The 72,089-nt window shown below is 35.1% G+C and overlaps 3 protein-coding genes across 3 annotated transcripts; 2 read left to right on the top strand and 1 right to left on the bottom strand.

Moving 5' to 3' along the window:
- Positions 1–33,499: 33,499 nt before the first annotated feature.
- Positions 33,500–37,184, top strand: LOC133323602 (uncharacterized). Its single transcript, XM_061532518.1, has 4 exons — positions 33,500–33,565; positions 33,639–33,932; positions 36,927–37,034; positions 37,133–37,184. Exons 1-4 carry the CDS (start codon positions 33,500–33,502, stop codon positions 37,175–37,177), a joined length of 513 nt encoding a protein of 170 aa, XP_061388502.1. The 3' UTR covers positions 37,178–37,184.
- An 11,571-nt stretch (positions 37,185–48,755) lies between these two features.
- On the top strand, positions 48,756–63,121 carry LOC133323601 (zinc carboxypeptidase). Its single transcript, XM_061532517.1, has 6 exons — positions 48,756–48,923; positions 48,994–49,130; positions 60,722–61,100; positions 62,408–62,501; positions 62,564–62,860; positions 62,928–63,121. The coding sequence occupies exons 1-6, from the start codon at positions 48,756–48,758 to the stop codon at positions 63,119–63,121; spliced, it is 1,269 nt and encodes a 422-aa protein (XP_061388501.1).
- Positions 63,122–65,155: 2,034 nt separating this feature from the next.
- LOC133323600 (uncharacterized) lies at positions 65,156–65,902 on the bottom strand. The gene is made up of 4 exons (XM_061532516.1): positions 65,876–65,902; positions 65,433–65,723; positions 65,269–65,376; positions 65,156–65,197 (listed from the first exon to the last, which is right to left on the bottom strand). Exons 1-4 carry the CDS (start codon positions 65,900–65,902, stop codon positions 65,156–65,158), a joined length of 468 nt encoding a protein of 155 aa, XP_061388500.1.
- Positions 65,903–72,089: the final 6,187 nt, after the last annotated feature.

Below are 72,089 nucleotides of genomic sequence, written 5' to 3'. Positions count from 1 at the left end.
CCGAATTGGAGTCATTTGGTATTTTGGAATTTTTTTTATATTGTCCCCCCCAAACGACGTGTTTACTTGTTCTACTTCCGTTGACATTCTTGCTTTCAATTAGCAGAAATCGCGTGTTCCGCCGAAAGTTTAATAACAAATAATTTTTAATTTTGGCACCTATTATAACTCTTCATTTATCAAACTCTCCAAAATTTGACACACATACCAGAAAACCTAAACCTACACCGACAAATTTCTGCACAGATTTTTTGTACTCTTTGTGAACTCTGTCAATTTGATAGTAAAAATGTGTATAATAGATGCAAATGCATTCAATCGGGGTATACGGTTATATGGGGTGCTATCTCAAAACATATACCGAAAACCCCATTTTTCATACCAGTAGTTGTTTTGATATACCTGGATATTTATCCGGTTAGTACTATCTCTACAAAAGAATTTAATAGAACGTTTACCTTGTATCGGATTTATTAAATCCAGTGGATCCAAATTGTTAATTCCATTACATATATGTCAAATAAATCCTCATTGAATAAGTGATCCCGAAAAAATTATAATGTAAATGCCGTTTAGAAATTTGTCTTTGATCCGTGCGAACCCACCATGAGGTGTCATTCAGGCTTTGTCATTGTTAATTGTCAGTGTTTTTATTCCCTGAGAAAAAAAAGTGAAAAAGTGTCAGTCGGAGATTTACGGAATTCTACACAGGTTTTATTATTCGTTATATAAAAGGTCGTTATATAAAAGGTCAGCCTTCAAAATGATATGTTTCCCTTTCACCCTTTTTGGAGAAGGTACCAGAAGGAGAGGACCGACGGGTCGCAACTTCGAACTTGATTAAGGTAAGCTGAACATATAGCGATGAACAAAGTTTCGATTAAAATGAGATTTACAACTTTCCAAAATGGGTGAGGTACTAAAAGGAGTTATCGGTTCACTCCTTCAAAAATGCTGTTGTGTGCCAGAAACGTTTATTGGAAAACATAGGCGTTTATCTCTGTTCATTCTGTTGAGACTGATATATTTTTTGTTCAAATATATTCTGTACAATCGATTTGATAATATTAATCGATATTTCCTGACATATTGCAAAAATATTCCGGTCTTATTGAAAAAAAGGATTTCAAAATCGAATTGTTCCTGTAATACTAGAAAGACTTGAATTTTGTATACACCTATATTGCCTAAAATCGGTAAAAATGACCTCATTCTGAAAGATTTTTTTTGTGTAAAAACATTTTTTTAAACTTATGTTTTTATTACGTTTTACATTATTTGCAATCATACAAAACGTTCTTATTATTAAAAAAATAAGAGCGCGGACAAAATGTCCGAAAAATAGTAAGTGTTTAGTCTAAGAGTGAAATCGACTGGAAATATAAAATTTATTTTTCCCGATTTGTGTGTTCGTTTGTGTTTCTAGGGTAGCAAACGGTTTTCGATGTTGTTGTACTGATCTGGTCATATAAGAAATGCACTTTATGTACAATAATAAAAATAGTTTGATTATTAGATATTTCACAAAAGGTCAAAATGGCCGATTTTAGGCAATATAGGTATAGAACATGTGAATACGGGGAATGAAAAAGGAAGTGAAGCAACTACTATGATTATTAAAAGTAGTTATTTGTGGTACAAAAAGTCACTAAAAAGCTGTGTCATAATATACACAATTGTTTTTGTACTTGAAATTGAAAAAACGGTCAAAATGACCGCCTTCGGCAAACTAGTGTTAAGTCAATGCCCATTTTTTGAGTTTTTATTCCAAATATTTATTCATTTTAAGAATTATTTATTGTTTTTTCTATTTTATTTGTACTAAAAATTTTTGTATGTAAATGATTTTATCGGTGCTTAGTTTGGTTAATTTAACAAATTTAATGAGTTTCTTTAAAAACATATTTTATTTTAAAACCAGTGAAAAAGCGTTAAGTTCGGCCGGGCCGAACTTCGGATACCCTCCACCATAGTTATATTGACATATACATGCAATGAAAATATAGGGAACATACCAAAAAGTGGGCATATACCGATAATTCTACAAACCGATTTATGTAAACCATTATGTACATCAAATACACACTTCAGCAATTTTTATTGGGAATTTTTCCTAGAATCTGTAAGATCCAAAAAGTGGACTGATATTGATAACGCATGGTAGAGTAAAAAATCCTCGAGGCTTTGCCTAAAGGGGGACCAATATTGATTACATAGTGTAGGAAATAGTAAATATTTGGGGATATCATTATATGAGGGCTGTGCCTAATTAATGACCGGTATATGCCAATTTTGAACCCAATATTTTAATTGTTTATCTCAATTCTTTCCTTCAGGAGGTATCACTATATTGAGCAGATGCCTAAATGTCTGCCGATATATTTCATTATCATCATGTTTGAGGTTTCTTTTATCACAATACCTTTAGAAGGCGAAATGTTTGCTACAGATGGCTGCATAGTTTTTGTAAGTAAAAATTGACTATTCCCCGTAACGACTACCCAACCGCAACACACGGAACAAATCATATAACTATTTTAATATAAACCAGTAAGGAAAGTAGTAAAGTCGGCCTGGGCCGACTATATTATACCCTTCACCACTTTGGGTACATATGTATCCGAAAATACGTCGCTTTTTGAAGGAATTTTGACATGAAATTGAACGAACTTAAATATCTGATTTTTATATCTTTCTGGAACGTATGCAGAATTTCATTTCATTTGGGCAAGTTTAGAGTCGTTTGGGCACAGTGGGACAGATTTGTGTAAATCGATTTAAAGCAAACTTGACACACGCTATTCGGTATGCTGCACTGTTTAAAATTTAATCTCAATAAACAAGTCGAAATTATATTTGAAGCAAACTTGCCAGAGATTAATTTATACTAATTTCAATACGTTGTGTCAATCGGCTTAGCTGTGGATCTTTAGTGCACAATTTACTTAAAATCGGACGAAAATATATATAGGAGGTGTACACATCATTCCAGACTTATTTCAATACGCTATGCCAAAATTCGAGCAAATCGAATGATTTTCAGAGAATGATTTTTAGAGACCATTTACCTAAAATCGGACGAAACTATGTATGGAAGCTATATCTAAATCTGAACCGATTTTCAGGAAACTTAGCACACATCATTCTATACCTAAATAGGCTATACCAAATTTCGTGCAAATCGAGTGATATATAGGGTCTTTGGTACCCCATTTACCTTAAATCGGACGAAAATATATATGGGAGCTATATCTAAATCGGAACCGATTTTCACGAAACTTAGCACATATCATTCTAGACCTTATTCAGTAGGCTATATCAAATTTCGTGCAAATCGAAAGATATATAGCGACGTTGGTACCCCATTTACCTTAAATCGGGTAAAACTATATATGGGAGCTATATCTCAATCTGAACCGATTTTCACGAAACTTAGCACACACCATTCTAGACTTAATTTAGTACATTATACCAAAATTCATGCCAATCAAAAGATTAGCAGGGATTTTGGTGCTCCAATTACCTTAAATCGGGCGAAATTATTTATGGAAGCTGTATCTAAATCTGAACCGATTTTCTCGAAACTAAGCACACGTCATTCTAGACGTAATTCAATACGCTATGCCAAAATTCGTGCAAATCAAACGATTTTCAGGGACTTTGGTGCACCATTTACCTAAAATCGGGCGAAACTATATATGGGTGCTATATCTAAATCTGAACCAATTTTCAGGAAACTTAGCACACATCATTCTAGACTTAATTCAGTACATTATACCAAAATTCATGCAAATCGAAAGATATATAGCGACTTTGGTACCCCATTTACCTTAAATCGGGTGAAACTATATATGGGAGCTATATCTAAATCTGAACCGATTTTCACGAAACGTAGCACACGTCATTCTAGACTTAATTTAATACGCTATGCCAAAATTCGTGTAAATCTAACGATTTTCAGGGACTTTGGTGCACCATTTACCTAAAATCGGGCGAAACTATATATGGGAGCTATATCTAAATCTGAGCCGATTTTCACGAAACTTGGCACACATCATTCTAGAGCTAATTCAGTAGGCTGTACCAAATTTCGTGCAAATCGAAAGATATTTAGGGACTTTGGTACCTCTTTTACCTTAAATCGGACGAAAATATATATGGGAGCTATATCTAAATCTGGACCGATTTTTTCCAATTTCAATAGGGTTCGTCCTTGGGCCAAACAAACGAGCTGTGCTAAATTTCATCCAATTCGGATCATAAATGCGACCTGTACTTTATTTACAATTTAACATGGACATACAGACGGACAGACGGACGGACGGACTGACGGACATGCATAAATCGACTCAAAAAGTGATTCTATGCATATTCTCAAAAGGAACCATGGGTCTATCTCGATTATTTTTGCCTGTTACAAACATATGCACAAAGACATAATACCCTGTACCACAGTGTGGTGAAGGGTATAAAAAGGGGGTTATATGGGGACTACCCCTAAAAAGGGGTGAATATTAATAATTTTTGTTACCATATACGACTACAAAATACCAAATTTCAGCGAATTCGGTTAAAAAACGCGCTCAAGAACCACAAAATATCGAAAATTGCAGGTACCCTTATATGAAGACTACCCGAAAAAATTGACCTCTATTTATAATTTTCTGTGGAGAGATTTGCTACCCAATAATAACTAAATTACAGCCAATTCGGTAAAAAAACCGGTCAAAATCCCCCAAAAACTGGATATTGGGAGGTACCCTTATATGGGGGCTACCAGAAAAAGTGGACCTATACTTATAATTTTTAGTGGGGAAATTTGCAATTCCCCAATGTACCAAATTTCAGCGAATTCGGTTGAAAACCGCGCTCAAGAACCCTAAAATACCGAAAATTGGGGGGCACCCTTATATGGGGGCTACCCGAAAAAATTGACCTATATTTATAATTTTTAGTATAGAGATTTGCTACCCAATAAAAACTCAAAGTACCGAATTTCAGCGAATTCAGTTGAAAACCGCGCTCAAGAACCCTAAAATACCACAAAATTGGGGGTACCCTTATATGGGAGCTATGTCTAAACGTGGACCGATAAAGCCCATCTTCGAACTTGACCTGCCTGCAGACAAAGGACGACTCCATGCAAAATTTTAGCGATCTGGCTACATCGTCATAGAATTTTACGCTGATCAAGAATATATATATACTTTATAGGGTCGGAAATGATTATTTCGATGTGTTACAAACGGAAAAACAAAATTAATATACCCTCCATACTATGGTGGAGGGTATAAACATGCAGTAAAGTAAAATCTCACACAATGTTTTAATTATGTGGCCACTTTGAAGTCGATGTTTTTCCATAGAAATTGCATGCAATAATTTTCTATTTTCACACCAAATCTCTTAAGTGTAGTCACCGACGTAGGCAGAGGGGGCTCGCCCCCCCCTGAAATGAGGATTGATTTTTTAATTTTTATACAGTTAATGGATTTTTCGTATCATTATATCATTAAGAAAAAATTACATACATTTTTGCAAAATTACTTATTTGTTTAGTGCAACTGCAATGAAATTTCGAAATATATTTGAGTACTCGACTTTTTGAGAGTATATCTATAATTTTTTATGCATAGATTAAGAATTTTTTTTTTATTATAACCTCCGCCTTACGGCTAATGAGGGCATATATACTTAGCTACTACAAAAATGTGCCTCATCGAAATAATGGTTTTATACTTCATGGTTCTTTGGACCGTTTCAGACAAATTGGACTCATTAACAAATATCCGCCCGTCCGTCTGCGTGTCTGTCAGGCTGGCTGATGTGCAAGATAACTCTCGAAGGGAGTAACCGATTTCCTTCAAACTTTGCACATCGTAAAATTTCTTCCAAATTTAAATCAAGCTACCCCACAAAATGGTCAACATTTTGATGAAAATTAATTTTATAATATAATGCGAACTGACTATCCGATTTCAACTAAACTCTGCAAAAACCAAAATTTTATCGAAGATGGGACTCATTAGTCCACTCCTTCTAGTATCTCCCCTACAAAGGGTCAATATTTTCGAAACTTTTAAATCTCATATGAAGCGAACGCAATAGCCAATTTCATCCAAACTTTGCACAACTCAATATTTTTACTAATCCTATCGGTCCTCTTCTTCTGGTACCTCTCACAAAAAGTGTCAACATATTGAACATTCATGAATCTAATATAAAGCGAATGGAATGTCCGATTTGGTCCAAGCTGTGCACATAGTAATATTTCTTTCAAACTTAAATCTAGTTCGAATATGGGGAATATCGGTTCACTCGTTCTGGTACCTCCCCCACAAAATGGTCTAAATTTTGGTGCAAATTAATTGGGAACAGACTATCGGATTTGAACCAAACTTTGACACCCTAATATTTTAACTAAACCTGTATAATGTTGCAAGATGGGACTTATCGGTCCACTCCTTCTAGCTCCTCGCCTACAAAGGGTGAAAATGTTGGAAGCTTTTAAATCTCATATCCTCATATCGACCAAGAACCGTGTATATGCCTCCCCAATCTATTTTTGATAATTATTCACGTATCGCTATATTTTATGACGCATTTACTCAGGAATATGGCCTATAAATTTTTATATTTATATACAAAATAAAGCGATTATACACGCGGAATTCTCAAATTATGTATTTGCAGATTTTCCTACTTTCAAAGTATTTTTGACCGCAGTTTTATTGGGCGGATTTGAACACGGCAGGTCTCAGTAGATCCGCACGTAAAAAAAACTAAATCAACCGGGGTTCAACCCATTAAATAGGTTTTTTATAAAAATGTTCTTGAGATATACATCAATCGAAGTGAAATCACGAGTCCTTCGATCCTATAATATGTTTAGGGCTCCAACTAGGGAAATTTCGGCTCCAAAATGTCAGCATCCGGCTTAGTTGTCAATATATTGTCAATATGGTGTTCTTCAATTCAGCCGTAGAGCACAAGTCTGTAAATAGTGTATTTTAGTCATAAATTAGCAAAAGATAAAAAAAATTTTGGCTTCAGCTTATTTTTTTACCCATTTTTACACCCTACATCGTTGTATGTTTGTCTTTTCCAAATAATCGTTTCTGACCCCATGAAGTATATATATTCTTGATTGGTGTAAAATTCTAAGACGATCTAGCCATGTCTATCAGTCTGTTGTTATCACTCTAGCGTCGGCAGAAACTGAGCTAGCTGTCCAAAAATGTGCACAGAAGTGCCTGAGCTATATCAGTCGACGTGTAGGCATATCTCCCATATAACGGTACCTCAAAATTTTCTCAATTTTGTACACGTTTTGAACCGAATTGGCTGTTATTTGATATTTTGGGATCTCATTTGGTATTAAATGTCTGTGTCAAAAATTTTCAATATTGAACCACTTTTCAGTGTAGCCCCCAAAAAAAAACGATAGAATTAAAATTTCAGTATGTTGGAAATTATGGACAAGTCTTTTAAGCAATTTTGCTGTAATTTTTTTTTTGGGATTTTAATGGGCGGAGAATCTCCCTACCAAAAATGGTCAATATTGGTCCACTTTTTACGGTAGCTCTCATGTAACGGTACCTCTTATTTTGAGTATTGTTAAAACATTTTTTAACCGAATCGGCTGTACTTTGACGTTTAAGAATTAAATCACTCAATTTTTATTTATTCATCACATTTATTTGCAATGGTTCTTAGCATGAATTTTACAGAAAATTGAATAAAAATACTTCCAAACAATCGAGGGCTGATCCAAAAATATTTACAACAGTTAATGTTTTAATTACGTGACCAAAATAAATATACTTCCAACAATATCCAAAAAGGGAATATCTGTCGTTAACACCGACTGACACTTTTTTAAATGTTCCTGTAGTCATATGGATTTAATTGACTTGTTATGCTAAGATTGCATATTTGTCGGCAAACTCTTCTGATACTTTCTTCCTTTTATCAATTTCAATTCACATAACCTATTAGTTCTTCGAAGGACGAAAATAAATCCTTTCGGCTAACTCTTTCGGTCAATCAAAGTGTTTATTTGGAAATAACAAGTAGCTAGACCACAACAAGACTAATACGAAGGAGATTTTATGCAAACCAAGATCAAAGGGTTAGTAGCGGAAACAAATGGATTCGATGTGGTAAATTGTGGCGGTCTACTTTGTCTTGTTATCCTGCAATGAATAGAATGGCACAATTTTTATTCAAAGAAAGTAGAATGTGTTATTTCTGCCTTTCAGGGATGCCGTGTTTGTGTGTATGTACACCATTCTAAACATCCGTGACTTTTACACAATTCGAACAGCGGGAATATCTATCTACATATCATCCTTTGCAAATGGAGATGCACATCGAACAACAAAACAAAGCAGCATAACGAATTCTCGTCGATATGACAAAGAATTGATTCTGACGTGTAGGTTTGTATTTTATTTTATTTTTGGGTTTGATTTTTGAACCGAACTCAGAACCATATCAATTGGAATTTGAATGTTTTATAAACACAGTTGATTTGTTTTGTTTTGTGCAATCTTCCAAAAATTTATTTCGAACTTCTTTTGCTGCTGTTGCTTTGTTGAAATTACTTACTTACGGTTGTGTGTTTGGGTTTTTTTAGCACATAAGTGTGAAAATTTAACATTCCGAATCAACGAATTACTTTTTTGGGTGACGTTGACTTGACTGACTTTCCATTATCATTAAATGACAACAACAAGAACACAACACGAACAACATCGACACCTTTCATATGACAAATGCATTTTTGTTGCTATTCGTTTCCCCCCTCTAATTCGGTTGAAGTTTTGCACTACAGTCGAAATATTGTTTGTTATTATCTGCGTCCTATAACCGGGTTTTCAGCTGAGGTGTAATAAATTTTCCGTTTACTTTGCCGTTGTCGTACTCTCTATTTTTCTTTCTTATCAAAAATATACGAATGTGCATGGTGTTGTTGTTTTTTAGCAATTGTTTAGATGCACCAAAGTAAATTGAATTTCATTCCGATTTGGGGTCACAAATGTGTGTCAAAACAGCAACGAGACAAAACCAAAAACAACGAAAATATTTTCATTAAAACCACAGGGAATATTGACTGAAGAATCCTTTTAAACAAAATATTTGCGTATACATTAACGTCACGACTGTGGTTGGTTGGTTGTTGTTGTTGCTGTTGGGTTGATTGTATAATTTAAAGACCTCAAATAAACAAGAAAAACCGAATATGTGTATGTACGTATCGTATGTATCGCGGCAATAAAAAATCGATTTACCACTTATAAAACAATTAACCACTCGGACAGTCATTAAGAAGATGATTTCTACCTTATTTGTATTTCACAAAGTTTATCTAGAGAAAATTCCCACGAAAAGGTTTAACAAACGAACAAACATAGCTGACATCAGATTGTTGGTTAAAAAAACTCCAATGTAGTAATTTCACTCTTTGCCAATGTCCCTTAAATGATTTTCATTATTGAATTTAAGTATTTTGTGTTTGGAATTCTATGTTCATAGCCGAAATAGCTCTAATTTTGTATTTATGTTGCAAAGATATGTTTTGAAAAATAAGAATACAGGACAGATTTTTGACTTTTGACTTCTAAATGAAGCCTCGAAGAATGTATGTGTAGTTTTTGTAGGGAATGGAATGCACTATTGGCCAGAGATCCCATTTTTTACCATAATTAGAGTGGTGTGTTCGTAATATAAATAAATATCACATATAGGGATGATCTAAAATGGAAATCAATTTTTTTTAAAAATTGATTTAATGAAATTTTGTAATGTTATGGTCACTGAAATAATTTAAAATAAAAAAAAATGAATCCAAAATGGCGGATCAAATATATAACAAGTGAAAAAAGCGTTAAGTTCGGCCAGGCCGAACTTTGGATACTCTCCACCATAGGAATAGGTACAGTTACGTGAAATGAAAATATGGGGAACACACCAAAAAGTGAACCTATAACGACAATTTTACCAATCGATTGTTGCAAACCGTAATGTAGACCAAATAGTTTATAATATGAAGGGTTTTATAATATGAAGGGTTATGCCTAATTAAGGATCGATGTAGCTCAATTTAGAAGCTAATATTAATACTCTTCTTCACACTGTGGTACAGGGTGCTAAGTCTTTGTGCATATGTTTGATACAGGCAAAAGGACACATGTTTCCTCTTGAGAGTATCCATATAATAACTTTCTGAGTCGATTTTTCCATGTCCGTCCGTCTGTCTGTCCATGCTAAAATGTAACCACAGTACAGGTCGCATTTATGATCCGTATTGGATGATATTTGGCATAAGTCATTTATTTGGCCCAATGACGCACGTTTCAGATTTAGATATAGTTCCCATATATATTTTCATACGATTTAGTCTAAATGGTGCACTAAAGACCCAAATTTAAGCCGATAGGGACTATGCCCAAAAGCGGACCGATATAGTCATTCTCGAACCTGACCTACTAGTTTTTTATCTCGATATCCTCCAAAGTAAGAATGATTACAACAGATGGATAAATCGACTAAATTATCTTACAATTCCATACTAAGTAGGGTACAAAAGGACAATTTCAAGTAAAGCATATCCCCCATACTATAGTGGAATACGGGTATATGAAGGTAACCTCAAAAATCGGAACAAATCAGGTAACTAATTTTTAAAATAAAAAAGGGGTTATATGAGGACTAACCCTAAAAGGGGGCGAATATTAATAATTTTCGGTAAGGAGATGTGTTACCATATACGACATGGGGGCTACCCGAAAAATTGACCCATATATATAATTTTTTGTAGAGAGATTTGGTACTATTAAAAACTCAAAATACAAAATTACAGGTAATTCAGTGAAAAAATCCGGTCAAAACCCCACAAAAACTAAAAATTGGGGGGTACCCTTATATGGGCGTTACCAGAAAAAGTGAACATATATTTATAATTTTTAGTGGGGAAATTTGGTGGAATCCAATGTACCAAATTTTAGCGAATTCGGTTGAAAACGGCGCTCAAGAACCCCAAAATATCGAAAATTTGGGGGTACCCTTTTATGGGGGCTACCCGAAAAAATGGACATATATATAATTTTTAGTGGGGAAATTTAGTACCCAATAGGAACTCAATGTACCAAATTTCAGCGAATTTGGTTAAAAATTGGAGGGTATCATTATATGGGGACTATGCCTAAACGTGGACCGATATAGCCCATCATCGAACTTGATCTGCCTGGAGGCAAAAGACGACTCTGTGCAAAATTTTGGCGATCTATCTCAATTCGTTTAGACGCTAGAGTGATTAAACAGACAGGCGAACATGCTTAAATCGTCTTAGAATTTTACGCTGATCAAGAATATATATACTTTATATGGTCGGAAATGATTATTTCGATGCGTTACAAACAAAACTAATATACCCTCCATACTATGGTGGAGGGTATAAAAACCATTGGGTGTGACATCTTCGTACTAAAAACCATCAATATTGACTAAAGTTTTGGGGTAATTCTAATTTAAACGACCCCTCATTATTCTGTAATTTGGGTATTTTGAGAACGTTTACACCAAATCGCCTATATTTCTCATGGTATGTTGCTCTTAATACAGTTAAAAAAAATAAGTATGGAGGGTATATTAGTTTTGTTTTTCCGTTTGCATAGAGTCGTATTTTGTCTGAAGATGGGTAATATTGGTCCACGTTTAGGCATAGCCCCCATATAGGGGAACCCCCAATTTTCAGTATTTTGAAGTTCTTAAGCGCGTTATTCAACCGAATTCGCTGAAATGGTTCCACTAAAAGTTATAAATATCGGTCCACTTCTTCTTGTAGCCCCCATATAACGGTACGCCCCCCAATTTACGGTATTTTGGCGGGTTTAAGCGCGCATTTTCGGCATTTTGAGGTTCTTGAGCGCGTTTTTCAACCGAATTCGCTGAAACATTGGGTACATTGGGTTATTTTTGGGTTCTATATGTCTCCACTAAAACTTATAAATATCGGTCCCCCGTTATATGGGGGCTACCAGAAGAAGTGGACCGATATTTATAACTTTTAGTGGAACCATTTCAGCGAATTCGGTATTTTGGGGGGTTTAAGCGCGCATTTAAACCGAATTCGCTGAAATTTGGTACAATGGGTTCTTATTGGGTACCAAATTCGGGTAGCCCTCATATAAGACACCCTCAATTTTCGGTATTTTTCAACCGAATTCGCTATAATTTGGTATTTTGTAGTCGCATATAGTAACAAATCTTCCTTCCAACAATTATTAATATTCGCTCCCATTTTGGGGTAGTTCCTATATAACCCCCTTCTTATATTAATACTAGATTGCCGAAGGCGGTAATTTTGACCGCTTTTCAATTTCAAGTACAAAAACAACTGTGCATATAATGATTAGTTCGTGTGTAGGGGTTGCGCCAAAAATATACGCGTATTCTACCATAGTGTAGGGGATAGTCGTTACTCGAAATAGACAGTTGACATATCGACGCCTCCGAACCATAGTATGCTAAGACGACTTATCATGTTTTAAAGTTCTTCACGTTTTTAGTTACTACGGTCCTTAATTTAAATTCTCTGAAATTTTGGTAATCATCGGCCAATCCAAACCAAAGTTATAAGCAAAAGTGTACTTAGCATGGCACGTAAGATTCAAGAAAATTCCATACTTTGAAAGCTTCTACTGAAAAACTCACTTTTCAGGATTGGCCTCTATTCTTCGGAGGGCTATGTCTAATTAATGATCGATATGTCGATCATTAATTAGGCATAGCCCTCATATGATTATAACACCAAATATTCGATAATTACTACACTATGTAATCTAAATTGCAGCAGTTTAAGATTTGGGGTTTTCATTAAAAATTGTTGAAATTTGTATCTGGCTTTCATAATTGTTTACATAAACCGGTTTGTAGAATTATCTGTATAGGTTCACTTTTTGGTATGTTCCCTATATTTTCATTTCATGTATCTGTCAGTATACCTATGGTGGAGTGTATTCAATGGCTGCAAATTTACATTTGATTTCAATATTTCAACTAGGATATTTTCAGAAATGTTCTATGTTGTAACATTTCTCGATCATTTTACATAAACACTGTTACTATCGTTATTAATGTACCATTTTTAACTAACAAAATATTTCAATAAAAATTAGTTTACTTCTAATATTCGCCGTTAAAAAAGTTTTATGAAAAAATATCTTTGAGAATAAAAATCCAAGTCTTAAAAGAAAGATATACCGATAGAAATGATTTATAACGTTCTTTACGAAATTTAGCGGAAAGCCAGTTGGAGCAACCAGATAAGTCTGGCCAATTAAGGCACCACAGCAAAGCATTTTTTACGAGGCAAATAACAGAGATAAAGGATGGAACAACAGCAAAACATAAAAGCAATGAAAGATGAACTAATCACAGAAATGTAGAGTCATGGTCGTCAGTTTTCAACTAACCGACTAGCTAGTTGAACGTTTTGCTGATTGGTAAAATGTTTGATACTATTGTAAAAGAAATATCAATCCATATGGCCAACATTTTTTTATAGGTTCTTGTTTTTTTTTTTTTTTTGTATTTTCACAGTCATAAACAAATAAAATATTTTATAATTTTTTTGCATCGTTTATAACTTGTTATCGAGAGGTCACCAACGTCACTCAGCCAGCCAACTTTTCCTCTTTGAAAAAAGAATGGAGAAAAAAATAATAATTGCCTCGCTGACGAAATATTAAGTTAAACACTAATAAAGACATTCGATATGTCAGAAAATGCCATTAACTAAAATTGCTGTCTTTCAAATCAATAAATAAAAGGGCGCTGCGAGAGAGGGAGAGGTGTTACGAACAAAAGAAACGACTTTTATGAAATTACAAAATTATCAAGTGGCCATTACCAATGAAAATCGAAAAAATACGTTTTTAGTTTACTATGATTCGTTTATATGACTATAAATCGGCGGATTTTTCTTTTGGAGCAGAATGTTGTTCGAACGTTGCTCGAAATACCTTTCGTTATATCGATCCATATTTGCCAAATAAACATAACCCTCACCATAATTTTCGTTTTTTCTTCGATAGACCGATATGTCTTGATAACATGGATCATCTCTCAAAAATTGGCGGCTGTAAAATTTTATCGTAAATGCGTATATTTTCTCATTTAAAAATAAACACAATTTTTAATATTCTCGAAAGGTATGTATGTGATTTTAGGTTAAAAACTTATTTTATATTTGATTTTGGTGGTATAGGGGATGAACGATATCAAGCAACGGCTCTGATTGGCTTTAAAATGGTAAAGCCCAGGCTTATCTTTCACCATCTTTCATCTCAATTGTCACACTGACCTCTCCGTAGCTATTTTCATCACCCGTTGAAATAGTGAGCTGAAATGTACCGCGAGTTCTTCCATAACAACTGTAAAAAATGGGTTGAAGTGTCGGGTTAGTTGTCCACACTCGGAAAACCTCTCCTACTATGAACAAGCTAAGAAAAAGAAACCCAAACCTCCTAATGTTGACGACCCCGCAAACATATAAAGGATCACGATCTGCAAATCTGCACTTGAAATGTGCGCACCTTGTACAGAACAGGCGAAGATTTCACTTTGGCGGATGTACTCAAGAAATACAAAGTCGATATTATTGCCTTACAGGAAATGCGATGGAAAGGGACAGGCGTAAGCAAATCAGACGATTACGCACTGCTTATAGGTGCCGTGAAACGAGACATGAATTTGGCTGCGGATTTATGGTTAAGAGAAGAATAAAATATCTCGTCTCCAGATTCGCTCCAGTAGATAAGCGAATAGCTATAGTCCTCATAAAAACGAAGTTCTCCTACATCCGTCTTATTTGTGCCCATGCTCCGACGGAAGACAAAGATAAGCAGATCAAAGACATTTTTTACGACCGCCTGGAAACAGCATATGACCACTGCCCTGGCCATGCCATTAAAATTCTTCTAAGAGAATTGAATGCAAAAATCGGAAGAGAACATAATTTTTGTCCACCGACGGAAAATTCAGTCTTCATGAAGAAGCATCCGACAACGACATGATTCAAGTATGCCGCATGCACCAGATTCAAGTATCTCGATATACACAAGGCCACCTGAACTTCTCCTGACCAACCAACGAGAAATTAAATGAAATATGCTGTGATAGACAGGAGGCATTCATCCAGTGTTTTAGACGTTCGATCGATTCGAGGAGCGAATATCGATTCGGACCAATTACCTTGTGGCAGCCAAGGTTCGCACCCGTCTTAATGAAGCAGCAAAGGTGTGATCTAATGTAACACGGAAAGTCGAAAAACTGCAAACAAATAGATAGCAGAAGCCTAATCCGCTCAACTTACCCACTTGCTTGACGAAAGCACTCCTTGTTCCGATAATAATATGGCAAAGAATTGCCCAATCCCTAAAACTGAAGCAAAAAGCAACACATGCGTACCAAAAAACCCCATAAAGAAACCCATAGTACGATCAGGAGTGTCGTAAAGCTACTGATGTGAAAAACGCAGCGTATAGGGCAACCCTGCATATAGTAGCAAAACGTAATTTGATGGAGAATTATCGGGAGAAAAGGGGAGAGATGAAAGAACATGAACAACTTGAGTGTGAGCAAATCGAGATGTACAGGAGTCCGGAAATTTTACCAACGGCACATCATCCTGTAGAGATGAAGAAGGAAACCTGTTTACAGATACAGATATCGTGTTGAGGATCTGGAATGAGCAGAACCCAGAACCAATAAGAGATGACGGTATAGTGTGTTTCCCACCTGGTCAAGATGAGGTCAGAATAGCAATCAATCGGCTGAAGAGTAGTAAAGCAGCAGGAGCCGATATGTGACCAGCCGAACTATTCAAGACTGTTGGACAGATGTTAGTCAGGAGCATGCACCAGGGATGGAAAATTCAGTACAATAGTACTTTTTTCAGCACCTTTTTACCCAAAAAAGTACCGTAGTACCCCCGTGACCATTTCAGTACCATTCCAATCCTCCATTAGACCATGATATATATATATATATATATATATGATTAGAATTTGTTATGGATTTGACCCGCAAAAGTATTGCAGATAAATATACTGATACCCAAAATGAATGGGTTTACGACAGATAACTGTTCAGTTATGATTATAATTACACACATTAAATTAATTTATCAGTTGCAATTTTTTTTAACCGGATATGTTTGTCAGATACTCAATTGGGCGTACTCTGTGCTATCTCCTGAGGTAGGCAAATTGATGACATTCATAGTCGTCGTGATTACTTCAATAATTTCAAGAGCACTTTGGAACTCAAATTCGTGTTAGTTTGGGGTATATTGACTTTCGAGAAAGAGGTATGCAAATGCAATCGAAAGAAGCAAGAATTCTCATATTATTACCATCAGAAAGATAGACTAAGTGATGATATTTGAAAATCGATTTTTATGAAACAGAATAATATTTTTTTTTATTTTCTTGAAAAAGGTACTCTTTTATTAAAAAAAGTACTCTTTTGGTACCTTTTCACATTTTTCATTTTCCATCCCTGGCATGCACCAGCTGATTAGTACAATTTGGCTAGAGGAATGAATGCCCACCAAAAAAGGAGACAAGACGATATGTGCCAACTATAGAGGAATTAGTCTCCTTCTCATCGCATATAAAGTGCTATCCAGCGTGCTGTCTGAGCGACTGAAGCTAATGGTCAATGACATTATTGGACCATACCAATGCGGCTTCAGACCTGGCAAATCTACCATTGACCAGATTTTCACTCTACGTCAAATCCTGGAAAAGACCCACGAATAACACGTCGACACACTCCATCTATTCGTGACTATAAGGCCGCATTCGACAGCCCTATCCACTCAGAGGTTTTTAAAGCTATGTATGAGTTCTGCATTCCTGCAAAATTAATACGGCTATGCAGGATAACTTTAACTGGCACATCCTGCTGGAAATGGAGACGCAAAAGTGAACAGAAATGGCACTCTGTACATCAAACAGCACATGTTTCTCGCCTACGCCGACGAAATCGACATAATGGGAACAAATTGAGAAGGAGTCTGACAAATTCGGTCTGTCAGTAAATGGAGAGAAGACCAAGCTGATGGTATCAACGCGCCAGACGTCAGATAGACTTGGACCAACTTAGGAACGTGAGAACTACAGCTTCGAGGTAGTCAAAGATTTTATATACTTTGGTACCGCCATGAACAAATACTACGAAAAAAATTCTTTATGATATAGACAAAATATTAAAATCTGGTGGATTTTAATATTAAAACCTAGTATATTTTGATACAATATATTTCGAAATCAATTTCGATTAATTGAAGATTCTAGCAGGTTCTGAAACGGAGCTAAGGGGATTTTTTGTGATTATATCTTTTTGAGGATTTTTGTGAGAAAAAAGGCAATAATTTTTGTACGGAGAATCAGTGGATTTTATTCGCTTCAAACTCCGAATTCATTTGAAAATGAGCGACTTCGAATAATAAATTAAATTTTGATTTTTTCAATAATAAATAAATAAAATAATAATTCTTTTTACAAGCCCATTAAAAATACAAAAAAACGATACATTTTCCAATGTTTTTATATATTTTCGCAATTTATTTTTTTTATATATTGAATCAGTGAATTCTGGTTTTTCTAATATATTACAATTTTATGGATTTTTTGGTATACTACTCAGTCCTCATATCAATATAATCATTGTAACGTGAGATTGCATATAAAATTGCCCATATACATATATATCACATATAAAAATTAAGGGCTATTTTATATGTATTTATAACCCAAAATGGAAACATGTGGAGAAGGATAATTTAATTTGAAACTTTATCATCTGTCAATTCTATTTTATTTGTATTTCTCACATACATTTCATCCCCAAAAAATGATTTCGTTATCAATATCCTGAAGATCAAAATGGCGCAAAATCCCTAATAAAACAACAACAACTGCATTCCTGGAAGGATAATATTTTATAACACTGATGGCTGATGTCCTATTGTTATAGACATTAACACAAATTTATAACACAATATGGAGGGAAAAAAATAAGACACATCCAATATGACACAAAACATGACGGAAAGGGGAGAGGAAAAACAACTCAAAAGGAACACAACAAAGTGTGAAGAGAAGGCTGGCAGTCGGCCAGGCATGCCATCGAACAACTCTTAATAGAAGATATCATAAAGTTTATGGCACTGAATTAAATTGATACGAATTCGGATGAATCTCTCAAAGCCCCCTCAATATCCAGGCAGATGCATCAATGGCATGGATGGATGGTTGGTTAGATGAATGCAAGGCAAGGCATGACACAACAAACAAAAAGAAATACAATAATGGCAGCTGATGCCATGTCTCTGAATGGCCGAATTCACAAAGTCACGTCAAGTTTGAAAGAAAGAAGACAGACAGACATACACAGAGATCCTCAATTAAGATACCCAGTTAGTTACTCATACCGTGATCATCATCATAAAACGTTGGTTTTTTTTTGTCGAATTTCATAGACACTTGGAGATTATACGAATATGGCTGGGGGATGGTACATGCAATCATCTACCATTTCAAATAACGATTTTTATAAAAAGATTCGACATGTGATATTTCTACAGCGTCCTACGCCACATCTTCCTCTCATAAAACTGAAACTGAAAAACCAAATAACAAGGAATTCATATAAATTATTGTTGCTGTTGTTGTTGTAGCAATTTGTATGAGTTTTGATATAGAAGATCTCCATAAATCATTTGACACGTTAGCATGATATCTCAAATATCATTGTTATTGTTTTTGTTATTTCCATTGGTGTTTTAAAGAATGTCTTTGTTTCAATTTTGTTTTTGAATATCTCTTTGTCCGGATTTACTTAAAATCTTCACTCAAAATTCTCTTAGGCAAAATTTATTACAAAATGGTCACAATCAATGGATACATATTTAGTTGGTAGGTAGATAGATGGTTGAAAGAGTCAGGCAGACAGACGTAAGTGAATGAAAGAATTGACGAATGACAGCAAAGATGTCACACAGTAATATTTACAACACCAGATTAGGAAACCATTTTGAAATGACTAATCCCTCCGATGATGGTGTTAAAATATTACAATGTAAAATGGACAAATGCATCTTAGAATGACAATATAAATGGCTAGAGATTTATTGAATTAGGTATTCGTTTGGATGAATATTAAACATAAAATGTATGTATATAAAAACATAACATTAAATTAGATTTACAACATGGATTTGAAAATTATCAATGAAAAGTGATTTTAGCTCGGCAGAAATACCTATGTGTTATAGTGCTTCGATTTTGTACCCAAACATGCCAATTTATACATTTGATATTACAACATTTTCAATGCAATTGATAGAGTTGGGCAATCTAGTTCACTTAGCGGATCTATCTTTCTCGTTCCTTTTTTAAAAAGGAACTAGTTCCATAATGTAGTTCCTTTTCTCCATATAGTTCCTTTACTCCATGCAGTTCCTTTGCTCCGTATAGTTCCGACTCCTACATAGTTCCTTTGAATCTCTCTCTCTTTCATCGTTTTTTTGTTTTGTTTTTCCTTTTTTCCATATAGTTCCTTTGATCCATATAGTTCCTTTCCTCCATATAATTCCCTTACTCCATACAGTTCCTTTGCTCCATATAGTTCCGACTCCTACATAGTTCTTTTGAATCTCTCTATTTCATCGTTCTTTTTTTCGTTTTTTTAATGTATAGTTCCTTTGCTCCATGTAGTTCCTTTACTCAATACAGTTCATTTGCTCTTTATAATTCCTTTGCTCCATATAGTTCCTTTGCTCTTTATAGTTCCTTTGCTCCATATAGTTCCTTTGATCCATATAGTTCCTTTGCTCCATATAGTTCCTTTGATCCATATAGTTCCTTTGTGCCATATAACTATATGAATCCATATAACTATATGCTTAACCTATGTACCTCATATTTCTTTCTATTTTATATTTTCCTTTGATCCATATAGTTCCTTTGCTCTTTAAAATTCCTTTGATCCATATAGTACCTTTGCTCCATATAGTTCCTTTGCTCTTTATAGTTCCTTTGTTCCATATAGTTCCGACTCCTACATAGTTCCTTTGAATCTCTCTCTTCCATCGTTTTTTTTTTTTTTGCTCAAAAATTGAAAATTGTGCAAAAATGAAAAAAAAAAAATTAAATTAAACTAAAGAATTCAACTACAGGACGATAACACACAAAATACCTTTTTATAAATATATAAAAATATTAAAAAATACAAAAAACGATTGAAGAATATGGGGATAATGCAACGAGATCAGAAAAAAACGAGAAAAAGGAAAAAAGAACGAGATCAGAAAAAGGAACTATATTAATTACAGAGCTGGAACTAGTTTCGATCGTTCCTTTCTCGGAATAGTTCCAATGAACTAGTTCGTTCCGGAATTACCCAACTCTAGAGATTGAATCAAATATAATTTATATGTTTTAATTTAAGTTTAACCGATTTAAATGAATTTCGAGTTGGATCGATTTAAATCAAACTTGACACACATCATTCTACTTCCAAGACGGAATTATATGTAGGGCCCATGATATAATTATGGAAGATAGTCTGTCTCATTTGAGAAATTAATAATGACAATCTTTTTTATACCCCCCACCCTAGTATGTAGGATATATTAGGGTCGTACCTAATTTATTGCGCTCCGTACACCTTTTTAGGGGTTGTTAGACGTCCGTATTAGCCAAATACGCAAGGACTTTATTTGCATCTGTGTCTATTGAAAACGGCGAAAATGGATGAAAATATGTTTTTAATTGATCGAAAAATGTTTACATGTATAGAGAAAAAAATTTTTCAATGACTGAAGTTCTATTTTCATAAAACAAAAAATTCAAAAATGCGCATTGTCAATGTTGAAAATTTTCAACTTATATTTTTATACGCAATGCGTATTTGGGTAACATTCATTGAAATACATGTATTTAACTTCTGAGGTGAATAAATTTGTACGCATACGCATGAATTTAGGTACGACCCTTAAGTTTATTTTTTCGTTTATAACTCATCATTATTTCTGATCAGTGTAAAATTCTATGACGATATAAAAATGTCCGTCTGTCCGGGTGAAAATGTGTTGAAGCCAACAATTTTTTTGTGATCAGTGACTAAGTTAATGAATACTCCAAGGACATTATTGTTGTAATGTACGATTTTTCCATATAATCATTACATCCACCCAGAGCGGATGCTGACATTTTGAATCCGGATTTTAGGTGTTTGGTACTGGGCTAAACTGATTATAGCATTGTAGAACTCGTGATCTCAAGAATGTGCTCACCGTAGCTTCATTGCAATTGGATTCCAAAGACGAAAATTTGGTGCGTACATTTTTACGTACCTTGAATGTAGGAAAAACAGAAAAAAATCGAATTTTCTTCGAATTGTTTTTACATACAGCTGCAGTCAAAATAATAGCAGTGTATGTATTGAAATATTCCCACAGATGAAAACCATTTTCTTATTACCTTTCAGAGTCAAAAAAAAAAAAAAAAAAAATTGTCGGAATAAAAATCTAAAATTTTGTATTTAAATATGATTTTAAGGGAAATAGTTTAGAAAAAATAGCAGTTTCGTCTGTCTTTCAGCTAAAACAATGACATTAATAGTAACGGTACATAGGATAATCGAAAAATCGCCAAGAAAGAGAGTACTTTTAAAAGTCGAATATATTCGACAAAAACACTGAAAGGGTTAAAGTTTTCTGGCCATTGTAATAATAACAAAAAGTTTTGCATTTTGAAAATATTGTGTTTAAATGGGTTTATTCTAGAAATGAGATTGGTCAAAAAAAGAGCAGCTGTAATGAAAACATAACAAAAATTCATTTAAGGTCCTTATATCGACGCCTCCGAACCATAGTATGCTAAGTCTGAAAAGTGAGTATACTATGGTTCGGAGGATTCGTTATGAAAATATAGTAAAATAGTAAAAAGATAAAATACATTATTCTTGTGGAAATTAAAACTTTGTTGCCCCACTTTTGGTGCGTAAATCTGTTTTGCATCGACGTTGCATTAAATCGACTAGTTTTTGCATCTTTCGCCCGGAATTTTTTAGTCAAGCTTCTTAAATTACACTTCATAGCCCATTATTATTCATGGGATTAGCTATGACGACCTCTTTTTGCACAACAAATGTTCAATTGGATTTAGATCCTGTGACTACGAGGGCCCTTCCGTAATATCTATATTGTTGTCCTGAAACAACTGTTTAGCCAATCGACTGCTGGATTTTTGTATAGTAAAGTGCATCGAGCGACTCACTTTAGCCGTTAAATGAAACATCGAAAAATTCATAATAATTGCGGTTATACGAAAACCGCATGCGAAACAACTGATTTCAACGAATACGAATTGCTTTTTAAAAACCGCTACAACTTTTGTGCGCAGCATCCGAATTTGTGAACTCGAACAGATTTCGAATCAGCATATTTGTCTTAACCTATGTACCAAAAACCATAAATGTGCTCGCAAAAATTTTTTCAATTTTTTTTCTTATGGAATTTTAAAAGAATTTTGTAATATCTCATATTTTCTGCAACGAAGGGAACCATAGAGTTTTCCAACTCATTTGTATGAAACAATCCGATCTATTACTTCATAAATCTCGTAAATATATCGAACTCCATAAAAAAACAGCCCAATACCATTATTGAATTTCCTCCATGCTTCCCAGTACCCTTGCAATACAGTGGCTTGAGCCTTTTATTTTTGGAATTTCTCACTGTAATTTTTTCAGCAATCGGATTCCAATTAATATGAGCTTTTGCGGTAGGTAATCTGACTTTCCGATTCATTTCAGAAATAAAAATATCTTTCTTGATATTCCCCGGGCATGTAGGCCTGGTACCATAGCTCGTCCACGTTCGGTTCTAAAGGTTATATCTAACGATAACCGTCTCACAAATGTTATTGAACTCTTAAATGGGTATTTTTTACTGCTATGACAATTTGTTGATTAGTACGAACTGATGTTCTTTTGATATTGTTGAATAAAACCAATTTATAATTCGAGAAATCGCAGATTTATTTCTGAAATATTTCTCCGAAATAATATTCTGTGACATGTTATTTTCACAATCACATATTATTGTATTGTATACTAGCAGGTTTTTTTATGCATGCAATTGAAATACTGAATTACAGACACTCAGGAAGAAATCTGGGACTTTTGTATGGGGATAATTAAAACAAATTAAAAAAAATTGTGGGAAGAAATATTTTTACTAGAAATCTGGAATACCAAATGACAGCTATTTCGGTAGAAACATGTGAATATATTCCGAATATTTTCTATAAAGATTTTTCTCACCCTCTTACAGAAAAGGGTAATGACACTATCGCACTATGGCCCAGGAAAAATCTTTATATATTTCAAATCTGTAGACTTTCCCACCAGTAAATTTGTATATCATTGTGCGTCATCGTTTACAAATAACCAGTAAGGAAAGCAGTCGCTATATGATACCCTTCACCACTATGGGTATATACGACTATTTGATACCCTTCACCACTATGGGTATATTAAACAGGACTATTAACATGAATAAAATAAAATGAAAAAAATAATAACATTGGATAAAATAAAATATGTGATAGTTATCTAAATGTGAATCTACCTAGATCTATCCATAAAGTTGGGCTATGTCTGTACTTCTACAAAACGCGACAACGTAATTCTATGCTCAATATTGTAAGTAGAGCAAAATTTGATGTCAACCTGACTAACATGAGGAGTTTGATGCCCAATTTACTTGAAATCGGGCGAAAATATATATGGAAGCTCTATCCAAATATTAAGCGATTTCAAACAAACTTGTCACAGGTTAGGTTATACTAATTTCAGAACGTTTTGTTCCTATCAGCCTATTGGTTCCTTGGTGCGTCAATTACTTAAAATCAATCTATAATAAAAGGGAGCTATATCTAAATCTGGACCGATATTCACGAAACAAGACAGACATCACTCTAGGCTCAATTCAGTACGTTATGCCAAATTTTGTGCAAATCGACAGATATATAGCGACTTTGGTGCACCACTTACATAAAATCGGACGAAACTATATATGGAAGCTATATAGAAATCTGGACCGATTTTCTCGAATCTTGGCAGACATCACGTTATGCCAGTACGTTATGCCAAATTTCTTGCAAATCGAAGGATATATAGGGACTTTGGTGCACAATTTATATGAAATCGGACGAAACTATATATGGGAGCTATATCTAAATCAGGACCGATTTTCACGAAACTTGGCAGAGATCACTCTAGGCTTAATTCAGTCCGATATGCCAAATTTCGTGCAAATCGAAAGATATATAGGGACTTTGGGGCACCATTTACATGAAATCGGACGAAACTATATATTGGAGGTATATCTAAATCTGAACCGATTTTCTCAAAACTTGGCAGACATCATTCTAGACCTAAAAGATTATGCTGTACCAAATTTCATGCAAATCGAAAGAAATATATATATGGGAGCTATATCTAAATCTGAACCGATTTTTTTAGGGTTTCATCCAATTCGGATCATAAATGCGACCTGTACTTTGTTTACAATTTAACATGGACAGGCGTACAGACGGACAGACGGACATGCATTAATCGACTTAGAAAGTGATTCTATGCATATTCTCAGAAGGAACCATGTGTCTATCTCGTTTCCTTCTGCCTGTTACAAACATATGCACAAATACATAATACCCTGTACCAAATACCTGAAGGGTATAAAAAGGGTTATATATAAATGGTCATATCACCAATCGACGCCTTGATATGCTCTCTGTTATAGACAAACATATGAAAATTTTCGTTGAAAATTGCATGTAAATATTTACTTAAAAAATAAAAATTGACTTTTACTAACAGTATGCTGGTTATAAAAGAAATTAGTCTTAAGAAATTAGTCTCACCTTCAACTAAGTGGTCTGTTATTTGGTATTATTATTATTATTATTTTGTATTATTCTATATTATTAATTTGGGTCCACTTTTTAGGGTAGCCCCCATATAACAGTACCCCCAAAATTTCAATATTTTCGGGATTTTGTGTGCGTTTTCAACCAAATTGACTGTAATTTAGTATTTTGAATTGTCGTTGGGTGTGAAATCTTCGTACCAAAAACTATTAATATTGACTTAAGTTTCGGGGTAGGCCCTATATAAACGGACTACCATTATTCTATATTTTGGAGATTTTGAGAACGTTTTCCAACCAACATTTCAAATGTAATTAAGTTATGTCATAGTTTATGTCCATAATACATAAACCAATTATTTTATGCTATATTAAAATAAAAAATATGCTATATTAAAATAATATCAAAATAAAAACCGCTAAGAAATGTAATATTTAATTTATGCTCACGTCTGGTCCGCCATTTCGGATTCATTTTATTTGATACTAAAAATCTGATTTCACATTTGTTATCAGTGACTATATCTTTATAAAACGTGTTCAAAAATAATGTGATTAATAATTATATTTGGCCTACTCAAAAATCTATACCAATATTGATATTATTATACCCTTCACCACACTGTGGTCTTTGTGCATATGTTTGTAACAGGCAAAAGACGCAGGGATGCAAAAGTTGGAACAATTGTACTAATTTTAGCACTATTTGGAAGTCAAAAATACAATAGCACCCCAATGACATATTTAGCACTATTTCTAAATTATATCAAACTATTCTCAGTTAAAAGTGTCATAAGTGCTTCAACATACAATATGAAATGGATCGCCATCCCCCGCTGTCGTTACGAATGGATGAATTTGCCATAGTTTAAACGTAGTGTCCTATGCCAATTAAGAATTCAGTATTTCCGATCAGAATGATAAATTCAGTAAAGATATTAATTATTATTTTTGTAACAGTTCTATGAGAGAGATGATTTTTCATTGTTTCAGGAATATTTCGGTACAGATATTTCTGTTGTGTTTAATACTCACCAACTCGGTGGCTTTCACGTCAAGAAGTTATTGAAACAATTTTGGCGCAGTGGGAATCACGTCAATAGAATTTTAATAATGATTTCGAATCTGATTCCCAAAAGTTAAGGCTCAATTCTATTATTTCAGAATTTTCAAACCCTTTTTATACCCTTCACCACACTGTGATACAGGGTATTATGTGTATATATTGTGCATATGTTTGTAACAGGCAAAAGGAATCGAAATAGACCCATGGTTCCTTCTGAGAATATGCATAGAATCACTTTCCGTCCGCCCGTCTGTCCACCCGTCAATATATTTTTGTGAACAAAGTACAGGTCGCATTTATTATCTGATTTGAATGAAATTTTGTACAGGTCACTTATTTGGCCCAATTGAAATTGGGCCAACTCGTCCGGTGCACCAAACTCCCAATATTTTTTTGATTTAGACAACATATTGCACGGAGTACTGAATTACGTCTAGACTGATACACGCCAAGTTTTATTGAAATCGGTTCAGAATTAGATATAGCTTCCATATATAGTTCCGTCCGTTTTTATGTGAATGGTGCACCAAAATCCCAATATTTGTCCAATTGAGAAAATAAATTACACAGAGTACTGAATTAGGTCTTGACTGATGTGTGCCAAGTTTTATTGACTTATTTATTGGCAGATTGTATTAAAATGTGTTTTGAGTCATGTGTATTAAAAAACTCTGTTTGGAGAAAAACGCGTTTAAAGTTTGAGAAGCCCTCTTGCCGTCACTTGATGCTAACACAATAAATCTGCTATATCTTAAAAAATTGTTGAGATTTTCACTTGGAAATTTATAGGGAAGTCTTGAATTAGTGTAGGTTCGAATTAAATCAAAATACAAAACTAAATTTTTTGAAACCGTGAATGGGGGGGAGTCCCCTTAAAGTTGTGTATGCAACGGTTTAAAAACAAAAGACACCAAAGAATCTAAGTCCGCCATGCCATTTTTGATATGCAATTTTTCATTGATTTCAGAATGGAATGTGTATGTTTTTTAATATGTACAAATATCTATATTTTAGCATCTCTTGTATGTACCTAAAGTGGCGAAGGGTATCGTCCGACTTTTGAACCTTCCTTACTGGTTACTGTTATTTTTGTTCTTGCAATATGTACAAAAATTATAAATAATATCAAATTAGAAATGCAGTGTGAGGATGCCAGAATGCCTGTAGAAATGTTTAAGTCTTTCAAAAACGACAATATATGCACTTGTTGCTCAATGGTGAATGAAGTCAAAAATTAACGAAAACGAAAATATGTTTCCTTATATATCACAATTTTTTAGAGGGTAATTATATATTCCACATTCATCTACAAATGTGTAAAGGGTATTTTCATATCAAAATATAATTAAAAACCAAAGAAAGGAACAGAATACATGCTTCGACTGCTTCAAATCGTAATTATTTTTTTATGTATGTTTTTATTAATTGTTAATAATAACAAAAATTTTATTAAAAAATATATAACAAGTACAATCGGACTGAAAAAAGTACACTTTTTATTAAAATCCAGTACAATTAGAATAATTTCATTTCGCATCCCTGATTGGGTATGAAATGATATTTGCTGAGTTTCGTGAAAATCAGGTCATAACTAGATATAAATATTTTCGTCCGATTTAACGTAAATAGTGTACCAAAATTCTTATATTGCATATCGAACTGAATTTAGTCTAGAATGATGTGTGTCAAGTTTCGCGAAAATCTTTTAAGATTTAGCTATAGTCCCTTATATATTATCGATCGATTTTATGTAATTGACGCATCAAAGACCCAATATATGGCTGATATGAACAAAACGTACTGAAATGAGAATAAACTATGCTGTGACAAGTTTCGTTGAAATCGGTTCATATTGGGATATAGCTTCCACATATATTTTCGTCCGATTTGAAGTAAATGGTGCATCAAACTCCTCATGTTTGTCAGATTGACATGGTATTTTGCACGATTTGAGCACAGGATGTCCGATTGATATTTGTTTGAAATCGATTTACATAATTTTGCCCCATTGTAACAAATGTCATGTTTATAGATTGATCTAAGTCGATTCACATTTAGATAAAGATCACATATTTTAGTTCATTCAATTTCATGTTAATGGTGCTTCAAAAATGCGACGTCTGTTAGGTCGGTGTTAGGTGTCATATAGTCGGCCCCGTCCGACTTTACTACTTTCCTTAATGGTTTTATTTGTAAGACTTGTACCTAAAGAGAATTCAAAATACAAGTTATATTTAATTTGGCTAAAAAATGTGCCCAAAATTTGCTAAATATTGGGCGTAGCCCTATATATATGGGCTGCACCAAAACGTGGACAGTATGGGCAAAGTAATCCATAGCTGAATAGATATAGAATATTATTCTAATTAAGGGAACCCCCCCATTCACGATTTTTTATTTTTAAGATTTTAAATGGGCTGGTAAATGAATACCAATGCTTGTTAAGGTTTGTAACTTTGCACATATATATTTGAAGATTTAAAAAGGAAGAAAAATAATTTACAAACAATTTTTGTTGTTGTTTTTTGTGATCAAAGAAAAGTCCTTATTTTTGATGGCGGGCATGATAACTCCTCACTGGAATATCGGAATCCGAAAATTCCAACGGTGTTAGAAAGAGTACATGTCGGGCTCTCGTATGAACTAGGATTATTGACCTCGCTCTAAAATTAACAAAATGGTGGACCTTTGAAAAAATATTTTTGGAAAATCGCCGATTTTTGACCAAAAACAAAGTTAGAAAATAAGGAAGATCTTCACCGATTGGCTTTATCCTAGTTCATACGATAGCTATACACTCACAGAGAAACGTGTAAAAAGTTGAAATCGATTGGGTTATTAGTTTTTGAGTTATCGTGCCCGCCATTCGCAAAAAAATGTTTAGAGACAAACGCGTTTAAAGTTTGAGAAGCCCTTTAGCCGTCACTTGATGCTGACACAATAAATCGGCTATATCTTCAAGAGTTCTTGAGATTTTAACTTGAAATTTTGCAGGGACATTCTTGAATTAGTGTAGGTTGGAATTAAATCAAAAAAAATATTGACCCCGAGAATGGGGGGTCCCCCTTAAGAATATTTTTTCCTTTATGGGGTGTCCAAATATAATGCAAATGGATTACTTCAATGGGGCGCCCTCTATTGGTCAATAGTACTATTAATGTTGTTTTTGATGTTGTACAACAGGGTGTTTCGTATGTCTGGGATGATGGATTATGTCTGTACTCTTCCCAGTCAGTAGTTTGCGGCACATAACAAATGATTCTCAATATGTACTTTTAGGCTCTAAAATTTTGAGCGTCATTTAGTTTGCACTCCTTGAAAAATTCTTACAGTCCTCAAATTTTTTTTTATCCGTGTAAAAATCTTTGTCGATTTAGCCATGTCCGTCCTCCTAACGATATCAGAAATATTTGGTATTGCAAACTGGATATATCGGCCTACATTTTGTAAAGGTCTGAATATAGTACAGCCCGTTTTAGGCATGTCGTTTTGAGTGGTCATAATATAAAATGTAATTTGTTTACACACACACAAACAAAAACTGTTTAACTACGTGATTTTATTCATTCAAAACTATCGGATCGTACTAATTGTATGGTGTGCGATAACTGTTGGCAACTATCATTAGCGTTTGATTTAAAATGGATTAAGTTTTGTTGACTACATTAAAAACAATGAACAAAAAGTGATTTTCGTGTAGTATTTTAGTTTTTTATGGAAAACAATAAGTGGTATATGTCATGCCTAATGGCAATTATTTTAAATTTATTTAAAAAAAATTGTTATTATAATTAGATTTACAACTATTCGCAAAAGGGTGTGCAATGTGGAGAATGATGAATTTTTAATTTATTATTGAATATAATTATTATGGTATAAACAATAAGTACATATACAAATTAATAATTTTGTTAAAGAATTATATAAAATTCATTCTTCATTGGAGGACTGCTATTTATATTTCGCACCTGATTTAAAAGTACAGTCATTAGAAAACTGTTTGTCTTATATTTTAGAGTAGATATGATAATGACATAATAACATGGTGGTCATATAAGACTGAGCACCAAATGAGGCATGGAAGTATGTCAGAATGAGATGCACGACTGTACCTAGAAATGTTGGTCTTTCAAATTGGAATAGCGGCACACAAGACCAACGAGCCTGGAAACATTTTTTAAAGTATTCATCGGAATATAACCTAGAAAGGCATCGCAATATTTGCCATTTCCAAGACCTTTGTAAATAATCGGACTAAAATCGAAATTCGAAATTCTTGCCTTTCAGGCGTATATGGTGTCTTCGACAATACTTCTGAAATAAATGTAAGGAATGTTTTTTCTAATACATTAATCCTTACTTGACACTCTGAGGGGGTCTTTTTGTCCACTTTTCCAGAAATGACTAAAAACTCATTTAAACGAGAGTTACAGCAGATCAAAATATTCTACAAAAAAAGTTCGCCATAAAGTTTTGCCATAAGTCTCCGAATAGAAACAATTCATAACATTTGTACAATTTTTTTCATAGAAATTTCCCCGTACTATTTTTCAGCAAATTGAATGATAATAACATACTTACTTAGCTGGCTCGAGACAGAACATTTGTTCCATAATCCGAGCTAAATAAGATTTCCAGCCGCGTCGATCTTGTACGCAGTTTATCCTATTTGAAAGACCATGTTTTGATATGTCATCCTCCACTTGATCTTTTTATCGAATTCGTGGCCTACCCCTTCTGTGCGAACCATCAGTAAACTCGCTTGTATATGCCATTTGACCTGGGGCACTCTCATCCGTTCTCACAAGATAGCCTAGACACCATAGTCGCTGCAGCTCCATACGACTTGGTATTCTCGCCATTTAAACGGCATATACATTAGAAATTTTTTACCGGGTTAACCTACTTTATGAGGATTTATTTGACATATATGCAAAGGAATTGGCAATTGAAACCCACTGGGTTAACGAAAATCGGTTATTTTTCTTGTTTGGATTTAGTTCGGCTCAAGGTTAAATAAAATGCTGTATTATGATTTCTATGCTAGCATAGACGGTGTAACAAACCTGTAGCTTCTCTCAAAACTATTTCCCTGAAGATGACTGTCGAAGACAGTCGAAATATTGGAAAATAAAAATAAAAAATCAGAAATCATAATACAGCATTTTATTTAACCTTGAGCCGAACTAAATCCAAACAAGAAAAATAATACATCACAGGTTAACAAAAACAACAAAACAAAATCGGTTAAATGTAAACGTACTGTTACTAGACCCACATTGTTAGACTCCTTCTCAATTTGTTCAAAGGTGCATGTTACCGCTCGCAATGTTCGACCCATTATGTCGATGTCATCGGTGTATGCGTAAAACATGTGTAGTTTGGTGTACAGAGTGACATTTCTGTTCAACCTTGCCTCTCGTATGACTTTTTCCAGCAGGAATGTTGACAAATGCCACCTTGCCTGAAAAAGCTGAAGTGAATGGTGGATTTGACATTTTGACATGTCAAAATGTCACGCTGGATAGCGCTTTATATGGGAACGGAACACAGAATCATTGGGCATGTATTCCTCTAGCCAAATTGCACTAATCAGTTGGTGCATGTTCCGGATCAGCATCTGACCATTGTTGGGCCGGTGACCCATCCGCACTTCCTGCTTTATTTTTCTTCAGCCGATTAATTGTTATTCTGACCCCACCTTGGCTAGGTTATATACAATATATATATCAACCCAGAACCAATAAGTGATGACTTATTGGTTCTGGGATATCTTCTTCACCTCTACTATTTAATACCGGAAGCTTTTTCAGATCCTCAACACACTATCTGTATCTGTCAGCAGCATTCCTTCTTCATCTCTACAGGTGGATGTGCCCGACCCAAATCTTTCGGTTTGGTGTTTTACTCAATGGTAAAATTTCCAGACTTCATTCTGAGTCTTGTACATCTCGATTTACTCACGTTCACGTTTTTTTGTTCCTTCTTCTTTCTTTTGTTTCCCTATACGCTGCGTTTTTCAACTCAGTAGGATTACTACACTCCTGATCGTACCATTGGTTTCTTGATGGTGGGGCCAAAAATATTTCCCCCACCGATTTTTGCATTAAAATCTCCTAGCAGAATGTTAATGCCATGGCCAGGGCAGCAGTCATATGTTGTTTTTAGGGGCTCGTAAAATATGTCTTTGGTCTGTTCATCTTTGTCTTCGGTCGGAGCATGGGCGCAAGTGAGATTGATGTAGAAGAATTTCCCTTCTGGAGTGAATCACCTACTGGAGTGAATCTGGAGACGAGGTATTTTATTTTCCTGTTAACCATATACCCGCAGAAAAATTCATTTCTCGTTTCATGGCAGGTATAATATGAGATTATTTTTCGGCAAATGGCTGTACTAATAGATTTCTCGTAAAGTAGAGATCAAACAATTTCAGATATATGCTGGAAGTGAACAATGAGAAAATTCCGTACATTTTACAGTTTTTCTTTGACAAAGGAGAAAATGCAAGTGGCTAAAATTGTGAATGCTGTTTATGGTTCCGATATTGTAACAGCCAATTATGTGCAATTTTTGTTTCGTAGATTCCGTTCAGGAATATTTGATGTTAAAAATCCTCGCACATGTAGGCTGGTCGTCGAAAATTTCGATAAAATCTGAGAGATGATCGAAATTGACCGGCATGTTAGCAGTTGTAACATGGCCCAGGAGCTAAAAATCGACCATAACTATTTTAAACCATTTGATCTATCTACGACTGTCCCTTTCCATCGCATTTCCTGTAAGGCAATAATATCGGCTGTGTACATCCGACAAAGCGAAAACTGCGCCTCTTCTATACAAAGGGCGCACATTCCAAGTGCAGATTCACAGATCGTTTGCGGGTTCGTCAACATTAGGGGGGTTTGGTTTTCATTTTCGTTGCATTTTCATCTTGGGCAACGAATCCGACGTCTCCACCCATATTTTTATATAACTGTAATCACAATCACATGATTGAATAACTTCAATCACAATCACACTAAATATCTCACCCTATTTGCTGCAGTTAAAAGTGAATAATATACCTCGTTTGCTAATTCAGAGCATTAATTCATTTCAAACTATAGTTCGGATAAAATCGATTGGAAAGAAAAAAAAATTGAATAAAATATTAACAAAAGAGAAATATCAGGATTTACCGTTAGAACAATGAAAACGCATAGCATTTCAAAAGTTCATCAAATTTTCGGATGGTGTTCATTGCAAAAATAGAAACAAAACAAATTCATTTTGTAAAGAAAATAATATATTTATTTGTCAGCAATTAAATAATTACTACAAAAAACGTTCCTATATAAATTTGTGCGCTTATTAAATGTGAAAAGTAATAAAATTTAATATTTCCAACTAAAAATAAAAAAATTAACGGATAAACGTAAAACATGTCGTTGAAAATAGTTTGGAATTTTGTTATTCTGGTGGCTTTGTTTGAAGATGCTGTTGCTTGTGTAGGTCCAATAATAATTTTACAATTTCAAGTGTAACATCTCTTGAATGAAAGTATTTCTTCTATTCATGTAGAATGGCTATAAAGCCAAAATTTTGAAAGCTGAAAATTGTGCTGGTCCCGATGGTGTTATAACCCTGGATCCTGATTTCTCGGTTAAGCTAAATAAGAAATGTGAAATAGTTCCCAAGGGTTGTGTTACCAACAAAGCATTCAGTACAGCCAATTCGAAATATAAAATTGTCAAGGATGGCATGACTGTGTCCGAGGGCACATTCGACATGTGTGGCATGGCTGATCAGGCACCCGACCAGGCAAGACAATATATGAATATGTTTGGCGTTCCATCATCGTGTCCCGTTGAAGATGTGAGTATGGAAATTTTTAGAAACCCTCTTAGAAATTTCAGTTGGTATTGCTAGGTCCTTGTAGTTGCCTAATTATACCCTACACAACTATGTTGTCAGGGTATTATAGCTTTGTGCAGCCCCAAAAGTTTGTAATGCCGCGAAATATTGGTCCTAGACTCACATTCAAGTATACCAATCGTCATATCTCGACTAGCTGAGTCGATCTAGACATGTGTGTCCGTCCGTCCGTCTGTCCATTATAATTTGTAAACACGATACAGGCCACAGTTATGGACCAATCTTCACGAAATTTTGCATGTAGGATGGGTTCTGCCCAATGAAGACCCCTATTGTTTTTGGTAAAGGCGATGAAATGGACCAAATACTAAATTTTTGTCGGTTTTTCTGGTCGCTCCAGAGGCCGCAAATATGGCCCGAACATCGTGAAGTTTTACATGGAGTAGGGGATCGGGAAAAAGAATGAGCATGCCTGTTTTGATAAATATCAGTCAATATTTAGCGGGTAAAATGGACCCTGTCTTTTGTGTGAAAAATTACAAAATTTGTATTCTATGGCGAATATATTTACTCCCGAAGGACATAGACTCGATAAGTAGATAGTATATCCAAGAGAAGTGGTTGCCCTTTAAATTGATACCAATTATATTGTCGTATGTACTCGGATGTGGGAGTTACACGCAAATATTTACAGGTGCTTACGTACTCAGAATTTTTTTAGTAACCCTTTACCACACTAGAGGGCTGAAATATATCTCTAATCGCTTTGGTATATTCCATGAGGTTCCAGTTATGGTCAAGGACAACGCCTATAATTTTCAGCGATGATCAGATAAAAATTTTGGGATAAATTGGACGGAAAACTTAATTTTTTCTGTTGTTTTTCGAGTCGATTATAGGCCACAATCGAAAGCTGGATATCACAACACAACCCACTGTGAAGGGAATCTGGACAAGTAATTAGAAGGGCTGTACTGAATGTCAGTAATATTCGTTGACCTCTCGTCGGTCAAGAGGGTGCAAATATCGCGAAATATTACCCAAGCTCAGAATATAGAACCACAGAAAGTTAGATTTTCGTAAAATTTGTGTAGGATATCAAATGGTCGGTCCCGTCCGACTATACTGCTCCGCTCACTGGTTTTTAAAAATATATTATTATAGAATCAAATACTATATCTATTTAGTCCTGTCTGTCCGACTGTAGAAACTATGATTGATATTTAATATAGAGCTATGATATTTTGCACAGACATTGCTAGTACTCCTAGGATTTTTGGATGTATTCCAAATGGGATATATCGGTCCACGTTGTGGTGTAGCCCCCATATAACGGTACCCCCAATATTCGGTATAATAGTGATTTTGAACACGTTTTTCCACCGAATTGTATTAATAATATTATCACAAGTTTCAGGATAGTTCCCATATAACGGTACCCTACCCCCAATATTCAGTATTTTGGGAATTTGGATACGTTTTCCAACCTAATTGAGTATTTTAGGTTCTCATTGAATAACACATATCCGTACCAAAAATTGAATAATATTGATCCAAGTTTCAGTGTAGCCCCATACAACAGTACTCCCCAATACTCAGTATTTTGTTTTATTTTGGACACGTTTTCCAACCGTTTTGATATTTTGGGTTCTAATTATGTAGCACATGTCCGTACCAAAAATTATTAATATTGACCCAAGTTTCATGGTATGGGGCATACCTAAAGGTAACCCCCCACTCCACTTTCTGGTTTGCCGCCAAATTTTTCAACCAAATGAACTTTAAATAATTTTTTGATTTGCCACCGGGTGTCAAATTTTCCAGGCGCGTCGGTCTTGGGCGCAGCTTTTCTAATCTGACTTTTCCATCGAATTTGTGGCCTTCCCCTTCTGCGTGAACCAGCAGTTGGCTCGCTTTTATATGCCTTAGGTCATCCTCATGCAATATCACAGCATGACCTAGCCACTGCTATCCGATAATAGAGGCGATATTCACCCTCGACGCAGATAGGCTCGTAAATCTTTCGGAGAATTCTTCTGGCAAACACTCCAGGAGGTACCTCATCTGCTTGCGCAAGTACCCATTCTTCAGATTCATATACCAGAACGGGTAGTTTCAGCGTCTTGTAGAGACTGAGTTCGGTCAAGCATCTGTTGGTCAACCTTTGTTTTATTTATGGTGGTCCGATATGTATATAAAATCGTAGTTCTCAAGTTGCACAGTTGGTCCGAGCCTATTGGACGCCTTGCGCGTTGATACCATCAACTTGGTCTTCTCGTCATTTACTGTCAGTCCCACATTGGTAGACTCTTTCTCAATACGTTCAAATCATACAGACTACGATTTCTGTTCACATTTGCATCTCGAATGCCGTATCACACGATAAACTGTCACCTTGTATAAATCCTCGTTAGGTATTAAAGGGCTCCAAGAGGACCTTTACGACTTTAACTGCTGACATTGTGCCTGTTAAAGTTATACTACATAGCCCAGGGACGTACGCAGGGAATGAATGAATTTTTTTCACAGTAAATCTATGTTTGCAACAGCGATTTTTTTTCATTTTGTACTACCGGCCCCCCCCCCCCCCCCCCCCCCCCCCCCCCCTTTTGCGCTCGACTACGTATCCCTACACCATACCGAAAATTGGTCGAGACCTTACATGGATGGACTGCGACTTAGCAATTATATAACCTATATATCGAACAAATTTCTTCACCATCCAAGATACTAGAAACTAAAGCTAGAAAATGGATTGTAAAAAAAATGTTCGTAATATAGGTTATATAAATACTAAGTCACGGTCCAAATTTAGACCAATTTCGATACCAAGTAAGCGGATACAGATCTTTGATATTTTGGATAACTTATTTTTAAAACCAATATCGATTGACTTCAACAATTTTCAAATGTTATTTATTGAAATTAAAGAGTTCCTTTTTTTCAAACTTAAGTAAAGAACTTTAATCAATTACAACTCCTTTTTATTTTCAGAATAAAATCTGCTCCAATGACAACAAGGTTGATCTCTCACAATATAAATCGATGCTTAGCCTTGCCCGGGGTAATATTGTTATTGATTCGGAAATAGAACACGACACGGTAAGTACTCAGCACTTGTTGCATGTCAGATGAGCGTGTTTTTTCCAAACGATATTCACAATTACCACCTATCCCCCTTTGTTTTGTTTTAATTTCAGGGTAAATCATGTTTCCATGTCGAAATGCAAATCTCCAAATCTTAGAAAACAAAAATCATTTATTGTTGTGCTAATTTGAAAAATGCGCTTAATTGGAAATTATTATGGACAAATTTTTGTTAGTAATCAGATCATTAGTAATTTTGATTTTTATGAGATAATAAAATTAGAAGTGATAATCTGCAAATATATCGAGAGAAAAATGTCATTGTGCTATTCAATTTGTAAGTATAAAGTTCTAAGATGTTTTTTAATCTATACTAAAATCCATATTGAAAATTCCCTATAATGCGGCTTTGAGAACGTCATAGATTCTTCTCGATATGTACTTTGGCCACGTTTAGACTCTAGCTTACATCTTACTATCCAAAATTGACATACTAGATCTATAAGAGCGTAATCCTATAATCTGTTGGACAGCATTGAGAAAAATGGGATTCAAAGCTCTAAAGAAAATCAAAACCAGTAAGGAAAGAGTAATGTCGGACGGAGCTAGTGTTGCCAAAACTTTGTATATAAAAATGCAAGATTTTGTTAAAAAAATCTTCAGGGTAGAAAATCTTCCTACTAAAAGTTGTCAATAATGGTCAACATTTTAGCGTAGTCCACGTTTAACAACCGAATTCCCTGTAATTTGATATGTAAACCCTTCACCACACTGTGGTACAGGGTATTATGTCTTTGTGCATATGTTTGTAACAGGCAAAACGAATCGAGATAGACCCATGGTTCCTTTTGAGAATATGCATAGAATAACTTTCTAAGTCGATTTACCCATGTCCGTCCGTCTGTCCATGTTAAATTGTAAACAATGTACAGGCCGCATTTATTATTCGAATTGGATGAAATTTGGCACAGCACATTCATTTGGCCCAAGGACGAACCCTATTGAAATTGGGATAAGTCGGTTCAGATTTAGATATAGCTCCCATATATATTTTCGTCCGATTTAATGTAAATGATGCACCAAAGTCCCTAAGTAGCTTTCGATTTGCACTAAATTTGGCATAGCGTACTGAATTTAGTCCAGACTGATATGTGCCAAGTTTCGTGAAAATGGGTCTAGATTTAAATATTGCTCCCATATATAGTTTCGTCCGATTTCATGTAAATGGTGCACCAAAGTCCCTATATATCTTTCGATTTGCACCAAATTTGGCATAACGTACTGAATTGAGCCTAGAGTGTTGTCTGCCAAGTTTAGAGAAAATCAGTCCAGATTTAGATATAGCTCCCATATATAGTATCGTCCGATTTCATGTAAATGGAGCACCAAAGTCCCTATATATCTTTCGATTTGCACGAAATTTGGCATAACGTACTGAATTGAGCGTAGAGTGATGTCTGCCGATTTTCGAGAAAATCGGCCCAGATTTAGATATAGCTCCCATATATAGTTTCTTCCGATTTCATGTAAATGGTCCCCTATATATCATTCGGTTTGCACGAAATTTGGCATAACGCACTGAATTGAGCCTATAGTTATGACTGCCAAGTTTCGAGAAAGTCGGTCCAGATTTAGATATAGCTCCCATATATAGTTTCGTCCGATTTCATGTAAATGGTGCACCAAAGTCCTATATATCCTTCGATTTGCACGAAATTTGGCATAGGGTACTGAATTTAGTCCAGACTGATGTGTGCCAAGTTTCGTGAAAATCGGTTGAGATTTATATATAGCTCCGTTATATTATAGATTGATCCAAGGATCCAATATATGGCTGATAGGAACAAAACGTACTGACATTTGTATTACCTAACCTGTGACAATTTTCGGTGAAATCGGTTCATATTACGATATAATTCCCATATATATTTTCGCCTGATTTTAAGTAAATTGGACATCAGACTCCTCATGTTAGTCAGATTGACATCAAATTTTGCACAACTTACAAAATTGCGTTTTCTAGAAGTACAGACCTATTGATGACCTATTGATATTTGTTTGAAGTCGATTTACATACTTTTGTCCCATTGTAACAATCGAATGACATGTTCATGGATAGATCTAAGTCGATTCACATTTAGATAAATATCACATATTTTATTTCATCCAATTTCATTTTAATAGTCCTGTTTAAATTACCCATAGTGGTGAAGGGTATCATCCCAAGTTTGGGAGAAGCCTCGGGGTAGCGCCAATTAAGCGGTACCACACATTATTTGACATTTTGGTATGTCGGGCACATTTTTTAACCAAGTTGACAATAATTCCAAAATTTTTAATTCTATGGGGTGACAAGAAAAAATGAATACATCCGTACCACTCCGTTTTTGGTATTTTGAAGGTTATAACCATAGCTTCCCACAAAAGTAACTGTAATTGCACATTGCGTGGTTTTGGACGCTGGCTATATTCAGATAACTATCAATCAAGGTTTGCACATGGGCTTCATATAAAAATGCCTCCCTATTTTCGGTACTTTGAAGAATTGGGCCGTATTCTCTGGGTTATTTTAGGGTACATATTTATGCGGATAATTTTCTACAAAGTTTTATGTTTGGACATATTCCCCCTACTATTTTTCTGTATTTCCGCAGGAAAATAATTTTTTTCCACAACGTTTCCAATTTAGGTTCAGGAAAACATAGAGAAATTTCAATGCGTCAATGTGAAATTGAAAGACGGCAAATTTATTTGAGATGAAACCAAAAATATCGAAATATCGATTTAAAAAAATCTAGAAAAAGTAAATATGCTAAAAAATATGCTAGAATCTATATATATATATATATATATATATATCGGAGCTATATCAACATAACCTAAACAAGTTTGAAAGGTGCTAAATCTAGCAATAAAAGTGCTAAATTGGCAACACTGGACGGAGCCGACTATATGATAACTTTTACTTCTATGGGTATATATAAATCAATTGTGTAATGAGAGCAGACCAACTTTGGGATCTATATTCAAATCTAAACCGATTACAACGAAACTTAACATACATCATTCTAGACTCAATCCAATATGCTATTAAAAATTTCGAGTAAATCGGACAATCGCAGCATCTTTGGTGCAAAATTTTCTTAAAATCGGCCGAAATATATATATCGGAGCTATATCTAAATCTGAAATGATTTCAACATAACATTCTAGGCTCATTCTTAGGAGCTATATCTGTTCCGATATCGCACGTAAACTTAACACACACAATTCTACACTCAATTCGAACATTATCCAAAATTTCGTCTCAATCGGACAAACGTAGGGTGTTTGGTGCACCGTTTGCGAACATAGATTATGTTGGAGAAAAAGAAAACCATTAGGCCTGTCGTCAAAAATATCGATAAAATCGGAGAAATGATCGAAGTTGAACGGCATGTTAGCAGTCATAACACCGACTTTTAAACCTTTTACACAAAGCTGAATTCAAAAAGAAGCTCGATGTTTGGTTGCACACCAATTAATAGAAAAACCAGTAAGGAAAGTAGTAAAGTCGGACTGGGCCGACTATATGATACCCTTCACCACTTTGAGTATATTGTACATATGTATACTTACAATTGCATGTTAATGTTCCCTCGAAGGAACATGCCAAAATTTGGTGGACCATTTACATTAATGGGAGCTATAACTAAATCTGGACCGATTTTCAGAAAACTTAACTCACATAATTCTAGACCTAATTCATTACGCTATACCAAACTTCGTGCAAATCGGAAGATATATATGGACTTTGGTGCACCATTTACATTAAATCGGACGAAATTATATATGGGAGCTATATCTAAATCTAGTCCGATTTCAGGAAACTTAACACACATCATTCTAGACCTAATTCATTGCGATATACCAAATTTCGTGCAAATCGAAACATATATAGGGACTTTGGTGCCCCATTTACCTTAAATCGGACGAAAATATATGGGAGCTATATCTAAATCTGAAACGATTTTTCCCAATTTCAATAGGGTTCGCCCTTAGGCCAAATATGTGAGCTGCGCCAAATTTCATCCAATTCGGATAATAAATGCGACCTGTACTTTGTTTACAAATTTAACATGGACAGACAGACGGACGGACGGACATGCATAAAACGACTTAAAAAGTGATTCTATGCATATTCTCAAAAGGAACCATGTGTCTATCTCGTTTCCTTTTGCCTGTTACAAACATATGCATTAAGACATAATACCCTGTACCACAGTGTGGTGAAGGATTTAAATATAGTATGGATCGAATTTCCATTTGCGAAGCCTTGTCCACACGGAATGAGATAGACCCATTTCGTAAACGGATGGTGACTAGAGATGAGGAATGGATCACATACGATAACCCTGTGCGAAAACGATCGTAGTCAAAAAGCGGTGAAGCACCTAAAACGGTGGCCAAACCAGGACTAACGACCAGGAAGGTTCTGCTATGCATTTTGTGGGACTGGAAGTGGATTATTTATTATTGGTTGCTTTCATATGGCCAAACGCTAAATTCTGATCCCTACTGTCAACAAATGAAGCGTTTGAAGATAGAAATTGACAAGAATTGGCCAACAGGAGAGGGCCGTGCTCCACCAGGACAACGCTAGGCCACACACACACGTCTACGGTGACTCGCCAGAAACTTCGGGAGTTTGGTTGGGAAGTTTTAATGCAAAATCTCTTTAGTGATAAATGAATTGATATTTAGGGAGTATTGTGAAAATGCATTACTAGAATTTTTGTTGCAAATAGAAAGTAGGACTTCTATGAGAGAGGCAATATGAATGGTGCATATTTGGCCCAAATCGGACATTGCGGAGCATGTTAAATAAAGTCTAATAGTTCATATACAAATAATGAATTTATTTTTCCCCAACCTAATATATGGGAGCTATATCTAAATCTTAACCGATTTTTCCAAAATGTAATACACGTTATTGCAAAATATTGGCCTCAATCGGACAATCGAACGAATATATATGGGAGCTATATTTACGTCTGATCTGATTTCAATTAAACTAAACACACTCTATTCTAGACTCAATTCCATACGTAGCGCCACATTTTATCTCAAAATCGACTAAAAACTTAATTTTTGTAATTAACTGTTGTCATCAGATAAAATAAAGTTCTAAAATATATAATATTTGAGCAATTTGGGCATTGAGATAATTAACCAAGTATTTATGAAGAAGATCGTAAGCTGATCTTAAAAGTGCGGTTTCCTCAAAGATCAAAAGTCGACATCGACTTTAAGACTTTTCAATGCAAAAAACCGACTAATAGATTAGAGGAAAGTCGGTTTAATATCTATATCCGGAGCGTATTAGTCAAAGAAATGTTGAAACAATTTGAAACCATCATAAATGAAATTAAGGGGTCGTGAATGGGAAAGACTTCACTAAGAGCAACGAGTTTTGAGAATTATCGGGTGACCAATCTCAAGATTTTCTAATCTGTTTTGTTTTCATTTCTAGACTCTTCTAGAAATACAACACCCATATTGGTAATATTGTCAATGTTATGCCATGTACAGACGAGCGTTGTTCCCTCTCTCATTCGTTGTTTGACCCTTAGGTGTACTCCAATGGCATATTTATACCCTTCACCACACTGTGGTACAGGGTATTATGTCTTTGTGCATATGTTTGTAACAGGAAAAAGGAAACGAGATAGAGAATATGCATAGAATCACATTCTAAGTCGATTTATGCATGTCCGTCCGTCTGTCTGTCCGTCTGTATGTCCATGTTAAATTGTAAACAAAGTAAAGGTCGCATTTATTATCCGAATTGGACGAAAATTGGCATACGCCACTTTTTTGGCCCAAGGACGAACACTATTGAAATTGGGAAAAATCGGTTCAGATTTAGATATAGCTCCCATATATATTTTCGTCCGATTTAAGGCAAATGGTGCACCGAAGTCCCTAAATAAATTTCGATTTGCACGAAATTTGACACAGCGTACTGAATTAAGGCTAAAATAATATGTGCTAAGTTTCATGAAAATCGGTTCAGATTTATATACAGCTCCTACATATATTTTCGTCCGATTTTATGTAAATGGTGCACCAAAGTCCCTAAATATCTTTCGATGTGCACGAAATTTGGCACAGCGTACTGAACTAAGCCTAGAATGATGTTTGCTAAATTTCGTAAAAATCGCTTCAGATTTAGACATAGCTCCCATATATATTTTCATCCGATTTAAAGTAAATGGTGCACCAAACTCCCTAAATATATTTCGATTTGCACGAAATTTGGTATAGCGTACTAAATAAAGTCTAGAATCATGTGTGTTATGTTTCGTTCAGATTTGGTTCAGATTTAGATATAGCTCCCATATATTTTCGTCCGATTTTAGGTAAATGGTGTACCAAAGTCCCTACATTGTACGAAGTTTGGCATAGCGCACTGAATAAAGACTAGAATGTGAATGTGAGTTAATTTTCCTGAAAATCGGTTTAGATTTAGATATAGCTCCCATATATATTTTCCTCCTACCAATATATATCATTCGATTTACACGAAATTTGGCATAGCGTAATGAATTAGGTTTGCAATGATGTGTGTTTCCTGAGAATCGGTCTAGATTTAGATGTAGCTCTCATATATATTTTCGTCCGATTTAATGCACCAAAGTCCATATATATCTTTCTTACTGAACATAGTAGTTCCTATATATAGTTACGTCAAAGTTATATAGTTTATATAACCTAACCTAAATTTTATTGAAGTCGGTTAAAATTTGGATAGAGCTACCATACATACATATTTTCTCCCGATTTTAAGTAAATAATGCACCAAGAACTCAAACTGTGGCCTATATTCTGTGACAAGTTTCGATGAAATCGGCTTAGATTTCCATATAGCTTTTATAAATATTTTCGCCCATTTTGAAGTAAATGGTGCACCAAACTCCTCATGTTTATCAGATATGTATCCAAATAATCCACACCCGTTGATCCTATTGCAAGAAGCAACTCTATATCTGACCAAATGAAAAATTTAGTATAGGTTGCAGGATGGCATGTTTATGGGTTCAATTTCATTTTACTGATCCTTCAAAACTGCGACGTCTGTTAAGATTCATCTGTTCAATATACCAAAATTGGTGAAGGGTATCATATAGTCGGCCCCGTCCGACTTTATTACTTTTCTTACTGGTTTTTCTGGTACCTTTTTACGGTGCCCTGTTCTGCGTTCAGGTCAACTAAATAATTACGGCCCGCCATGGTGCAGGACATGGGCTATGGATATATATTCCCACCGCCCTGGAACCCGGAATGTCAATTTGTTCAAAAAAATGCAAAATTTTTAAAATATCAACAAAGTACGGAACTATATTCATAAATATCTGAAAATATATTCGTTTCCAAATTACAGCTTCTTCGGTAGCAAAATGAAGCCAAAATATTCAAAATACCAAAAATATTGCTATACTCTTATACTGGGGTTATACCACCAATAGCTCGAAATGCCAAATTAGAACCACTTGGGCTGCAAAATGTGAAAAAACCAGTGAGCGGAGCAGTATAGTCGGACGGGGCCGACCATATGATACCCTACACAACTTCCACGAAAAACTAACTTTCTGTGGATTTATATTCTGAGCTTGGGCAATATTTCGCGATATTTTAACCATCTGGACCAACTAGAGGCCGACAATTATTGCCAATGTTCAGTACAGCCCTCTAATTAGTTGTCCAGATTCCCATCGCTTGTGTTGTGATCTTCTAATTCCCATTGGAGCCTATAGATCGACTCGAAAAAACACAAAAAAATTATAAGCGTTATCCTTGACCATAACTGAAACTTCATGGAACATTTTAAAGCGATCAGGGCTATATTTTCGCCCTCTAGTGTGGTAAAGGGTTACTAAATAATATCTGAATACATAAGCACCTGTAAATGTTTAAGTGCAACTCCCACATCTGAGTACATACGACCATATAATTGGTATCAATGTAAAGGCCAACCACTGCCCTTGGATATACCAACAACTTTTTGGGTCTATGTCCCTCAGGTGTGAATCTATACGCTATAAAATGCAAATTTTGTAATTTTTCACACAAAAGTCAGGGCCATTTGACCCGCTAAATATTGAACGATCCTTATCAAAACAGGCATGCTTATTATTTGGCCCGATCCCCTTCTCTAAGTACAAATTCGGGTCATAATTGTAGTCTCTAGAGCGACCAGAAAAAACGATAAAAATTAAGTATTTGGTCCATTTCATCCCTTAGATATTAACCGATCTTTACCGAGAACAATAGGGTTCTTCATTGGGCAGAACCCATCCTACATGCAAAATTTCGTGAAGATAGGTACATAACTGTGGCCTGTATTGTGTACAAAGTATAATGGACAGACGGACGAACGGACACACATGGCTAGATCGACTCAGCTAGTCGAGATATGACGATCGGTATACTTAAAGTCTAGGACCAATATTTCGCGGCGTTACAAACTCTTGGGGCTGCATAAAGCTATAATACCCTGACAACATAGTTGTGTAGGGTATAAAAACTTTCAAAATAACGAAAAGGGGGCGGTAAGTTTATATGGGACGTTATTAAAACTTGCACTATTATATTCCGTATTCAATACCAAATATTTGCAAAATGTCAAAGCTCCATTATAAATATTCTATTTTAAATATGTCATGCAGAAAGAAAATATAAATATTTAAGACCTTCCATTCAAAAAAAAAATCCTCGACCAATCATCTATCATAGATCTACATTTTGTACTCGTAAGTTCAAATTCCAAAATTATCTCAGTCGTTTTGAAGCGAGCGAGCGATCAAGTCGAGAATCTTGTAAAACTTCGCCAATTCATGTCTGATTTCGTTCTAACGTTTCGTCTAACGTGTCACATCTTTCAAACTTAAATATAGTTCGAATATGGGGAATACTGATCCACTCTTTCTGGTAAATCACAAAAAATGGACAAAATTTTGCTAAAAAAATTAATTTTATATAAGTATTCGATTTGAGCAACTTTTTGTATCCAATTATTTTAAACAAGCCTGCGTAATGATTAAGGAAAGGGTTATTGGTTCATATAGGGAAAATTTTACATATCCAATTTTATCCTAACTTTGCACATCGTAATATTTTTTACAAAACCAACATTAAGCCCGAAAATGGGAACCATTTTTGGTAACTTTCCCGCAAAATGTCAACATTTTGAACATTTCTAAACCAAAAGAATCGAACATTCCGATTTCATGCAAACCTAGATCAAGTGCGAAGATGGGACTCATCGAAAGACACCTCCTGGTACCACTCACACAAAGTGTAAAAATTTAGAAAATTTTAAAATTCTATATGGCGGTATACGATTATATTCAATCTATATATCTGTCGGCAACACTGACTGACACTTTCATACTTGTTTTTATTAAAATAATCTATGTGGAAATACGTTACATTGCAAGCGCTCAAAAAAAAAAAAAAACAGTAAGGAAATTAGTAAAGTCGGACGGGGCCGACTATATGATACCCTTCACTATTATGGGTATATTAAAGAGGACAATTATCATGAAATTGGATGAACTAAAATATGTGATATTTATATAAATGTTAAACGACCTAGATCTATCCATAAACACGTCATTCGTTTGTTACAATGGGAAAGTATGTAAATCGACTTCAAACAAATATCAATAGGTCATCCGTTGGGCTTTGTCTGTATTTTTAGAAAACGCAACTACGTTATTCTCTTCTCAATTTTGTGCAAAATTTGATGTCAATCTGACAAACATGAGGGGTTTGACGCACAATCTACTTCAAAATCGGATGAAAATATATATGGAAGCTATATCCAAATATGAACCGATTTCAACGAAAATTGTCACATGTTAGGTTATACTAATTTCAGAACGTTTTGTTCCTATCAGCCATATATAGGTTCCTTGGTGCGTCAATTACTTAAAATCATTCTATAATATAAGAAAGCTCTACCGATTTTCACGAAACTTGGAACACATCATTCTGGATTGAATTCAGTACACTATGCAACATATTTACATTAAATCGGACGAAAATATATATATATCTAGATCTGAACCGATTTTCACGAAACTCAACACACATCATTCCAGCATCAATTCAGTACGCTATGCCAAATTTGAAAATCGAAAGATATATGTGGACTTTGGTGCACCATTTACATGAAATCGGACGAAACTATATATGGGAGCTATATCTAAATCTGGACCGATTTTCACGAAACTTGGCAGACAACACTCTAGGCTCAATTTAGTACGTCATGCCAAATTTCATGCAAATCGAAAGATATATAGGGACTTTGGTGCACCATTTACATGAAATCGGTCGAAACTATATATGGGAGCTATATCTAAATCTGCACCGATTTTCGCGAAACTTGGCAGACAACACTCTAGGCTCAATTCAGTACGTTATGCCAAATTTAGTGCAAATCGAAAGATATATAGGGACTTTAGTGCACCATTTACATGAAATCGGACGAAACTATATATGGGAGCTATATCTAAATCTGATCCGATTTTCACGAAACTCGGCAGACATCATTCTAGGCCTAATTCAGTACGTCATGCCAAATTTCGTGCAAATCGAAAGATATATAGGGACTTTGGTGCACCATTTACATGAAATCGGTCGAAACTATATATGGGATCTATATCTAAATCTGAACCGATTTTTCCCAATTTCAATAGGGTTCGTCCTTGGGCCAAACAAATGAGCTGTGCCAAATTTCAATCAAATCGGATTGTAAATGCGACCAGTACTTTGTTTACAATTTGACACCAACAGACGGATGGACTCAGAAAGTGATTCTATACATATTCTCAAAAGGAACTATGGGTCTATCTCGTTTCCTTTTGCCTGTTACAAACATATGCACAAAGACATAATACCCTGTACCACAGTGTGGTGAAGGGTATAAAAAATATGGAGAAGTCCCAAAACATAGAAACTTATGTTGGCATATTTTATAAAATTTCCCCAATTTTGAAAGCCATGGAAAGCAACATTTCCAGAATATATTCATGTATGGTACTACCTCCATTAGATGTGTTTTGAAAGTTTAACGACCAGCAGAACATAACACATGTTAATGTTATTTCTTTTTTTTTCATAGTCAATGGTGACTGAGTGTCACTTCAGACAGACACTGACATATTTCCGCCTGTTGTTTGCACACACTCGTACAACAATATTATCAACCGAAGAACAACTGGATATCGAACGCCAGTGGAATTTATAATTTTTAACATTTTGTGCAATGAGAGCTGCACAAATGGAACACCCTCTTAGTGGAAATAAATAAATATATTTATCAATGGTAATTCTCACAAACAGAAGAAAAAGAAAAACGACGCTGGTGTACCTTCGATGCGATTGTGAGTACGCTCCGCTTCGTCCGCTTAATCTAAATTGGGTTAATTTCAAGCACTTGATATTTGCCAATAAATCGGGCGGTGGTGGTGTTGTCATAAAAGATTAAATTCTATAGTGGCTACCGTAATCGCGCTTGTATGCAGGTATGTATATATTTTGTTTATTTCTGATTACTAAAAGCTATAACAATTTAGCCTTCCGAAAGGGAGAAAAATCAGTCAGCAGTTGAACGCAGGTGTGTCAAGATCTTCGGGAAAGTACAAATTGGTGTATTAAATAAAATTGGAAAAATATACCTCCTCTTCCACCATGAAAGGTCTCCGGGAGTTAATTATTTTCATTGGTTTAATTCATTTAATTACTGGCGCTTCTGTAGAGCCACAAAAAGTTCGTTATGACAATTATAAAGTTTACGAAGTTACCATTGAAAATGAGCAGCAATATGAACATTTTCAATCGTTAAATGGTTTGTTTGCGGTAATACTATTTGCAGTTATGCAGAAAGGGTTTATTTATTAATGGATTTTTATTAAAAACTCACACACAGCTTGATTTCTGGAAGGATATTCATCAATTCGGCGAAAACTGTGATGTGATGGTCAAGCCCTCTGAACAATCTGCTTTTGAGGAACGTTTAAACCAGTACAACATTAAATATCGAGTAAAAATTGAGAATGTCCAAAGGTAAGTGGAAAAATTTAATCAGTGAATTTTTTGATCAAATCATTGATGGCATGATAAGAAAGGTAATTATTTCGTAGATGTTTAGGGTCGGATTTGTTCGAAATAAATACCTAAATTTTAATTTATAGGGTGTGTCAACAATAAAATCTGAGACATAACCCTGTCGTACATTCAACTAAATGAAAACTAACTTTTTTTTCAATTAGTAGTGGTTGATAAATCGACTTTTTTACATGGAATCAACTGACTATTTTAACATTGTGATGTCCTACGAAGTAGTCAATTGTCCGAATATGCATTACTTTATTTTTTAACCTAACGTGCAGAAGCTAACTTTTCCCTGATAACGATTTGACTTACAAATAGTTATTTAAAAAAATTAAATGAAAGTGTATTTAAACAAGTACATATATAGCTAACTGCTAAGTTACCTATAAGTTAACTGCTGGATAACTGACTATAAAGTTAGCAGTTAACTTATAGGTAACTTAGCAGTTAGCTATATATTTACTTGTTAACATACACTTTCAGTTAATTTTTTTAAATAACTATTTGTAAGTCAAATCGTTATCAGGGAAAAGTTAGCTTCTGCACGTTAGGTTAAAAAATATTTTGAACATATGCGGTTTAATAATAAAAAGGAAATTAATATTAGTTTTTGGTTTTAAAAATCTTAGTACTACCAAAAAATTAGTTCGCACATTTGATGCTTTACACCCATCACCACTCTGTAGTTAAATTTTTTAAATTAATTATTCGTTTTTGCTAATTTTTTTTGGACGCACTTAGAATGGATACAACGCTTCTTGATTATTTTTAAGGCGTTGCGTAGATCAGCATCTATATCCTCAGAGCCAAGGGATCGGCAGGCATCTGTTTAAATGATGAATGTGTATGAAAATGTGTATTTGTATGATTTTGGATTTAAATTATATATATATATATATTTATACCCTTCACCACACTGTGGTACAGGGTATTATGTCTTTGTGCATATGTTTGTAACAGGCAAAAGGAAACGAGATAAACACATGGTTCCTTTTGAGAATATGCATAGAATTACTTTCTGAGTTGATTTACGCATGTCCGTCTGTCTGTCCGTCCATGTATTTTTGTGAACAAAGTACATGTCGCATTTATGATCCGATTTCTATTGAAATTGGGAAAAATCGGTTCAGATTTATATATAGCTCCCATATATATTTTCGTCCGATTTAATGTAAACGGTCCCTATATATATTTCGATTTGTACGAAATTTGATACAGCGTAATGAATTGGGTGTAGAATGATGTGTGTAAAGTTTCCTGAAAATCTATTCAGATTTGGATATAGCTCCTATATATATTTTCGTCCGATTTAATGTAAATGGTGTACCAAAGTCCCTATATATCTTTCGATTTGCACGAAATTTGGCACAGCGTAATGAATTAGGTCTAGAATGATGTGTGTTAAGTTTCCTGAAAATCGGTTCAGATTTGGATATAGCTCCCATATATATTTTCGTCCGATTTAAGGTAAATGATGTACCAAAGTCCCTATATATCTTTCGGTTTGCACGAAATTTGGCACAGCGTAATGAATTAGGTCTAGAATGATGTGTGTTAAGTTTCCAGAAAATCGGTTCAGATTTGATATAGATATATATATTTTCGCTCCCTTTATATATATTTGGCATAGCGTACTGGATTGAGTCTAAATGATGTTGAGTTTCGGGAAAATCGGTTTATTTCGACATCTCTCCCATATATATTTTCGTCCGATTTTATGTAAATGGTGCACCAAGGTCCTTCGATTTGCACAAAATTTGGCATAGCGTACTGAATTAAGTCTAGAAGGATGTGTGTTAATTTTCGCGAAAACCGGTTCAGATTAAATATAGGTGGCACATATAGATTGTATTTTTAACAACGCGGCGTACCGAATAGCGTGTATAAATTTTGCTATAAATCGTTTCCATAAATTTTCCCCATATTAAAATTAGGATAGTTTGGAGAAAGAGGGAACATAGGCATGCAATTGTTAGGATACATATGTACAATATACCCAAAGTGGTGAAGGGTATCATATAGTCGGCCCAGGCCGACTTTACTATTTTCCTTACTGGTTTCAAATGAGGACTTACCTGTTAAAATACCATAAAAATAAGGAAAGTCCTTCAAACGCTTTTTTCCATGAATTCCCTCTAAATTGATGCCCATGTACAAATTATTTGCCATTATCCCTGTTTTTGGCAAACGTTTTCATTGCATTTATCTGTGGAGTAAAAATAAATGATTTTATAAACAAAATCAGAAATGTTATTAGGAAACTTACGTAATCGTTACGATTATTTTCATTTATAGTGTAACTTAGTTCAGTTAATTTATTAATGGAATCCAAGGGGAATGTAGAGGCCAAATTATTTTGAGTTACCTCCTGATATAAAATTCTTTCTGATAACACTTTGTGTTCAGAAAGGGCTTTCATATTTTTTTCATTTTGTTTAAAAATAGTTTCTGTAAATAGAGAATAATAATCATATAAAATATAAACAAAATGAATATATTTGTAATTAGCTACGACTCGTGAAAAAAATACATTTTTAATATCGATTTGAATGGTATTGAAAGTAATTACCTTGAAGATTTTGTATTGAATATAAACAAGGGTAAACACAAAATTTTACATAAATATATTGGCTTTTGGAAATTATTTTTGCTTATTTTTCTTACTGTTAATTTGTTTAAACTGCTATTCAAAATGTTTGGCACAATTTTTCTGATCTTATTCTGATCTGCAATGTAATATATTATTTATTAACAAAAACATGTTGGTGTGATGCTTACTTACAAGTTGCTACGGGTTTTAGGCCAGGAGTTTTTCGATTTATTTGGGGGAGTGACATCTAGATAATTAAATGTTGATATTTTGTAAATTTTAAAATATATTCGTAGATTTTTTATTTTTGAATGTGGTTGTTTGAACATCTTATCATTGGCAGTGATGCAAAAGTGGTACTAAGAGATACTTGTTCTCAAATGCAAATCCTGCAAATTTCAACTCAATGTCTTCAATGTTAAAAAGTGCCCAAAACATCAGCTGAATTAAATGGCTCCTAAAAAAAGCTCTCAATATTTAGAAATCGACGACCCACTACTGACACCGGGGTAGTTAATGAGAAACCAGTAATTTCAAATGGTATAAATGGTTTGATGGCGCAAAAATTGTTAGGGCAAATAGATGAAAAAAATATTCATTTGTTTCAACGCTAACAATGACCCCGTTTTTTGTTTTTCATTTTCACTTCTTTTTTTTGTACTAATATGAATTTGTTGAAAATTTTTGAAGGTTTTTTACAATTTTTTTCAATTTTTGGAGATAATTTTCAAAGGGGTAACAGGAAAAATTTTGAATTGATCCAAATACTTACGCACATTCAGTTATATGCAACATATTATGTACATTGTATGATATGCTGTCTTCCAGTCCAAAGTGAACTTGCGCATTTTCCAAATTTTTTTTCATATGTTCTTGGACAAGGCAGCATTCTGGTAGCACAATGAAGTAGAAGGAATTCATAATACAGGTCTTCGTGAACCCTGTCCTTTAAAACCAGGACACCTGTATAAAATAAAAATTGACGGAACTTGTATAAATAAGAATTGACGGAATTCTCGCGAATGTCTTGAAAATTCTCTTGGAGTATATTGTGTTAAGGATTTTAAGTGATTAGAAATATCGCTTTTAACTTGTTTGGTGATTTTAAAGTTTGTTTTATCCGTATATAATCGAACCAGCATTTTCTTTACAACACCAAGGTCAATCAGATCCATTGGGTCAAGGGGAACTTGTGTTATCATATCAAGCTCAAGCACTTGAAAGGGCGATTGTTTTGATCGAAATTTAATTTGGTGATGATTGTTTTAAAATCATCATCAGTTATAAGTTCACGTGAAGCCGAAGAATATGTAAGCACATTCCCAATTTTGTTCCCGATTTGAGTAAATCTCGAACATCCGTGTGATGAAGTGTGGCCAACTATACCACAAGTGAAAGCTTTAGCTGGAGTATAACAAATCAGGTCCCTTATTCCGAATGTCACAACTTTATTATGTATATATAACCCAGTATCAATTAATTCCGTAACAAGATCACTCAGATAACTTGTTATGTCATGCGGTTTTTGCTTGCCGACATAAATTCCAAGAGGAAAAACAGATTTCGGGACAATTGGCCATAATTGAGTTCTGGAGCTTTTAAACGACAACAGGCCATCAATATTTATATCTAGAAGTATTTTTCCGCAATCATATAAAATGCTTGAGACCCTTAATAACTCAAACACGGAGGCTCTGATCTCAAACACAATTTTTGTCGTTTTTTAATAAAAGCGTTTGCACTAGAGGGCAGATTCAAATTTTCCTCAATCAAAATTTTTAGCAGATTTTGAAAACAATCTCGGGATGGCTTGTGTTTAAAATACCATTCACTCAACCTGACTATAATCTTCACTTGTGCTTGGTAAGTCATCGCTTGGGCTAATTGATTGGAAATCTGCAACATTCCTGGATGTTAGTTTTGCGATGTACAAAATTCTTTCCCTTTTATAAAGCCACCTCAAATGTCGTTTACTCGCACTTCTCATGTTTCTTTTTTTCTTCTGTATTAAAAAAAAACCAGTAAGGAAAGTAGTAAAGTCGGCCTGGGCCGTCTATATGATACCCTTCACCACTTTGGGTGTGTTGTACATATGTATCCTAAAAATTGCATGCCTATGTTCCCTCTTTCTCCAACCTACCCTAACTTTAATATGGGGAAAATTTATGGAAACGATTTATAGCAAAATTTATACACCCTATTCGGTACGCCGCGTTGTTAAAAATACAATCTATATGTGCGAGCTATATTTAATCTGAACCGGTTTTCACGAAAATTAACACACATCCTTCTAGACTTAATTCAGTACGCTATGCCAAATTTTGTGCAAATCGAAGGACCTTGGTGCACCATTTACATAAAATCGGACGAAAATATATATGGGAGAGATGTCGAAATCTAAACCGATTTTCCCGAAACTCACCACTCATCATTCTAGACTCAATCCAGTACGCTATGCCAAATTTCGTGCAAATCGGAGGATATAAAGGGGCTTTGGTACACCATTTACCTAAAATCGGACTAAAATATATATGGGAGCTATATCTAAATCTGAACCGATTTTCACAAAATTTAACACACATCGTTCTAGACTTAATTCAGTACGCTATGCTAAATTTCGTGCAAATCGAAGTATATATAGAGACTTTGGTACACCATTTACCTAAAATCGGACTAAAATATATATGGGAGCTATATCTAAATCTGAACCGATTTTCACAAAATTTAACACACATCGTTCTAGACTTAATTCAGTACGCTATGCTAAATTTCGTGCAAATCGAAGTATATATAGAGACTTTGGTACACCATTTACTTTAAATCGGACGAAAATATATATGGGAGCTATATCCAAATCTGAACCGATTTTCTCGAAACTTAACACACATCATTCTAGACCTAATTTATTACGCTGTGCCAAATTTCGTGCAAATCGAAAGATATATAGGGACTTTGGTACACCATTTACCTTAAATCGGACGAAAATATATATGGGAGCTATATCCAAATCTGAATAGATTTTCAGGAAACTTTACACACATCATTCTAGACCCAATTCATTACGCTGTATCAAATTTCGTACAAATCGAAATATATATAGGGACCGTTTACATTAAATCGGACGAAAATATATGTGGGAGCTATATCTAAATCTGAACCGATTTTTCCCAATTTCTATAGGGTTCATCCTTGGACCAAATAAGTCACCTATGCCAAATTTCATCCAAATCGGATCATAAATGCGACCTATACTTTGTTCACAAAAATACATGGACGGACAGACGGACGGACGGACGGACATGCGTAAATCAACTCAGAAAGTAATTCTATGCATATTCTCAAAAGGAACCATGTGTCTATCTCGTTTCCTTTTGCCTGTTACAAACATATGCACAAAGACATAATACCCTGTACCACAGTGTGGTGAAGGGTATAAAAATTGTGTGTTCAAACAACCACATTACATTTAACCATATTATTTATTACATTTAATTATAAACTCACTGTAAAACTTTAGATAATATCACAACACTTTATAAACAAACGACTTTCAATCGACAAATTAAACGCGGGATTTGGTTACAAAATTACACTTCCAAGGCATAAATTAAAATTGACGCCGTTTAAAATTATACCAGCTAACTTTGAATTGTTTTTTTTTTTTTTTTAGTTAGCTACTCATTTGACGACAGGGAATATATTGAAAAATACAAAAATAAAACCAGTGAGCGGAGCATTATATTCGGACGGGCCGACCATACGATACCCTACACAACTACCACGGAACTCAAATTTTCTGCGGATGTTTATTCCGAGCCTGGGCAATACTTGGTGATATTGGCATCCTCTTGCCCGATTAGAGGTAAACACCACCTCTTCCTCACACTGACATATTTTCCGAATATTACGAGTATTCAGTACAGCTATTGTCCAGATTACCTTCAACGTGGGTTGTGTTGTGATGTTCGGCTTTCATTTGTGGTCTATATATCGACTCGAAAATAACACAAACAATTAAGTTTTCGGTCCACATCAGTCCAAAATTATTATCTGATCATCACCACAAATTATAGGCGTTGTCCTTGACCATAACTGGAACCTTATGGAACATTTCAAAGCGATCAGCGCTATAGTTCCGCGCTCTGGAGTGATAATGGGTTACTAAATAATATACGAATACGGAGATACCTGCAAATATTTAGGTGTAACTCCCACATCCGAGCACATACATCAATATAATTGGTATTAATTTAAAGGTCAACCACTACTCTTGGATATAATATCAACTTCTCGGATCTATGTCATTCAGGGGTAAATATATACGCTATAGAATACAAATTTTGTCATTTTTCACACAAAAGTCAGGGTCCATTTGACCCGCTAAATATTGACCGATCTTTATGAAAGCAGGCATGCTTATCCCCTTCTCCATGCAAAATTTCACGATGTTCGGGCCATTTATTACACTTAATTATAAACCGACAAAAATTTAGATTTGGTATCATCCCCTAAATATTAACCAAAAACATTGGCCAAAACCCATCCTACATGCAAAATTTCGTGAATATTGGTCCATAACTGTGACCTGTATCGTGTTTACAAAAATAACACAGGCATAAATTAAAATTGACGCCGTTTAAAATTATACCAGCTAACTTTAAATTGTTTTTTTTTTTAGTTAGCTACTCATTTGACGACAGGGAATATATTGAAAAATACAAAAAAAAAACCTCCATAATAGGTATACTGTCATTTACATGAAATAAAATTTTTAAGGCAACGTGGAACTACTACTACAGCAATTGATTTTGAGAAGTGTGGTTAAAAATGTGGATATAACGGGCGGGATATTAAAAAATAATTTTATTTCCCACACAACTATGTTGTCAAGGTAATATATCTTTGTGCATACCTAAGAGTTTTATAACGCCGCGAAATATTATTCCTTCTTTACCGATCATATATCATACATCGACTAGCTTAGTCGATCTGGACTGTGCATGAAGATCTGCTAGTATTCTTCTTCCTATAGAAGAGCTGCAAGCATTTTTCTTCCCGTGGAGAGCTGCAAGAATTTTTCTTCCTGTGTAAGAGCTGCAGTTATTCTTCTTCTTCGTATGGAAGAGTTGCAGGTATTTTTCTTCCTATAGGAGAGCTGGAGTTATTCTTCCCTTAGGAGAGCTTCTAGTATTTTTTTTTCCTGTGGAAGAGCTGCAGGTATTCTTCTTCCTATTGAAGAGATTCAGATATTTTTCTTCCTATAGGAGAGCTGGAGGTATTCTTCCTTTAGGAGAGCTGCATATATTTTTCTACCGTCTGTCCAAAGAAGACCCGTATTGTTTTTGGTAATGATCGTTTAATATTTAGGGAATGAAATGGCCCGAAAACTTTATTTTTGTCTGTTTTTCTTGTCGCTGTAAAGGTCACAATTATGACCTGAAACCCACGAAATTTTACCCCAGGATAAGCATGGTTGTTTTGATGAAGATCGGTCAATATTTAGCGGGTCAATTGGAACCCAGATTTTTGTGTGAAAAATGGCAAAATTTGTATATTATGTTCTATCTTCACGGATGTGGAAGTTTTAATTAAATGCTTATGATATTTGTAATTAAGTACATTCTTATATTGCTTGATATTACCATTACTCTACTAAAGAGCGGAAACGTCGCGCTAATTGCTTTGAAATTTTACAAGAAGTTTTGGGTTGTGGTCAAGGACGACGCCTATAATTTTCATGCAATGAACCGAAAACTTTATTTTTGTCCGATTTTCTATACGCTCTAGGGGACATTATTATATGCAGAACATCACATATTTCACACTATGAAGGAGATCTGAGTAAATTGTTAGAAAGGTGGTTCAGTTGATGGTCACTAATATTCCGATGGTCAATTAAACCAAAACCTAAAGTGACCAACTTATTATTTTATGCCGTTAATCGGCCAAAAGAGTGCAAATATCGCGAAATATTTTCCAGGCTCAGAATATAGAACCGTAAACAGTTAGATTTTCTTTGTAGTTGTTTAGGGTATGGGTGCTTACCTTAAAATTTGGCAAATGTTGATCATCTTATCTAGGAAGATTTGCAAAATTAAAGCAAATTCAGTGCTCTCAAAAATTTAGAAAAATAGGTGTACGGTTATGGGTGTTATACGCAAACGTGATCCCATATAACCCATCTTTAAATTTCCCCCCTTTTATAGCATTTTACGCTGATTAAGAATCTGGAACTATTATTTCAACGAGTTACAGAATTTTGAACCTAATAATTATTTAATGTTTCACACACGATTTGAAACTCCGTTTAAATAATAAACAAGTGAAAAAGCGTTAAGTTCGGCCGGGTCGAACTTTGGATGCCCTCCACCATAGATACAGACAGGTACTTGAAATAAATATATAGGAAAGATACCAAAAAGTGGACCTATATCAGCATTTCTAAAAACTGGATTATGTAAACCATAATACAAATTTCAAAAATGTTTAATGGATAATTGTACCCACAGCCTTATGGCTAATGAGGGTGTATACACTTTAACACGGTGAAAATGAGCCTCATCGAAATATTGGTTCTAGACCCCATGTTTCTTTGGACCAAATCCGTTTCAGAAAATTTAGAATTCATCCAAACTTTGCTCATTTTATTATTTCTTCCAAACTTAGTTCAAGTTCGAAGATGGGGAATATCGGTCCACTCCTTCTGGAACCTTTACACAGGGGCTAGGTCGAAATGAGGCCATAGTTTATTATCGAACCTTAAGTTCTAATTTTTTAACTCCCTATCCTCCGCAGGTGAAATGATTACAACAGAGACTTAGAACGAAACTCAAAACCCGGAACAAATCAGATAACTATTTTAATATAAAAAGGGGGTTATATGGGGACTACCCCGAAAAAGGGGCGAGCGATCAAAAAGGTACCTTTATATGGGTGCTACCAGAAAAAGTGGACCTATATTTATCATTTTTAGTTGAGTGGACCTATATCTATCATTTTTAGTACCCCATTGTACCAAATTTGAGCGAATTCGGTTGAAAAATGCGCTCAAGAACCATAAAAATACCGAAAATTGGGGGTACCCTTATATGGAAGCTTTGCCTAAACGTGGACCAAAAAAGCCCATCTTCGAACTTGACCTGCCTGCAGACAAACGACTCTATGCAAAATTTTGGCGATCTATCTCAATTCGTTTAGACGCTAGAGTGATTACAACAGACAGACGGACATGGCTATATCGTCATAGAATTTAACGCTGATCAAGAATCTGTATACTTTATAGGGTCGGAAATGATTATTTCGATGAGTTACAAAAGGAGATGGTATAAAAAATTGTATAATTGAAAACGAAGTTACTTCCAAAAGGTCATGTTTATTTAAAAAACGACTCCGCTTAATTGAAACAAATATTTGCGGTGCGTTTTGGCAAAGTTAATTTTAAGTGGTGACTACTTTTAGGAATATTGGCTGATAAATCCGGATTATTTTTGAGCATATTTTGACTAAATTAAAAGGCAGGAGCTGGACTCCAATATTAAACCTATTGGGAAGAAAATTGTTTTTTATACCCTACACAACTATGTTGTCAGGGTATTATAGCTTTGTGTAGCTTCAAAAGTTTGTAACGCCGCGAAATATTGGTCGTAGACCCACCTTTAAGTATACCGATCGTCATATCTCGACTAGCTGAGTCGATCTAGACATGTGTGTCCTCCCGTCTGTCCATTATAATTTGTAAACACAATACAGGCCACAGTTATGGACCAAACTTCACGAAATTGCATGTAGGATGGGTTCTGGCCAATAAAGACCCCTATTGTTTTTGGAAAAGATCGGTTAATATTTAGGGAATGAAATGGACCAAAAACTTTTTGTTTGTCGGTTTTTCTGGTCGCTCCACAAGCCGTAATTATGGCCCAAACACCGCGAATTAGCTTGTTTTGATAAAGATCGGTCAATATTTAGCGGGTCAAATGGACCCTGACTTTTGTGTGAAAAATTACAAAATTTGTATTCTATAGCGTATATATTTACCACTGAATATCAACGACCCGAGAAGTTGATAGCATATCCAAGAGGATTGGGTGACCTTTAAATTGATACTAATTATATGGTCGTATGTACTCAGATGTGGGAGGTACTCTTAAATATTTACAGGTGCTTACGTACTGAGATATTATTTAGTAACCCACTACCACACTAGGGGGCGGAAATATAGCGCTGATCGATTTGAAATTTTCAATGAGGATCCAGTTATGGTCAGGGATATCGGCTATAAATTTTGGTGAAAATCAGATACGAATTTTGAGATGAAGTGGACCGAAAACTTAATTATCATCCAAACAATTATAATCCGAACATCACAACACAATCCACGGTGAAGGGAATCTGGACAATTAATTAGAAGGGCTGTACTCAATATTGGGAATATTCGGAAAATATGTCAGTGTAAGGAAGAGGTGCTGTCGATCTTTAATCGGGCAAGAGGGTGCAACTATCACGAAATATTGCCCATGCTCAGAATAAACGTCGGCAGAAAGTTAGAGTTCCGTGGTAGTTGTGTAGGGTATCGTATGGTCGGCCCCGTCCGACTATACTGCTCGGCTCACTGGTTTATTATTACAGTTTAGCCAGCAAATACGACGACAATTATACAGCCAATATGTCAGGGGATTATTTGGTCAATACCGGAATAAATATTGTACCAAAATAACAAGATAAAAAGACTTACTGAAGAAGCCGAAATTGATGAATGTTTTTCACAAATGAAAGACCTCTACACAAACGTTTTCAATATTGGCCTATATATGAGCATGTTCGATATTTCATATTCGCAGCGGATTCAAAATCGTATGGAATTTTTTTATTACCTATATAACTCTCTTTAGAATGACTTCCTTGTTTCTTATACATCCTATTATTTTTACTACTATTTTTCAATATTTCATTTCAGTTTAATTGATAACGAACAACCCAAAAGTAGATCATATGGTTTTGATTGGGAGAATTTCCATACACTAGATGAAATTAATGCATGGTTAGGTGAAATTGCTGAACATTACCCCGATGTTGTGACACCTTTCGATATTGGTCGCTCCTATGAAGGACGTTTGATCAAAGGTATTAAAATTTCCCATAAACCTGGTAACAAAGCCGTCTTCATTGAATCGAATATTCATGCACGTGAATGGATTACATCGGCCACCATCACATATGTCATTGATGAATTACTGACTTCACGCAATCCTGGTGTACGAAAAATGGCCGAGAGTGTTGATTGGTGGATAATTCCCGTATTGAATGTTGATGGGTTTGTTCACTCACATGAAGTGGTAAGTAAGGGCGGAAATGGGATATATAAGTAATTATACCCTTCACCACACTGTGGTACAGGGTATTATGTCTTTGTGCATATGTTTGTAACAGGCAAAAGGAATCGAGATAGACCCATGGTTCCTTTTGAGAATATGCATAGAATCACTTTCTGAGTCGATTTATGCATGTCCGTCTGTCCGTCCGTCCGTCTGTCCGTCCGTCTGTCCATGTATTTTTGTTAACAAAGTACAGGTCGCATTTATGATCCGATTTGGATGAAATTTGGCACAGTTCACTTATTTGGCCCAAGGACGAAACCTATTGAAATTGGAGAAAATCGGTTCAGATTTAGACATAGCTCCCATATATAGTTTCGCCCGATTTAATGTAAATGGTGTACCAAAGCCCCTATATGTCCTTCGATTTGCACGAAAGTTGGCATTGCGTACTGGAATGAGTCTAGAATGATGTGTGTAAAATTTCATGAAAATCGGTTCAGATTTAGATATAGCTCCCATATATAGTTTCCTCCGATTTCATATATAAATGGTGCACCAAAGTCGATATATATCTTTCGATTTGCACAAAATTTGGCATAACGTACTGAAATGAGCCTAGAGAGATGTCTGCCAAGTTTCGTGAAAATCGGTCCAGATTTCTATATAGCTTCCGTATATAGTTTCGTCCGATTTCATGTAAATGGTGCACCAAAGTCGCTATATATCTTTCGATTCGCACGAAATTTGGTTTAACGTACTGAAGTGAGCCTAGAGTGATGTCTGCTTTTTTTCGTGAAAATCGGTCCAGATTTAGATATAGCTCCCTTTTATTATAGATTGATTTTAAGTAACGCACCAAGGATTTTAAGTGACGCTGCAAGGAACCAATAGGTTGAAAGGAACAAAACGTTCTGAAATTACTATAACCTAACCTGTGACATGTTTGTTTTAAATCGCTTAATATTTGGGTAGAGCTTCCATATATATTTTCGCCCGATGTTAAGTAAATTGGGCATCAAACTCCTCATGTAGTCAGATTGACATCAAATTTTGCACAACTTACAAAATTGAGCATAGAATTACGTAGTTGCGTTTTCTAGAAGTACAGACATAGCCCAGTATTTGTTTGAAGTCGATTTACATACTTTATGGATAGATCTATGTAGATTCAAATTTAGATAAATATCACATATTTTATTTCATCCAATTTCATGTTAATAGTCCTGTTCAATATACCCATAGTGGTGAAGGGTATCATATAGTCGGCCCCGTCCGACTTTACTACTTTCCTTACTGGTTTTAATGTTGAAATTCTCCATTTGCAGAATCGCATGTGGCGTAAATCTAGATTACCCTCAGATCCAACTGGCAAATGCATTGGTACTGATATGAATCGCAACTTTAATTTCCTGTGGATGTGTATGTATTATGAAATATTATTCGCCGATTTAAATAATATTTAAAATTAATTTTCCCAACAGATGCCGGTGCTTCTGATGATCCATGCTCAGAAACCTATGCCGGTCCCTATGCTGAATCGGATCCCGAAATTAAACAAATGGTACAGTTCATCAACAACACCATTCCCGAGGATACAATTAAAATTTATATTTCATTGCATTCCTATGGTCAATATGTTCTATCGCCTTGGGGTCACACTGACACCGAAGTACCCGAACATTATGGTCAAATGATGCATGTAGCCAAGGGTTTTGCTGATGCCCTGTACCGTCGTTATAATACGGTATTCACTTATGGTTCCAGTGCCCAAACACTTTGTAAGTTAATGCTTATCAGTATCTGAAAATAAAATTTGCCTAACGCTTTTGTTTTGTGGTTTTACAGATAAGGTATCTGGCTCTGGCAAGGAATGGGCCTATGGTGTCAAGGGCATTCCAATTCCATATACCATAGAATTGCGTGATAAGGGTGAACTTGGTTTCATTTTACCTCCAGAAATGATTTTGCCAGTGGCCAAAGAAGTTTTGGATGGTTTTGTTGGCATGATTGCCGCCGCTAAGGAGATTGATATTATTTAAATTTTGTTTAATTGAGAAAAAATAAATAGCGGATATTCCTTGGAAATTGGAAATATTAGAGATTGTACAATTACCGTTTTCGGGACGTATGGGTACTTAGCGCATGAGGGGCTGGAAGGAACTACATGTAAACTGGGACAAATCTGTGTATTGTGTGAGAAAGATGACTAGGTCAGCAAGTTCAATGAGCAGCGTCAATAACTTGTCGCAAAGTGCTATGTTGCGAAAAGTTATGAGACTTAGTAGGCGCTTCCAAAGAGCCAGGTGAACCAATCCGGAAGATTTAGGCACAATTCCTTGCTGCTCTTGGGACGTACAAAGACGAGCTGTCTAGGAGTAAAGAATACAATTGGAGGTGATTTGTACAGAACAATAGAGAAGATATGTGGGGTATTGTATACCGTGTGCGGTAAGCCGTTTCGTATCAGTTCCACCACAACTACCCCAGGGTGGGGGTAGAGCGTAGGGCTTTTGTTGGGAATCTTCCGGATTCGAGATTGGATCGTATTGAAGTTGTGGACAGTGTCTGCCGGGTTAGAAATGGAAAATCATCAGGTATGAATGGATGGTTTGAAAGATCATCAAGATGTTGCATCGAAGGCACGCCCTTGTATCAGTTCGGTTTACCGAGGCTATAGGCATCGTGGACGCGTGTTGACATGAGCTAGATAGCCTCTGCGGGTCTAAATTTAATGTGTTCCCAACATATTTGTGGTTTTCAATGGCACATTTGACTTCTTAGGGGTTAGCGTGCCCACTAGGTTGTCAAAGATCGGGTGCCGGGAGATTGCTCTTTGGGCGAAATATTTCAGAGATAGGAAGGCATGTGTCGTGGGTGTCAGTGCATCGGTTTGGAGGGATGTGCAGCGTGGTTGCCCCACAGGGGTCCATTTGTTTTCCATCTATATGGAAGCTCGTGATTGATCCTCTTTTGCGGAAGCTAGCTACCTCCTTCAAAGTTTGTGCTTATGCCGACGACTTGCCGTCCTTCGTGAAGTATCTCCGAATAATGGTGTCTCGGAGGTTGACTTTCCTTGCTTACTATGATCGGTTGATAGAGAAGCTGACAAATGTCTTTGGGACCGTCAAGCGTTTTTTGCGCACTGATCTGATGTGTTGCTTGTTGCCTTTATAACTCATGGTTCGCTTATATGGTAAGCGAACGTCCTGTCATGTTAGCATGTTTGCGTTCCAAGTGTTCCGATCTTGAAGACGATCGGACCCTTAATTGTATAAGTAGTTTCACTTGTGAAGCGTTTAGGACAAGAACAGTACTTGAGGAAGCGTTTTTTTTTGCGCACTGATCTGATGTGTTGTTTGTTGCCTTTATAACTCATGGTTCGCTTATATGGTAAGCGACCGTCCTGTCATGTTTGCCAGCGTGCCACATTGTTTCAACAAATGCGTTCCAAGTGCTCCGATCTTGAAGACGATCGAAGCGTCTTGAAGCGTTTAGGACAAGAACAGTACCTAGCGAAGGTGTTATTCGTGTATAACCTCCTCGCATGAGAGCTTGACAGGGCGGTGGTGGGTCCTGATGCGGCTTCACGCGTCACTTTTGAAATGTTCAAGTTACTAGTCCAACCTGAGTGTCTTTAGTTTACTATTTAGTTTTCTCTTGGTATATCCGTATTTTGATTTTTCACCTCAAGGTGGTAATTCCTTGTGACTCCGATCAGGCCAACATTGATGCAATACCTCATAGTAGATCGAGGATTCACTTTGTAATATGGCTATGTTAAATCTTCTGGGCCTGTTAGCGGGTTCGCCGGGGCCACTCAGCTGAAATTGATTTTAAATAGTGACGAAATAACTCCAATTCCCCCTTAAAAAATAACATCCGATCAATTATTTCAAAATAATTAATTCCCAATGAAATAACACAGTTTATTGCAAAATCTAGCAGCTGCAGATCACATTTCTACTCAGCTTTTCTTCGGAATATATATATTAATTGAAAACGATGACTTCTTTTACATTATAGGGGTGGACTATTCCTAATCGGTGTCCATTACATAAATTACAAACAAAATTTTATTTGGAAACTTCTACTTCAAGGTTTATACACGATTTTCCCTAAAAAACAAAAACAAACAAAAATCGATAAATTGTATATAAAAACTTTTGGAGGAATTCAAATAACTTACTGTATCATGTGTTATATCGGTATGTATGGAAATGACGCCACGGGCCAGACCAAGCAATGATTTAAATTGGGTTATGTCCATTTTCTTATCATTTGCACATATTTTACCCTGAAATAAAGGATAAGCAAATTAATCAATTGAATCCCGATTTTATTGTAACCTACCTCTTCAACGGGACATGACGTGGGTGCACCAAATATTTCCATATATTTCTTAATATTATCTGGAGCTTGTCCTACCAGGTTGCAGGTATCAGCTTTACCTTCTTTGACAACAACGCCATCTTTGATAACTTTGTACTTAGCCACAGCGGTTTTGAAAGCTTTATTCACAATACAACCGGTCGGTATGAATTCACATTTCTTATTCAATTTAAGAGTAAATTCGGGATCTGCAGCTACAACAGGATCATCAACACAATTTTCGGTTTTTAAAACTTTAACTTTGTAACCGTTCTGAAAATATTATAATTAATTAAATTTTATTTAAAGAAAGAAATGCATCAAACATTCTTCTGATTTTTTTAATTTTGGTTAACAAGTAAAATAAAATTTTTTTTGTGTAATTTCTATATCGAAAAATTACATAAAATGTTACTGTTACTTACACAAGCCAATGTCACATCCAACACCATTCCAAAGATTAACAAATTTAGAATTATTTTTGACCACATGTTCGCGTTTCGAAATGAAAAAAAAATATTACTTTTATTTTTAGGAAAATTCGAAAACGTTTAGCCATATCATTGCTGTGCTGAACTTTATATACCGAAAATGTTCAATGCCATTCGGGTAATTAAAAATAAAAATGTATCCAAAATTATTCGCTTCATTAAATAAACTTTAGTAAAGACTACCAACAGATCAAATTTCCACTAGCTGAAGCTCTCATAAATATTTTAGTTAAATGTACCATGAAACATGTTTGTATGTATGTATGTTTGATAATCTAATATTTAATGACAGTTAATAGTTGTAATTATAGTTTGATAATTGATTTACCCAGACATGTTTAAACGGTGAGTGGAATCTATGCGTTAAGTAAACTTTAATATTACGACAATGATCAAAATTTATAAAAAAAAACTTTCAAAAGATGAATTTAATTTAATATATTAATATATATATTATATATATATATATATATATATATATATTTGGTATTTGGCTGTAATTTAATGTTCGCCCAAGCTTCCAAATATCCCCCAAATAATAGTACATAACCTTTTCGGATGGTGTGGGGTATTTGAGAACGTTTTAAACCCTACGGTCAATAACCAAAAAAATATACGTAGATCAATAACCGTGGTACATTTGTATCCATCCAAAGATAGCTCTGTAACACATTAAAAAATTGGACTATCGTGAGGTTTTTTGTTTTAAATTAGTCTATGCGGATCTGGTCTAGATGTAGAAACTCAAAATTATATATACATTAAAATAATATATATTTAAATCCATGCTTAAATGATAATCTATCTAAAACAATCGTAGTAAATTCGTTATAGCTTTCGAATGGGTTAAGCTTTTTTAGTTATTTATTTTTTATTATTGGGATCTTAATTAGGTGTTCCTCAACCCCTCTGCAAATTTTTGTGGCCCTAGACAACATGGGGCCATCGGGGCGACTCGTGGAAGTCAGAAACTACCCTGGTTTCATGTGGTGTAACATCTCCCTACCAAAAATTAGTATATATCCATTGCCATTGTAGTATCATATATCATTCATAGTATATTTCATTCCGAGGTATTGAAGGGTAAAATACATTTTTGCGGAAACATTTCTATTAAGGACCAAGTTTTGATAATGCTCCAACTTACAGGTCCCGCCCCATTTTTATACCCTTCACCACACTGTGGTACAGGGTATTATGTCTTTGTGCATATGTTTGTAACAGGCAAAAGGAATCGAGATAGACCCATAGTTACTTTTGAGAATATGCATAGAATCACTTTCTGAGTCGATTTACGCATGTCCGTCCGTCTGTCCGTCCGTCCATGTATTTTTGTGAACAAAATACAGGTCGCATTTATGATCCGATTTGGATGAAATTTGGCACAATTCACTTTTTTGGCCCAGGGACGAACCCTATTGAAATTGAGAAAAATCGGTTCAGATTTAGATATAGCTCCCATATATATTTTTGGCCGATTTAAGGTAAATGGTGCACCAAAGTCCCTATATATCGTTCGATTTGCACGAAATTTGGCATAACGTACTTAATAGAGCCTAGAGTGCTTTATGCCAAGTTTCCTGGAATGATGCGTGCTGAGTTTCGTGAAAATCAGTTCAGATTAAGATATATATATATATATATATATATATATTTCCGTCAGATTTAATGTAAATAATGTACCAAAGTTCTAATATTGCATAGATCGATTGATTTTAAGTAATTGACACACCAAGGAACCAATATATGTTTGAAAGAACAAAACGTACTGAAATTAGTATAACCCAACCTGTGAAAAGTTTCGTTGAAATCGGTTCAAATTTGGATATAGATTCCACATATATTTTCATCTAAGGTAATTGGTGCTTTTAAGACCCTATATATCTCTGCACGAAATTTGGCATAGCGTGCTGAATTGCGTCTATAGTAATGTGTGCCAAGTTTCATGAAAATCGGTTCAGATGTATATAAAGCTCCTATATATATATATATATATATATAGTCGCCCGATTTTAGGTAAATGGTGCACCAAAGTCTTTGAAAATCATTCAATTTGCACGAAATTTGTCATAGGTTACTGAATTAAGTTTAGAATGACGTGAGCTAAATTTCGTGAAAATCGGTTCAGATTTAAATGTAGCTCCCATATATATTTTCGTCCGGTTTTATGTAATTGGTGCATCGATAGGATACATCTTAGGATACATCTGTTGAATATACCCAAAGTGGTGGAGGGTATCATATAGTCGGCCCAGTCCGACTTTACTACTTTCCTTACTGGTTGGTATTGTAAAGACTTTGACCAAATTTTCTCATGGAATTGGCCTAATGTATTAAAAAACGCCATATATATATCCCGTTACATTTTCGGTATATTGAAGTTCTTACCCCCGTTTTCCAATCTTCCTATGGAACTATTATTATTTTCAAGAAAAATAATCTAGGGCATGTATCTTAGAATCAGAACTCTATTCCGAATGTGCATTTTATGGAAAACCTGTGCACACAATGACCGCGTGTACATTCAGTGATATACTTCTCAATTAATTTTTTCAGATGATTGCTTAAATGACATTTCAACATAAATTTTTATATAGATAGATACATAAATACATAGATATCAATGGAATTTGAAAATATTCTTAAATCCTGCTCAATTTATTTATTAAAATGGTATCCATCTACCCCCCAAAGGATAAGGTAATCCATCAAAGCTTCTGTGTGTTTCAGATACACGCTTAGGCGAATTAAACCTACGAGAATGTTCACCTGCAGGTGTTTTATCAGCTCGAATGATAATATTATGGCAATCAGATGGCATCCGATCCAATGCTATTTTGGTCATGTTTATTAAATTGTTATTTTGATATAGAAACATTTGTAATTCTTGGACAACTGTTTTTTTTCCAGGGCAACATAATCCAATAGATTCCCCAGTGTATTTTAACACCTTACAGTATTTACATATTATTTTACTGATTTGTCGGCACAATAATAAATTGATGGATCATAGTGGAATGCAGCTCGTTCAAGGATCGCAGAAACACGGCGTCTGCGGATTCGCTCCATTTCATTACGTCGTGCTTGCTGTTGTTGAGTTTGATGTGCTCGTGCACTCGTTGCGTTCTTATCCTATCTACTTCATTGTCACTCACTAAATAACGCAATTCTGACATAGCAATACGACTAATTTCTTGATCTGGCTCTTTCTGGTCATCAGTGCACGTGAGATAGCTCTTCGCATGTTTGATTCACTGTGACGATCTTAGTCAGGTCGTTTTCTCCTCGGCATGTGATTTCGCACTTACTGACCTAACCTAACACCTTTAAGCCATAAATCTCCGTGTTCCGAAGTGCGACAGAATGATTGAAATATAGGTTGGTTGTCGAATATTATAAATGCTTTCAGAAACATAAAATTTATCAAACATAAAAAAATAATTTGACACAAAGTGCAAATTGTCTCTATGACTACATTTTATTTAGAAAAAATTTGTATGGGAAATATAAAAGTCTGTTTTTAGAGGTTTCGCGGTATTTTTTCGATATTTTCTTAAACCTTCCCTAGACCTCCACGAACATTTCAAGTCTAAGATGAGATAAATCCATTCAGCCGTTCTCGAGTTTAAGCGAGACTAACGAAGAGCAATTCATTTTTATATATAGAAGAAGAAGAAAGAATGAAAGAAGAAGATTAATCCTTTGATACATAACATATCGATTTTTAACCTACAAAATAAGGATAACAGAAACTTAACAAAATAAATTATAAGATGGTCGTTAACTCAATGACCAACATCTATTATTAACTGGCCCATATTTTTATACCCTTCACCACACTGTGGTACAGGGTATTATGTCTTTGTGCATATGTTTGTAACAGGCAAAAGGAAACGAGATAGACACATGGTTCCTTTTGAGAATATGCATAGAATCACTTTGTAAGTCGATTTATGCATGTCCGTCAGTCCATGTATTTTTGTTAACAAAATACAGGTCGCATTGGTGATCCGATTTGGATGAAATTTGGCACAGTTCACTTATTTGGCCCATGGACGAACCCTATTGAAATTGGGAAAAATCGGTTCAGATTTAGATATAGCTCCAATACATATTTATGTCCGATTTTATGTAAATGGTGCACCAAAGTCCCTACATATCCTTCGATTTGCACGAAATTTGGCATAGCATTTTGAATTAATCCTAGAAAGATGTGTATTAAATTTCGTGAAAATCGGTTCAGATTTAGATATAGGACCCATATATATTTTCGTCCGATTTTAGGTATATAGTGCGCCAAAATCCCAATATATCCTTCGATTTGCACGAAATTTGGCACAGCGTACTGAATTAAGTCTAGAACGATGTGTGTTAAATTTCGTGAAAATCGGTTCAGTTTTAGATATAGCTCCCATATATATTATCGTTCGATTTTATGTAAATGGTGCACCAATGTCCCTATATATCACTTGATGTACACGAAATTTGACATAGTGTACTGAATTGATTCTAGAATGATGTGTGCAAAGTTTGGTGAAAATCGGTCCGGATTCAGATATAGCTCCCGTATATATATTCGTCTGATTTTATGTAAATGTTGCACCAATGTCCCTATATATCATTCGATTTGCATGAAATTTGGCATAGCGCACTGAATTAAGTCTGAAATTATGAGTGGTAAGTTTCGGTAAAATCGGTTCAACTTTAGATGTAGCTCCCATATATATTTTCGTTCGATTTTATGTAAGTGATCCATAGTCCCTGTATATCCTTGGATTTGCACGAAATTTGGCATAGCATTTTGAATTAAGCCTAGAAAGATGTGTATTAAATTTCGTGAAAATCGGTTCAGATTTAGATATAGGACCCATATATATTTTCGTCCGATTTTAGGTAAATAGTGCACCAAAATCCCCATATATCCTTCGATTTGCACGAAATTTGGCATAGAGTAATGAATTGAGTCTAGAATCATTCTAGAATTGAGTCTAGAATGATGTTTCGGGAAAATCGGTTCAGATTTCGAAATGGGTCCAACATATGGATATGTATTCCTCCGATTTTACATAAATGGTGGACCAAACTCCTAATGTTTGTTCGATTAACACGAAATTTTGCACAATGTTTCAAATTGAGACTTGAATGACGTTATTGCGTATCGTTGAAATTGGTGCAGATGCAGCCATACCTTCCATATGTATTTCGAACGGGAATTAAATTTTTAACAGTGAGGCGTACTGAATAGCGTGTATCAATTTTGCTATAAATCGTTTTCCATACATTTGTCTCATGGTACGCAGACTACTCTACATCGGCCCGATTGAAATTATATTTATCATGCCGAAGGAACATGAGCATTTTAAACATACCCAAAGTGGTGAAGGGTATCATATAGTCGGCCCGTCCGACTTTACTACTTTCCTTACTGGTTTACATTGGGATATTCTTCCACTAAGCAGTGTACCAACAGCATTTGCAACTATAAATGACATTCTGTGGCGGATGATGTTTAAAAGTGTGGTTTTATTTGAACCATGGGTGACGTAGGATATGACAGATATCAAGCAACGGCTCTGATTGGCTTTAGCATGGCAAAGCACAGGCTTATCTTGGTTCCGAATGCTTTGGTGCATGCACATCCTCATACAGATAGCGTTTTGAGGATCTGGAAGAAGTATTTTTCAAAGCTTCCGGTATCAATTAGAGGCGGTGAAGAAGATACCCAGAACGAATAAGAGATGACAATACACTGAGGGGAAAAACACGTTGCGAAATTAAGGCAGTTCGTTGTCGATTTTTAATCCTGCCTCAAATCCTGAAAGGACCCACGAAAAATACATCGACACATGCCATCTATAAACAGCATTCGACATCCCAATCCGCTCAGTGGCGTTCAGCATCCTAAGTTAGCTTTCCTGAGGGATAACTTCAACTGCCACAAGGTCAGCAGTTAGGTTTCGAAAGGACGAGAAAGAGGATTCAGACAAGGTGACAAGGTCGTGTGATCTTTTTTATATCCTGCTTGTAAAGGTCATACGAGATGCAGATGTGAATAGAAATGGCACTCTGTATACCAAACAGCGCACGTTACTCGGCGAAGGCGCCATAATGAGTCCAACATTGCGAGCTGTAACAGCCACCTTTGAAC

This window comes from Musca vetustissima, unplaced genomic scaffold (assembly GCF_032173495.1).
Source record: "Musca vetustissima isolate MV318-11 ecotype Yass unplaced genomic scaffold, APGP_CSIRO_Mvet_v1 utg797, whole genome shotgun sequence".
NCBI lineage: Eukaryota > Metazoa > Arthropoda > Insecta > Diptera > Muscidae > Musca > Musca vetustissima.
Note: the sequence above shows the minus strand (reverse complement) of the source record. Positions and strands in the feature narration are given on the sequence as shown.

Excerpts from the sequence above, each read along its gene's own strand:
- LOC133323602 (XM_061532518.1), top strand. The coding sequence starts at position 33,500 with ATGTCGTTGAAAATAGTTTGGAATTTTGTTATTCTGGTGGCTTTGTTT. Across the intron at positions 33,566-33,638 it reads TTGAAGATGCTGTTGCTTGT|AATGGCTATAAAGCCAAAAT; the intron begins GTAGGTCCAATA and ends CTATTCATGTAG. Across the intron at positions 37,035-37,132 it reads CGGAAATAGAACACGACACG|GGTAAATCATGTTTCCATGT; the intron begins GTAAGTACTCAG and ends TTTTAATTTCAG.
- LOC133323601 (XM_061532517.1), top strand. The coding sequence starts at position 48,756 with ATGAAAGGTCTCCGGGAGTTAATTATTTTCATTGGTTTAATTCATTTA. Across the intron at positions 48,924-48,993 it reads CGTTAAATGGTTTGTTTGCG|CTTGATTTCTGGAAGGATAT; the intron begins GTAATACTATTT and ends ACTCACACACAG. Across the intron at positions 61,101-62,407 it reads TTGTTCACTCACATGAAGTG|AATCGCATGTGGCGTAAATC; the intron begins GTAAGTAAGGGC and ends CTCCATTTGCAG.
- LOC133323600 (XM_061532516.1), bottom strand. The coding sequence starts at position 65,902 with ATGGTGTTGGATGTGACATTGGCTTGT. Across the intron at positions 65,724-65,875 it reads TGGATGTGACATTGGCTTGT|AACGGTTACAAAGTTAAAGT; the intron begins GTAAGTAACAGT and ends TAATATTTTCAG. Across the intron at positions 65,377-65,432 it reads CGTCATGTCCCGTTGAAGAG|GGTAAAATATGTGCAAATGA; the intron begins GTAGGTTACAAT and ends CCTTTATTTCAG.